General features: G+C 40.3%; 2 protein-coding genes across 2 annotated transcripts; both read left to right on the top strand.

The window, feature by feature from the left end:
• Positions 1 to 15,793: 15,793 nt before the first annotated feature.
• Positions 15,794 to 43,067, top strand: LANCL3 (LanC like family member 3; the record flags this gene model as incomplete). Its single annotated transcript, XM_081327230.1, has 5 exons — positions 15,794 to 16,357; positions 37,498 to 37,621; positions 39,831 to 40,028; positions 41,240 to 41,447; positions 42,908 to 43,067. The coding sequence occupies 5 exons, from the start codon at positions 15,794 to 15,796 to the stop codon at positions 43,065 to 43,067; spliced, it is 1,254 nt and encodes a 417-aa protein (XP_081183356.1).
• Positions 43,068 to 54,879: 11,812 nt separating this feature from the next.
• XK (X-linked Kx blood group antigen, Kell and VPS13A binding protein) lies at positions 54,880 to 60,073 on the top strand (the record flags this gene model as incomplete). Its single annotated transcript, XM_081326980.1, has 3 exons — positions 54,880 to 55,124; positions 57,019 to 57,281; positions 59,244 to 60,073. 3 exons carry the CDS (start codon positions 54,880 to 54,882, stop codon positions 60,071 to 60,073), a joined length of 1,338 nt encoding a protein of 445 aa, XP_081183106.1.
• Positions 60,074 to 72,089: the final 12,016 nt, after the last annotated feature.

Genomic DNA, 72,089 nt, shown 5'->3' with positions numbered 1-72,089 from the left:
CTATGTGCTTTATAAATTACAGATATATCTTGTGAAAACTTCTAATTCATTTTTTATATATTAATTGTTGCTTTTATAAACTTCAGACTATTTTATCTTTTAATAGGCTTGAATAGCAAGCAACATTGTGGCTTAATGGTGAAGAAGATTGTCTCCCACTTGGAAGGTTGAGAGTTTAATCCTAGATAGCAGATGTTTTTTCTCTTAGGGGGCAAAGAAAAAATATTTGCTGTGATGTGAACTCCATGCAGGAAGGGCATCCAGCCAGTAAATACTTAGCTACATCCAATTGCCCTGACTCTATCCCAAATAACAACTTCAGGGTTGTAAAAAGGAAGTAATGGGTTTGAATAGCAAAGAGAAACAACAGATATGAAATCATTTTGGTTTATAAATATCTTCCATAAAGTAATCTTTGTCTATGGTAACATAGTTTTACAAAATTGTAACATGATATCTCCAAAAAGAAAAGACTTGGAAATATTGATGCCATAAAATTACAGAGCAGTGTACCTTTTAGAACAGTTCTGATTTTTTAAAAACGTTATTAGCATGTCTATGTATGTGCTGACTGTTTCAAACATCTGCTGTGCCAGCACAATACATGCCATTGTAGGGACTAGAATTGTAAAGGGACATTATTCTGGCACAGAAACCGATGCTGCATTTCAGTTTGTTAAGGTCATAGTATCCAACCTGTTAACTCATGCAAACATCAAGTCTTACCAAAGTGAAAATGAATGGTTGTAAGCAGGAATTAGTGTTTGTGTCACTGCTAAAATAGCCTTTACATGAAAAGTCTATGAGAAAAGAGTCAGCAATTTTAGTTTATCAGGACTGTTGCATCAGCACACATAGGGGAGTTGAGGACACATTTTGTCATCTGTTAATTGGTTTCTCAGCTCTCCCATATTGTTTTCCCAACTATCCCAACCACCTACTGCATACAAAATAACTCCAGCAACTATTTTTCTCATATTTAGGTTTATTTAGATGACAACAAGGTACATGATGCATGTATAATGTGGGTTTCTAAGGAATAATGTTAAAACTTACACACAAAAAATAGAATTTTACTTGGCATTCCAGATAATAAAGAGAAGCTCTTTTTTATTAAAAGCCTTCATAGTATTTTTGCAATTTAGCCACTATTCAGATAGGTTGCAGCATTTTTTCTGCTAAATTAAATATGTTTACCAGCTATATCAGTGGAGCTGATTGTGCATTATGTTGATTATTAAGTAGAGATGATTACAGTACAAAGAAATGTTCTGATTGTTAAAATGTTTCTTAACAGTGATATTTTAATACTATAACAATTACCTATCCCAATTAAAGGGGGGGAACCCTGCTTGTGATATAATCTATTAAATCAATATGCTTTATTTAATATTTGTGATTAAAGAATTGATCTAACTAGAATCACAATTCACAAGAGACCTCAGGAAGCTTTCACTTTCATAACTGTCATTCCATCAAGCCTTTGATCTTCACAGAGATTACTTAAACTGTCATAAGATAATGGCTTTAATTAGACTGATAAATCCAAGGGCATAAGATACTTTCTTTTTTTAGTAACTGATTTGAAGTCACTCTTTTTTTTATTAAAGAGGCACAAGAATACGTATAGCAAACCCAGCACTTCAGAAAGCAATGAGAATAGGTACAACAATGAATCAGTTTATTGTCAAGACCTAGAACAGACAAAACAGGTTTTCATGTGCTTTCCTAGGGTGAAATGTGCAAGAAAAAAAACCATAAATTACACATGCATTTTATTTTACCATATGTAATATCTAATGGGACCCAAGGTGTGCTTGGAGATACGCTGATTTATAGGTGTGCTGTCCTAATCAGCATATTTTCAAGATCTGAATGGCCCTGACCCTGCCTTGAGAATGTGAGAATAAGCTAAAGTTGCGCAACCCAGTGTTGCTCAGGAATTTTGGGAAGCTGAAGTCCACACATCTCAAAGTTTCCAAGGTAGAGAAACTCATTTAACATGGTGATTGTTGGGTTTTCCTTGGAGCATACAATGATACTTTGTTTTTAATATTTATTGTGGCTTTTGTTGATTGCTAGTTTTCAAGAGTTGCATGTTGGTTGGGCAACCATATAAACAAACAAACACATCTGCACAGAAATCAAGTCAGAGCAAATTTGAGAAGAATTTATTTCTAAAGTTGTGTTGTAAAAAAAATTACTAAAGGAAATGTTTCTGTAGAAAGTAGGGTTTGTTTGTTTTTAAAAAAAAACACCAAAACACCTACTTTACTGGGGGAACTAGTAAGGCTCAGTCTATTTTTAACCAGGGTCTATTACTTTGTATAAGATAGAAAGAAGATAAATAGAAGTGGTATGGCATAACATAATTTTTTTCATACCATAATTAATCAAGACTCAGATCAATTTGGAAAGATAATTGTATGCTGAACTTTTGTTAAAATACAGACCCTCCACTTTTTAGTCTAGATAACAATATCCCCAATCATTTATTTTTCCAGCTCTCATTTATAGCATGCTCCACTTTTTTCCAGAATGTATTCTGGCAGCCAAAGAACAGGCATTTGCTTCTATAAATCAGTGCATATTTTAAGTGGTCTTGTCTTGAGGTGTCTTATTACCTGTACCACTAGTAAATTATGATGAACTGTTAATCTGAATCATGAAACAGTATTGCAATACACATCACTGTCTAGCCATCACAATTTTCAAGCCATATAAGATCATGAGACACAGGAAGACATAGGGTTTACCTTCCATTTTATAATAATTCCTGGTTTACCAAGGAATATCTTCCATATGTTTTGGACTATGGATATCATATGCATATCCCTGACAAATGAAATCCTTGCAGGCATTTATGGGAGTTGGAGTCCTATGGAACCATATGGCCAGCACTTTATTATCTAATCTTGCTCTAACTTTTCAAACTATTGATAATACTGTATCCACTTGAATGAATGTTCTGCTGAAGTCAACCAGAATAAATATGAATAACTTTCAATACAAATGTACTGGGGTTTTCAGGTTGCATTACTTAGATTTGTCACCAGATGTCTCCCTTGTATTTATTAGCAAATGGATTTAGATATATATTTTTTTCAATTCCCCCCTTCCATTATTTGCCCCTTCCCTACTGGTGAGAGACTATGTAATACACTTCAGCAGCTTGATCCTGTATTAAAAAGAAAGTGTTACATTAAGCTGAGATTGGCATTTGGTATTTATGTCATTGTATTGCTCATTTGAATCCACCACCACCCTGTAGTATAATATCCAGTTTGATTTCCAGTTCCATTAGGAAAAACAGCTTATCCAATTTCTCTCTGCCTTTAGTCAAGAGGTTTAAAGTGCTTTGCCAAAAAATGCAAAGTCTTAAGGGCACCTTCAAACACTGCAGCAGCACTGAAGTATCTGCAGTCTTTCCCATTTTGCAGCTTCAGTCTCTAAGCTATCATCAATCTTTTTTCTCTTTTCAGCATCTGCTTTTGATGACATGTAGCCTAGTGTAGCTGTCAAAAGCATGTATGTCAGTGGTGATATGTGAGGCTAATGATGTAAGGAATGTTGACATTTTTCCTTTGGGTAACAAGACTGGTAGCAAAAATAGATATTTCTGATGTTTTTCACCAGTTGAAAAAAAATCATTCTTTCTGATTCTCTATTGAACTAGTGGCACTAGTGGTTCTTCAGATAATTATGCACAGTATTTTTAATTGCAGATTTTTTAAAAAAATTTCCAATTAGTCACTACAAGAATTGGTTGGTTTTTTTTTCCTTTTCCTTTTGATCCTTTGATATCAAGCACCAGAATAATAGCTTCAAACTTTGACTTCATTCTAATTTATTATATTTTCAGCTACGTAGAACTTCTGCTCAAAAGGCACGCATGAATTTTTAACTAATAATGAATGGTGAAAATATGCTAGATAGATACACCAGTATAATAGCTCCCTTTAAGACAGTAGCAGTTAATAAATTTTGTTGAGGCTGCACGTGATATGAGAAAGGATTGAACAATGAGAAATCGAGCTATAAAAACCATTTGACCATGGAGTGAATTATCTATAGAGATGGTGAGCTCATCTTCACTTGATGTGTTTAAAAATAAGCTGAATATACATTTATTGGATTATAGTTTTAAATGGGTTCTTACACGGAGAAGGGGTTGGACTCGACCTCATTTAATTATATTGAGGTTTCGTACATTTTCTACATCATTGTAACTGTCTCAAATGTTTATACAAAACATAAGTAGGAAAAATAAATTAAAAAAAATTTCTTTAGGAATCTGTGCCTAAAACAACATTAACCAATCATATGACAGTGATTAGATATTAGGGGTTGTCACTGAATATCATTGGACAGCACCAGCTGGGGAAAAGTTACAACAGAAATTTGTAAGTATAGTCATATAATTACCAGGTTTAACATGTAATCAGCAACAGAAATCTAGACCACAAACAAAAAGTACAACTTAGTTTCTTCCCGCAGTATAATCACTGTATGTAAGTAGTACAATTACAATGTTTACAAAATCTATAATTCTCAGTTTAACCAACCTTGGAGATAATTGTTGAACACTAATGGTCCTTTCTTTTTGTCTTCTGACAAACATGAGAGCAAGAACTCATCTACCAGTAGCAAGGCCTCTGATAAATAGGTGAACCAATGTTGTAAACTACTCATCTAGGGTCCTTTTTTTAATCCAGATGTCATATAAATTTGAGTCAAAATAACTGGAGATGATTATGTTAAGTTGTGCTTTCTCAGTTTCCTATTTAACTTAGCTATTATATCCTTTTGTTTTAGTAGTCATTTTACCTTTGTTTCCATAATACCAATTTACGTCATTCTGATCATTGTTGTTGTTGTTGTTGTTGTTGTTGTTGTTGTTGTTATTATTATTATTATTATTATTATTATTATTAAAACTATAGTTTGATACATGTTATAGAAAATGCAAGATACCTTTATAAGTACTCGGGGGGGGGGGGAAGCCCTACTATAACAAGAAGCAATTGTCATTAGGTCAATTTTAATTACTTATCTTTTGAATTTCAACAAAAGTTTCAACAGACCTGGCCAGGGGCTGGGGGAAAAAAAACCCCAGTACATTCATATGGGAAAGGTAATTGGGCAATCATTTAAAATGTTGCTGACCACTCCATTCTAAATTTTCTTTCATCTTTCTAGTCATATGACTTAGAGTAGAGCTATCTTCTAAGAGTTTGGATAGAATTCCAGAAATCGTGTTCTGCCTGCTGTCTCAGCCTTAATGGAATATTGGGGCTTTGGATTCTGCTAGTGCATAAGCAGGATAATTGTCCAAAAATATTCTTAATAGACATTAAGTGATTACATCCCATAAGATAACATGTTTTAAAGCAGAAATTACCATGATGAACAACTACAGCGCTTATTACTTTTGCTAATAAATTATGCTTTCATTGTAGAGTCATGTACAAATTACTGCAAACCAGAGAGAACCATACCTCCTGATGACTTTGGCTCTCCATTTTTTCATCTCAACTTTCATTACCAACTTCTTCACAGTTTTGTTGTGTGAAGAAAATATGCTCCTGAATGAAAGATGGTATATAAAGCAAACACATCTTTAATATTATTTTGGACTTAAATAATCACAACGGAGCTTTTCCTTCGTTTAGAAGTCAAGGTACAAATGTTTTAATACATATATATAAAAGGTAAAGGTAAAGGTTCCCCCGCACATGCGTGCTAGTCGTTTCCGACTCTAGGGGCCGGTGCTCATCTCCGTTTCATAGCCGAAGAGCCAGCGTTTGTCCGAGGACGTCTCCGTGGTCATGTGGCCGGCATGACTAGACGCCAAAGGCGCACGGAACGCTGTTACCTTCCCACCGGAGTGGTCCCTATTTTTCTACTTGCATTTTTACGTGCTTTCGAACTGCTAGGTGGGCAGAAGCTGGGACGAGTAACAGGCGCTCACTCTGTTACGCGGCACTCGGGATTCGACCCGCCAAACTGCCGACCTTCTGATCGACAAGCTCAGCGTCCTAACCCACTGAGCCACCGCGTCCCTACATATATATAGGCAGTCCTAAATCAATGGCAATAATTGGGACCAGAATTTCCATTGCTAATAATAGGGTTGTAAAGTGTATCACATCACTTAATAACAGCAATCCCTATTAGCATTGTTAAGTGTGAATCATGTGTCATTAAGTGTGGACCTCCTCACAACTTTCTGCCTCCTTCCAGTAGGAAAATTCAATGGGGAAGCCAGCAGGAAGTCATGAATCCCAGGCGGCTTGCAAGAAAAGTAGTAGGGAGTTAAGTAGCTGCCACGCACAGAGCTGAGAAGTGACTTCTGCCAGGGACAGGAGGGCTGCCTAGTGTTTTGCCACCCCTGCTGCTCACAACTCATCATCTCCATTTTATTCTTCGCATTGCTGATGAGGCATGCACAGTCTGGCCCTTCGTGAGGAAGCTGCTGGTTGTTCAAGGCCTTCTTAAAGACATGAAAGGCCTTCCCATGGCCAGCCGTTCCTTTGAAAAGGCCCAACTCTGTACGCCTCATCAGCAGTGACAGGAAGAACACTGCAAAGGTGAATTGGGGGTGACAGAGGTGGTGGAGTGCAGGGCAGCAGGAGCAGTGGATTGCAGGGCATACAAAAGGGGAGAGATAAGTAAATGGGAGGAGTTGAAATGCATCCTGTGACCAAAAATGTGCACTTCAACCTGCTGTAACTTCAAGAACTGGGCATAAGTACTATTTGTTCAGTGTCACCTTAACTTTAAACAGTTGCTGAACGAATGAATGGTTGATAAGTAAGGACCACCTGTATAAAAATAATATGAAGTTGAGGAAGCATATTTTGAAATAACACTGTGGAACAGAGAAAGCAGCGGTAACCTTTTTCTAATAAGAGGGCAGGAGATGGTTAATTTATTACTACTTTTATGTCCTGCTTTTCCTCTGAGGTGTTCAAGATAATTAAATGTTTCTCCCTCTCTCCAGACTTTGGATAGGAGATTGAAATTGACTTAGAAACAAATCAGCAGCTTTGCCTGTTTGCGCGGCCCAGTTTCTGGCATGCTGCGGCCCAGTGCCGGTCCACGGACCTGGGGTTGGGGACCCCTGTACTAGTAGATGACTAGGCCAGTGACGGGGGTAGTATACCCATCCTGATCCTATTTAATTCTGGTGTTCTTTTGGGCTGGCTGACGGAGTTGGGAGTGGGAGGTTCTTCAGTGGTTCTTCTTCCTTCAAGGCTGATTCCAGTTTGGGCAGGGCAGAGGTTTAGGCCTAGGGCTAGGCCTTTGCTTTGTGGCAATGCCATAGGGCTCAAGTGTCTCCCTGCTCCTACTTAATATCTACATGAAACTGCTGGATGAAATCATCTGTTGTCAAACCCACCAGAGAGGTTAGGCCAGGAAATCACAGTAAAGTTAAAACTACTTTTATTGAGAGTGCAAGTCTAACTGTGCTGTACCTCTTTCTCCTTATAGAATTGGGGAGGTTTGTGTTTGAGCCACTTTTCAACATTATCTGGACTTGGAAAATGCTTTAAATCCTTTTGCCCTGAGGCAAAATGCACTGGATTTATTGACTGCAAATGTTATAAAGCAAAGTGTGTGGGGGGTGGGGGAGGAGGAGGTTGATTGGTTTTGCTATTGTCATTAAAGGACAAAATGAAGTCTGTCTATGGAAACAGTGAATAAGAAGAGGAACAAATAGAAGAAGTGTCTAAGCATTAAATGCTGGCAAAAAGTAACCATTATACGCCAGCCTAATTCTGTAGTGCTAAAAAATAAAATATATAACCTGCAAAATAATAGGCTATATATTTTCCTGTTACAGTAAGTTAACAGCTCATGCTGATTCTAGTAAATGTCTTCATTACCGCCAGTGGAAATACGGCAATCAAATATGTAATTCTCCTATCAGGACTCACTCATGCCTATTGCAGTAACCTCACTGTAGAAAGTCAATCCTTTTCATTCTGCTTTGATACCTAATGAACAATAATATCATTTTTCTAGCCAGTGATTCCCTAATTTACTGTATACTGCTGACACTAAAACTATGATTCAAATTATTCAAAACAAAATGAAAAGGCAATGTGAATTTACAAGGTAGATTTTGAAAAACAATAGAGCCTAGCTTACAAAGTTATGATCCATTATTTGATTGGGAATTGTGGAAGCTGAAAATCAACCCATAGCATTAGATTGTAGGAAGCATTAAACTTCTGTTAAAATCCATTATAATTAAATTCTGCAATTTTATCAGATTGCCACTTTATCAAAAATAAAAAAATAAATAAATGTTGTTCTATAGTTCCAACAGAACATGTGTAGTTGCATAAAATTCAGCTCCCTCTTATATTTCTTACACATAACAAGCAGTTGAGCTAATATGATGAGTTTAATCCAATTTAAGAAGCCAGATCATAATGCCATATGAGGTATTAAATGGTATTTCAGAGGGCAAGGGAGCCTAACAATATGAACTAGAGGAAAACTTTGAACCAGGTAAGATCTTGAATCCATGCAGTGCCTCTTCGAGCCATGTACTATTAATGATGCTTTTGTCTTTCTTTTATTGTTAGCCACTCAGAAACATTTATTTCAAATGGGCAGTCATATAAATTGAATGAATAAACATAATACATAAATATGTATGTAATACATAAATATAGCTTTGGTATTGTTGTTAGTTGTGAAGTCATGTTTATATTGTATAGTTATATTTAAATTTAGATGGCTCAGGTCATCAATTCCGATACAAAATATTAAAAACAGATACCTTTGTAAACTTTTTGGTTTAAAAGAAAGTAGAAAGAAGAGGAACATAATTAATCTTGATACAAATTTATTGGGGCTTTAGAAGTTTTTCATTATTGTGAACATGTTCTAGCAAGATATCTTTTTCATGACCTGTCAAATTTCTTCATCATTAAATGCACTTATTCTACCTTGCTATCCAGTTTCTTGGGCTATTTTATATTTATTTCCAAACATTTAATCTTAACATGTCTACATTTTCAAATTTTGCACAAAACCATTCACAGTTTAATTTTTTAAAAAGCCACCTTGTTGTTGTTGTTGTTAGCTGTGAAGTCGTGTCCGACCCATCGTGACCCCATGGACAATGTTCCTCCAGGCCTTCCTGTCCTCTACCATCTTCTGGAGTTCATTTAAGCTCACACCTACTGCTTCAGGGACTCCATCCAGCCACCTCATTCTCTGTTGTCCCCTTCTTCTATTGCCCTCAACCTTTCCCAGCATTATGCTCTTCTCCAGTGAGTCCTTCCTTCTCATTAGGTGGCCAAAGTATTTGAGTTTCAACTCCAGGATCTGGCCTTCTAAAGAGCAATCAGGGTTGATCTCCTCTAGGACTGACCAGTTTGATCACCTTGCGGTCCAAGGGACTCGCAGGAGTCTTCTCCAGCACCATAGCTCAAAGGCCTCAATTCTTTGGCGCTCAGCCTTTCTTATGGTCCAACTTTCATTGCCATACATTGCAACTGGGAAGACCATAGCCTTGACTATACGTACTTTTGTTGGCAGGGTGATGTCTCTGCTTTTTAGTGTGCTGTCTAGATTTGCCATTGCTTTCCTCCCCAGGAGCAAGAGTCTTTTAATTTCTTGGCTACAGTCCCCATCTGCAGTGATCTTGGAGCCCAGGAAAATAAAATCTGTCACTACCTCCATTTCTTCCCCATCTATTTGACAGGAATTGAGAGGGCCGAATGCCATGATCTTAGTTTTCTTAATGTTAAGTTTCAACCCAACTTTTGCACTCTACTTCTTCACCTGCAACAAGTTCTTCTTCACTTTCTGCCATTAGAGTGGTATCATCTGCATATCTTAGGTTGTTGATATTTCTCCCGGCAATCTTAATTCCAACTTTTGATTCATCTAGCCCTGCCTTTCTCATGATGTGCTCTGCATACAAGTTAAATAGGCAGGGTGACAGTATACAGCCTTGCCGGACTCCTTTCCCAATTTTGAACCAATCAGTGGTTCCGTGTCCAGTTCTCACTGTTGCTTCTTGACCTGCATATAGGTTTCTCAAGAGACAAATAAGATGGTGTGGTACTCCCATCTCTTTAAGAACTTGCTACAGTTTGTTGTGATCCACACAATCAAAGGCTTTAGCATAGTCAATGAAGCAGAAGTAGATGTTTTTCTGGAACTCCCTAGCTTTCTCCATGATCCAGCATATGTTGCCAATTTGATCTCTAGTTCCTCTGCCTCTTCAAAATCCTGCCTGTACTTTTGGTAGTTCTCGATCCACATACTGCTGGAGTCTAGCTTGTAGGATTTTAAGCATAACTTTACTAGCATGTGAAATGAGTGCAACGGTGCGATAGTTGCACCGCCAATCCTGTGGCGATAGTTTGAACATTCTTTGGCACTGCCTTTCTTTGGAATTGGAATGTAAACTGATCTTTTCCAATCCTGTGGCCACTGTTGAGTTTTCCAAATTTGCTGGCAAATTGAGTGTAAAACTTTTACTGCATCGTCTTTTAAGATTTTGAATAGCTCAGCTGGAATACTGTCACCTCCACTAGCTTTGTTGTTGCTCAGCTTTTCTAAGGCCCATTTCACTTCACATTCTAGGATGTCTGGCTCGAGGTCAGTGACCAACTCATCGTGGTTATCAGTGATGTTAAGCTCGTTCTTGTATAGTTCTGTGTAATTTTGTCACCTATTCTTAATCTCTTCTGCCTCTGTTAGGTTCCTGCCATTTTGGTCCTTTATCATGCCCATTTTTGTATGAAACATTCCCTTCATCTTTCCAATTTTCTTGAAGACATCTCTCGTCCTCCCTATTATTTTGTTTTCTTCTATTTCTTTGCACTGTTCATTTAAGAAGGCATTCATATCTCTTTTAGCTATTTTCTGGAATTCTGCATTCAATTGGGTGTATCTTTCTTTTTCTCCCTTGCCTTTCACTTACCGCCTGTCCTTAGCTATTTGCAAAGCTTCCTCAGACAGCCATTTTGCTTTCTTGCATTTCTTTTTCTTTGGGATGGTTTTAGTTGCTACTTTTAGTACAATGTTGTGAACCTCCGTCCATAGTTCTTCAGGCACTCTGTCTATCAGATCTAATTCCTTAAATCTATTTGTCACCTCTACTGTATATTCATCAGGGATATGATTTAGTTCATACCTGAGTGGCCTAGTGCTTTTCCCTACTTTCTTCAGTTTAAGCCTAAATTTTGCAATGAGAAGCTCATGGTCTGAGCCACAGTCAGCTCCTGGTTTGTTTTTACTGACTGTATAGAGCTTCTCCAGGTTTGGCTGCAGAGCACATAGTCAATCTGATTTCTGTGTTGACCGTCTGGTGATGTCCATTTGTAGAGGTGTCTTTTGGCTTCCTACTTTAGCATTCCAATCCCCCATGACGATAAGGACATCATTTTTTGGTGTTAGTTCTATAAGGTGCTGTAGGGCTTTATTGAACCGGTCAATTTCATCCTCTTCAGCACCGGTGGTTAGGGCATAGACTTGGGCTACTCTGATATTGAATGGTTTGCCTTGGATTCGAACTGAGATCATTCTGTCATTTTGGGGATTGTATCCCAGTATTGCTTTTCCTACTCTTTTATTGACTATGAAGGCTACTCCATTTCTTCTGAGGGATTCTTGCCCGCAGTAGTATACCTGATGGGCATCTAAATTAAATTCACCCATTCCTGTCCATTTTAGTTTGCTGATTCCTAAGATGTCGATATTCAGTCTTGTCATCTCTTGTTTGACCACGTCCAGCTTTCCTTGATTCATGGATCTTACATTCCAGGTTCCTATGGAGATAAATATTTACAGCATCGGACTTTCCTTTCATCACGATACATCCACAGCTGAGCGTCCTTTCGGCTTTGGCCCAGTCACTTCATTCTTTCTGGCGCTACTAGTACTAGCCCTCTGCTCTTCCCCAGTAGCATATTGGACGCCTTTCAACCTGAGGGGCTCATCTTCCAGCATCATTTTTTTTTCCTTTTGGTACTGTCCATGGGGTTTTCATGGCAAACATACTGGAATGGGTTGCCATTTCCTTCTCCAGTGGATCACGTTTTGTCAGAACTCTCTGCTATGACCTGTTCATCTTGGGTGGCCCTGCATAATAGCTTCATTGAATTATGCAAGCCCCTTCACCACAACAAGGCAGTAATCCATGAAGGGGTAAATATAGCTACCTACAATCAAATTAATAAGCAATTTATCTCAGTGGAAATGTTGGAATTTAGAGGGGGGAAAAACTTGGGGACTTGAGTTGCACAGACTCTTTGCAAAGATCTCAGTTAAATTTAGATTGTTTAGCAAGTTTCCTAGTTAAATCTTCCAGAAGCCAAAGCCTATGAAAAGCAGCCAGAATAGGATACTTACTTACAAAGAGGCTATGTGGGATCTCTTAACCTGACAAATTATCTTGACCGAAGCTTGAGTTAGATTCTTTAGCAAAGCTTTAGACTGACATTAATATAAGAATAAATTAATATGACATTAAATCAATATATTTACTTAAACTCTCACATTCCCTCTTTCTCACATATATAATTTATGTAACTTTAAATAAAAGTCTCTCAATAAGCAATATATTTTTTCAAAAAAATATAAATTGAAATATGAAGCCAAAGTATCCCAGTAAGATTATGTGACTACAGTTGAAATAAATAATATATATAAGTGACAGTTGTAAAATAATTATAGATCTTCTAAAGATCATAAATTGGTTGGATTGAGGGGGAAAATCAGGAACTAGAAAAGTCCCACTGGCCTCAAGTAATTGTAGATTGCCTTTGAATATCAGATATCAAAATTTTTGGAAATGATGAGTAAGAGCATGAATCAGATTGAATGACCTAAGTGTATCTCTGGACAAGAGCCTATCTCTAAAAAGACTGTTTTTAGCATCCCATCCAAAAATTGAAGTCACAGTATGTAAACACAACGCTACTAGAAGAATGGAATATTTCCTTATGTAATTAATGTGTTATTTTTATTTTATCCTCTGGGTTTAAAAGAATTCATAAATGGTGCAGCACATATAGTCTTACATATATATATATATATATATGTATACAGCCCTGTGGCTCAGTTTTATTGCTTCAATATTGGCTGGACCTCAGTTCTAAATATGAACACAAGATATAGATAAAAAAGCAAAAATCCAATGTACGTTGAAAAAAGAAAAACTAGACAGTATTTTACAAAAATAAGATGCCAAGCTAGTAATAGAATTCTTTTTCATTACAAAGTGTATTGCAAAATAAGGATAATTTTGTATTGTATTTTGCTAAACAAGTAGTAATATAAGAAATTAGCATTATAATTTAAAAGTTGTAATTACAAACATTACTCTTTTCATGTTATAATTTCTATCTACCATATTTTGCTTTAATAACAAAACAGAAATGGTGAAGTCCTAAATAGAAGAAAGATAAAAGAATGTGAAGCAAAAATGAATCTTGGCATCCATTCAGATAAATGTTTCAGTTAATCTATTGCAAACTTCATATTTGTTTTTCAAACATGTATAAAGGAGACTTGAACAGACAGTGCTAATTTATAGCACTTTATATTTCATGTTTTGCCAGGTGAGAGAAAGATTTTAATAGCAGATATTAAGATTCTGTATCAAGAGTTAGACATATTAGGATCATCAATTAATTTACATCAGAATGTTTCTCCATTTGGAACTGGTAATATATGAGGAAACAAGGATGGTAAAGGATGATATTATTATGGTTCGCACAGTCAGCCAGGTGTTTAAACTGGATTTGGCATTTTATCCACCTTTCGAGTGTTTGCCAAGGACCTGGTATAGAGAGATGTTGTCTGATGGTATCAGAAGTATTGGTGCAGGAGGTAAGCTGTTCCATGTAAAGCTGCCTTTTGTAATTGACTATAAGGATACTGTCAATGCTGATGGTGTTCATCTGGTGCTCTAGATGTTGCAGGATTGCACCAAAGGTGCCTATTATTATTGATATTATCTTTGCTTTCTTTTTGTCTCAGTCATTCTATTTGCAGATCTTTGTATTTTGTGGGTTTCTCCAGTTCTTTCTCTTCTCTTCTGCTGTCTCTAGGTAGTGCATCAACCACTATCCAGACATTTTTGTCTTTATCATCAGTTGTTGAGCCTGCAGTATTATATGGCTGTTTGAATTCTAAAGTCTCAGAGAACAGCTTACATTCTGATACCTATAAAACCTTCAAACATGTTTCTATCCCAGCTCCTTGGGAAGAACTTGATAGCTAGATCAAAATGCCGAATCCAGTCTAAACCATAATAATTATAAAAAAAATTATCGGATTTCCAGATTCAAACAGATAAACGTTTTGGCTCATAATACACAGATTTAACTGTGCCTGAAAAGTTTACACTGTTTGGATCTACACATACACTCTGCCAATATTTTATCACATCCTAGGTTCTTGGGAAAAGTCAACACCGACTAAAGAACTGGCAGCTGGGATTTCATATTTTTGTGTACATAATAATGCATAATAATTCTAAAAGCATACATCCTGAGATGGACCAAGTAAATTGTGCAGAAATTACAGTAATAATATGAGATGACACCCTCGTAGCAGAGCAAGGCTACAATATTTGTGCATGTAACTCTCTATTGCTTATTCTTACTCAGAAGAGCTTTCCTGGGAGAATCCTTCCCAATATCACTAGGTCAGCGTTTCTCAACCTTGGCAAGTTTAACATGCGTGGACTGGAATTCTGGGAATTGAAGTTGTTGCATCTTATAGTTGCCACAGTTGAGAAACATTGTGCTAAATTATCATGGATACAATTTATTATTAAGTGTGTTTCATATTTTGTCTTTCTTATCTGAAAAACAGTAATTAGGTTGCTTGATGGTGTATGTGGGAAAGGTATTAAATTTCTCACTTCATATTTGCAAAGGAGATATAATGGTCTTCTTTTCAATGCACCTTTCAAATGAACAGAAGAAGGGAGTTATGTTATAAACGTACAGCTGGGAGAAGTAATATTGGAGATTCAGGGAAGCACAATCAGCTACCTGCTGAAAAGCTGGATTTATTAATATAACTGGGAACATATTTTACAAGTGCACTAAAATCAGGATCACAATCTGTTCCTTTTATATATATAGATCTCACCTAATTACAACAGAAATACGAACCTTCGCCACCAATTAATAATTACGTAGATCTTTCCCTTTGGTTGCCTGCAGAGATCCTCTACTTCCAACTGCTGTGCTAAAAGCTGCATTCTCATTTCCAGTGGGAAGGGCGTGTTTTGTTCCGTGACATACCTGTTTCAAGATCGAGAAACGGAGTGGGGGGGGGGTTTGCTTGTGTGGAGTTGGGGGGAGGTCCATTGTCCACGCAGGCACCAGGCTAGCTTGTCGGGAGCTGCAGCTCTCCAGGCCTGAAGGCGGGCGCCCGCCTCTTCTTCGCGCCAGAGGGGAAAAAAAGCAAGCCAGGGGACGAGGCGAGGACAGTTGCCTCTTGGAGACCTTTTCAGGTCGGGCTGGGCGACTGAGAGACGGAGCGCGGCGAGCGAGAGAAGAGGAAGAAGACAGACGGATTTAGGACCGGGACTGCGGGCAGAAGCTGCCCTAAGAAACCCTTGGCGAAGCTGGCCGAGGGATTCTCGTTCTCTCCTTCGATCGGCCAACGCAAAGGAGGTCTCTCCGGGCAGACCGTCGGCGCCCAAGCACACAAAGTAGCAGCCCAGAGCATCCGCCGGCGAGGGCCCGAGAACCAGACGACCGCGCGGAGGCTGGCAAAGCGCCCCCGGGCCGCCCCAGGCATGGGAAGCAAGCGCTGCTTCGCCAACCGCTTCGGGGACTACAAGGGAAGCCTGCTGGACGGGAAATGCAAGGAGGCGGTGTTGCCCTGGGTGACGGCCACCGTCGACCGCATCCTCAAGGAGCTGCCCGCGCTGGCCGGCAGCGAAGCGGCGGGCGGCCTGCGCTGCTGTCAGGGAGGCCTCTACGGCGGCGTGGCCGGCGTGGCCTACATGCTGTATCAGGTCGCCCAGTGCCCCCTCTTCGCTCAAGCGCGGGACGCCCACCTGCGGCTGGCCAAGCAACTGATCGACGCCTGCGCGCGCTACGAGGAGGACTGGGGCGAAGCCGACCCCGACACCCGCGCCGCTTTCCTGCTCGGGGGCGCCGGCGTCTACGCCGTGGCCGCCCTGGTCTCCCAGGCGCTCGGACTACCCGACTGGGCCAAGTCGCTGGGCAAGTTTCGGGAGCTGTGCGACTTGTGCGTCCCCATCTCCTTCCTCGAGTGCGGTTCCGACGAGCTCTTCGTGGGCCGCGCCGGCTATCTGTGCGCTGCCTTGGTGCTGAAGCAGAAGCTGGGGATGGAGGTAGCCGCGTTTGAAACCCCCCGCCCCCCCCCCCGCTTTGTGCCACTCCTGCCCTGCCCTTTCTCGTCCCGCTCTGCCCTTTCCCACCGCCCCCCCTCCGTCCCTCCCTTGCATCCCTTTGTGGTTGAGGTTGAAGTCTGAAAAGTCTAAGGCTCAAGTGCAAGAAGAAAACCTGAACCTATCCCTATTAGGATGGGATATTAGGCATATTAGCCTATCTTTCCACTGTTTATTTAAGACTTCGGAGCAACATTCACTAGGGGACATTTCAATTTCTTTTTTACAAACCTCTCTAGCCCCTTCTCGGACATTTATTTGTGCAGAAAGAAAACACAGAAGTGGGCCAGCAAAATTAGGCTTAGAGGTTTCCTTAGGTTTACTCTTTTTTTGATTTTTTTTTAACTATGTGTTTCAAAAAAGGCAAATCCCCTCTCCAAACACCCACACCCACACAAACACTGCTTTGATTAGAAGCAAACTTTTTTTTTTAATGTTCAAGAAGTAAACAAGTAAACAAGTAAACAAGTGTTATTGCTTTACTAATTCAGTTACATATATGGAAATATGTGGTATGACCACTATTACATTCTCCTACTCAGGGCTTTTTTTCTCATAGAACGCTCAGAACGGAGTTCCGGCACCTTTTTTGGATGGAACCTTGTAGGGTAGGCAAGGCGGGTTGTGTGACGTGTGAGTTCCGGCACCTTTTTCTTTTACAAAAAAAGCACTGCTCCTACTCATTTCTATCTAAACAAATGCTAGGATAGAATTTGCTTTCTCATTTGCAGTAGATACACCTGAGTCAAATGTCAAGTATGCTTGGAGCTAAACATTTTGCTTCTGTAAAGGATGACTATAAATTCTGTGAATCTTTTATTGTCTTGAATGCAGTTTCGTGGCTTATTTCCCAAAGAACAGCAGCATCTGGACAGAGAAAGGGTTGCTACTTCTATTCTTAAGAAATTTTTGTTATTGCAGCCCTTTTGCCTTGATTCATACTGGTAATGTAATATGGAATGAGAGAGAAAAAGAATGCTCTCAAAAATGTACAGTGACCCCCATATCTTAAATTGTCTTGGCTCAAGGGTTTTACGCCAGCATTTAGGTCCAAATAATGTGCTGTTTTCAGAATTCTGCCATCTCAGCTAATGATTCCTCCTATGTCTGACTAACTGCAATCAGACTATTATTTTTATCTCATCCCTGATAAGATATTAGCCATGCATATAATCAAGTAGGTGTAAAAATGCCAATTGTTTACTTATCTTTTTTTTACACTTAAGATCAATACTAGTAATGAAGGCATTGATGAAAGCATTCTAAGAATTACATTTTTATAATGAAAATTTCAAAATGAAATGAATGCAATTGAGAAAGAAACTCAAATAAATATAATTGGAAATTAATCTAATTTAATTCCAATGAAAATAGCATAAGGATTAAAACACTGTTATCTAATAAAACTTTTGGCAATGTATTCAAATTTATATTCATTGAACTTTATAACAACTTTTACCTAAAACAAACTTCTTGAGGAAAATAACAGTAACAAAAATAAACATACTGGCATTTTACACAATGTAAATTTATTTATAAGTAGTCGTTTATAAAGCCCTCTGTTATAAATCTACTTTGTTCTATTGTTTGAGTTGTTGTTGTTGTTGTTAGCTGCAAAGTCATGTCCGACCCATCGCGACCCCATGGACAACGTTCCTCCAGGCCTTCCTGTCCTCTACCATCTTCTGGAGTCCATTTAAGCTCACGCCTACTGCTTCAGTGACTCCATCCAGCCACCTCATTCTCTGTTGTACCTTTCTTCTATTGCCCTCAATCTTTCCCAGCATTAGGCTCTTCTCCAGTGAGTCCTTCCTTCTCATTAGGTGGCCAAAGTATTTGAGTTTCAACTTCAGGATCTGGCCTTCTAAAGAGCAGTCAGGGTTGATCTCCTCTAGTACTGACCGGTTTGATCACCTTGCAGTCCAAGGGACTCGCAGGAGTCTTCTCCAGCACCATACTTCAAAGTCCTCAATTCTTTGGCACTCGGCCTTTCTTATGGTCCAACTTTCACTACCATACATTGCAACTGGGAAGACCATAGCCTTGACTATAGGCACTTTTGTTGACAGGGTGATGTCTCTGCTTTTTAGTGTGCTGTCTAGATTTGCCATTGCTTTCCTCCCCAGGAGCAAGCGTCTTTTAATTTTTTGGCTACAGTCCCCATCTGCAGTGATCTTGGAGCCCAGGAAAATAAATTCTGTCACTACCTCCATTTCTTCCCCATCTATTTGCCAGGAATTGAGAGGGCCGGATGCCATGATCTTAGTTTTCTTAATGTTAAGTTTCAACCCAACTTTTGCACTCTCCTTCTTCACCCGCAACAAGAGGCTCTTTAGTTCTTCTTCACTTTCTGCCATTAGAGTGATATCATCTGCATATCTTAGGTTGTTGATATTTCTTCCAGCAATCTTAATTCCAACTTTTGATTCATCTAGCCCTGCCTTTCTCATGATGTGCTCTGCATATAAGTTAAATAGGCAGGGTGACAGTATACAGCCTTGCCGGACTCCTTTCCCAATTTTGAACCAATCAGTGGTTCCGTGCCCAGTTCTCACTGTTGCTTCTTGACCCGTGTATAGGTTTCTCAAGAGACAAATAAGATGGTCTGGTACTCCCATCTCTTTAAGAACTTGCCACAGTTTGTTGTGATCTACACAATGAAAGGCTTTAGCATAGTCAATGAAGCAGAAGTAGATGTTTTTCTGGAACTCCCTAGCTTTTTTCCATGATCCAGAAAGCTAGGGAGTTCCAGAAAAACATCTACAGGCAGGATTTTGAAGAGGCAGAGGAACTAGAGATCAAATTGCATACGCTGGATCATGGAGAAAGCTAGGGAGTTCCAGAATAACATCTAGTTCTGCTTCATTGACTATGCTTAAGCATATTTGTCTCTTGAGAAACCTATATGTTAGAGTTAGAGTTAATATACATTAATTGTTAGAGTTAATATACATTAATTGCTTATTTTTCTTTTTGACATTTAATAAAGTCATATATGTACATGAAATTCAATTAATGAAATTGGCAGCCATTTGTAAGATCATAAAATGAATGCAGTTTCCTAGGGATTTTTTTCTTTATTTTTAAATAATTATGAAGAATTCTGTCTTACTCAAATGGGTAATCCATGATTTATAATATATTTATTGGTAAAGCTGCATTCATAGTAGGGAAGTACACTGATGGAATTATTTCTATATAGTCAGCTGAAAACCTTTGCTATATTGTATTAGTATAGCATGCAAATATTTGTCCTGATCATTTTGTTAATATCACTGCAGTGATGTAACAAACTACATAATTGCAGCATTTTCCATCTGAACATTCCAAGCCATATTATAAATGTTTATGTTCTGTTATGTTAAAATATGTACCACCTTTTTTGTCCTTTAGCTGATGAAGAGACAGGTTACAGCACAATGGCTCAGAGCAGTCGAACTGTCATCTAAGCAGCTGATAGCTCAATTTTCACTTCTTGACACTTACAAACAGCTCTTTCCCTTCTATATTGATATCAAGTTACTTAATCTGGCTTATCTTAGAGAAATGAAATAGCATGTGGAACACATTGAAAATGTAATGGATCATGGTTTAAAAGGTGACTCTTGCACACAGTGTGTTCCACATCAGAATTGAGATTCACCTCTCAATCTAGGGAGTTATTTTATGTGAAATGGGGAAGGTAGTAAAATCATCCAAAATTTTAGCTCTAGCACAAATGGCTGGTCCTGGAGATCATACTAATGCTGAACCTATAGCATATTTGGGAATGCTGTGTTTTATCTCCTTCGGATGAGATATTCTGCATTCTGATAAGAAGCTCCAGGGACATTCAGACTGTTCAGAGCTTTGAAAGAGTGAGGCTTTGAGCAGGGCATCCCTTCAAGTGCAAAGGAGCCCCTGCCTCAAAGCCACAGAGCAGTCGTCATGTTTTTTATTGGTCAGTGTATTTTCTTCAGGGTGAGGCAAACCTTGAGCTAAATCAAGCCCTGATCCTTCACGAGGCAGAGTGCATAGGCAGCACCATGCAAAGAGAAATTTGCCTGCTACAAATCAGAAGGAAAATGAGAGCTTCATCTCCATAAAAGCCACTTTTAAGTGTCTTGGCCTCAGGAAAGCTTCCAAAAGGTGTATTTAGAATTAGTAAGGAATATGATTGTGTGGGCAGTAACATACACTTTATATATTCTGCTTGTTCTCTTTTCTTCTCACACTTGAGATTTCAAGAGACAGGCAAACAACAGAGGAGGTGAGAGGGAAGCTGCAGGGAGATATAGGAGCAGGGACATCTGATGTATCTTCTTAGCCTCCTAGGCACTTGGATTGATTAATGCTGGCTTTGCCAGGAGCTTCCTTCTGCTTCCCTATAAAGGCACTTGAGGAAAACAAGCATTCAGATGCTCAGAGATGGGGGAAGCCAGTTAGACTCTGAAGACACTTAGATCCTGCTACCAGTTGATTTGTTTGCTTGTTTCAAACAGAATCATGGGAGCCACTATAGCTCTATAGCAACTATAGATAAATGAAAAGGGGGGGAAAATGACCCTTTGGGTCAGCATTCAGAAAAAATAATGCCTTTCCAAGTAGGAAGAATCTCTCCTGAGAGACAGATGCATTTGTCCATGGTAAGTCTTCCAGGTCCAGTGAGGCTTTCCATCTCAAATGAATTCAACCAGGCATGTTCGTGAAGGAAACTGTAGATAAATTGTTGTGCAGGAAATAGTTACTGCTGAGTACAGTACATCTTGGGATCCATGACAGTGAACCTATTTGACCAGTAGTCTGAGTCACTTCCACAGCTTCTTTATCCTCACAGTTGAAAAATGTAATGTTCCTAAAACAATTCAATAGAAATTTCCATCCAAAAGATTACATGGGTAAAATCCCCAATGGCAACAAAGAGGCTAAAAGGCTGACATGCTCAAAGCCCCCAAATGCAACATACTTTTTTAAATTACAGACTTTCCAAGCTAATCTTCCATCCGTAATGGGCTGCACAGGAACAAAGGGCTAGGAAAAAATATGGCTAGGAATTAGACGTGCCACGAGAAGACATTCAATCACTAGGAAGTATTTCATAAGTGGAAAGAGCTTGAGATGAAAGCAGTGTTATAAGCCACCATAAACGGTCAACATCCAGATTGCATCAGATTCTTTATTGGCAAAACACTCTGAAAAAGCCTCATTTGCCATCATGAAAATGCTTGCTACCCAAAAGTGATGTCATGGTTGTCTTTATAAGGTAATAGTTTGACAGGCACCACCAACAGGAAAACTGCAAGAAAGGAAAATAGCATTACCAAAAATATACTTAACTTCCAAGTTCTGTGTAGCTTAATATTATGGCAGGGCATATTGTTTGAAATAAATACTAAGCAAGAGGCCTCAAGATGTTGAACTTCATATATCTGAAACAATGGAACAAATAGACAAAGCAAAATAATACCTATAATTTTACTACAAGAGGAATTTGAAAACATTCGGAAGAGTGCATGGAGCTTGGCAGAGGAACTTCACACCATTCATTCAAAAATTCAGGATTCACAGAATAAGATATTATGTATACAGTGCACGGGGTAATCCCAAAAGAGACTCAAAACAAGTGTTGGTGTGCATAAAACAGTCAGATGAAAAACAGTTTATGCTGATCAGAGAACTATATTTAGAATGCCAAAATCTCTTACAACATCTGGAAAACATACAGTATACATTAAGGCACCATAGACAATGTTGATACACACTGACACGGAAGCTCCTCGGTGATGAACAAAAAAACCCTTTCAAAGATATATTTCAGCAGGATCAGTTCTAAAAGGCTATTCTGTAATATGAGTACATAAATAGGATGATCACTCTCTTCAAAATGCTTTTGTTGCTCTGCATATACACCAAACACTTATTATAATAGTTGATAGGGGACAATGCAGAGTCTCCAAACTGAAATTAATAAATACATCGACATTTCACTCTGACACAGAAGAGACTAGTCAGCCTTGCAACAATCTCAACAGAAAATAGAGTGTGGATCTTCAGGTAGTAGTTCAAAATCTTTGCAACCCCATCAGTTTTCATTATGCAGACAAGAAAGGTTGTGTTTGCATTGTAGGTGTTTAAAAATTTCTTAAAATGTTTGTAAATGTTAAATATTAAATTGTCAGTTCTCCTTTATTGGGGAATGGAACAGAATAGAACTATGTAAAAAATAGAACAGGAAGAAGGCGGAATTGAGAAGTGTTAAAAGTTGGATCAAATAGGGATGCTTGGAGCCATTATCTGAGCTGCCTACTTCAGGTACCAAAATGTTTTGGATTATTACCATGTTTAATCTATAGCCAAATCATGACAGTTTTCAATGTAGTACATTAGTAAAGTACAGCTCTTTTCTCTGTCCTATCAGCTCATTTTGTTATCCTTTATTTAAACTACCAGTCTTCTTTTTGGTCTTCTATTGTTTCATATTAATCCTCTGATATACTCAGGTATCCCTCTGCTACCAGAATAATCCAAGTTTCCTTTCATATTGATTATGGGAGGGTTTCATTTAAATCCCTATTCTTATTTCTCTGCCTACTTTCATTTACAGCAAACCTTGGTCCTTACTTCCAAAGACTTCTTAGCCCTGCTCTCTGGGTCTGACTTGGGTAATGTGACTCCATCCAACAAGGGGCTTCAACCCCAGCCACTCCATCTTATCAGCGTTTAATTTGAATCTGTTGTTCTCATCCAGACCCCCACAGCCTCCAGTAGCAAGAAAGGACGTCCGCTGCATCACTCACTTCACCCAGGGTGGATGGTACTGATGCCCGCTTCTGATTCTGCTCTGTCACTATTCCAGTATGTCTGCCAATAGCCACATTTGGTTGTAAGACTACTTACAAATAATCAGTTCAAAAACAAAAATAAGTAATTTCATTAAATAAACAAAAATGAACAGAAACACGTATTTTGTTCTATAAGACAGCCAGGTATAAAAATATGAGGTAGAATTAATTTATGGATTACTTCAGTATCATAACATATTGTGAGGCCCACTAATCAAAAGGTCACTAACAAATTTAATGTTATTTATAGTTATTAGTATGATTGTTCATATAACGTGTTTAGTTTTAGTTTTAGTTTTATTAAATTTTTATACCGCCCTTCTCCCGAGGGACTCAGGGCGGTGAACAGGGCATATGATAAAAATACAAAACTACAAAAGTTAAAATAGAATTAAATTAATGCCCAAGATAAAACTATAAAATATACAAATATTTAAAACCCAAATTAACTCCCCATCAGGCCAGGCCAGCTTGTTCAAACAGGTGGGTCTTTAACCCGCGCCGGAAGGAGCGGAGATCCGGTGCCATCCGGAGCTCCACCGGCAGTTGATTCCACAAAGCCGGGGCGCCCACAGAGAAGGCCCTCCACCTGGGGGCCACCAGCCGGCATTCTCTGACTGGAGGCACCCTGAGGAGGCCCTCTCTGTGGGAACGCACAGGGCGGAGGGGAGTTGACACCGGCAGCAGGTGGTCCCCGAGGTATTCCGGACCCATGCCATGTAGGGACTTAAAAACCATCACTAAGACCTTGAACCTCACCCGGAAGACAACTGGTAACCAATGTAGCTCGCGGAGCAAAGGTGTAACATGGGAGTACCGGGAAACTCCCAAGACAACTCTCGCGGCCGCATTCTGTACCAGTTGGAGCCTCCGAGTGGTCTTCAAGGGAAGCCCCATGTAGAGAGCATTACAGTAGTCAAGGCGAGAGGTCACGAGCGCATGAGTGACCGTACACAGGGCATCCCGGTCCAGATAGGGCCGCAACTGGCGCACCAGGCGAACCTGGGCGAAAGCCCCCCTGTAAATATAAAACAAAGTTTTATTATCCCCTTCCAAAGAATAAGTCTACTTTTTATCATTAAGACAATCAGTCTTCCTTATAAAAGTTTTAAATATGATTAAAGAGCTGCTATAGGAAAGGAATAACAGTAGTATAAACTGTACATCATTCTTAAATAGTCCTTTAAAATATTGTGCACTCTTAACACTTTATTTACCTTTGATGATTAATCGTTTCTGTTCTGTTCTTGAAAATTTCTTAACAAAAAACCAGCTATGTCAACACTTCCTGACAATGCAATATTTATAAAAATGAATCTAGAACAGACATATGGCTTAGCTTTAAAGCACTTTGTATCTGCATAATGGAAGCTGTATGGAAGCCTGTGCTCATAGAGTTTGGCACAGTACCCAACAGTTTTAAAGTAGCTGTTTTCAGGAATATTTTAGAGTTAAGAAACAAAGTATTTTTATCTAGTATAGCTTCATTTCAGAAGTTATACAAGATAATTTTTCTTCAGATGGTAGAAGAAAATATGGAGAAGAGACAGAGGATTATTGTTACAGTAGTAGTTTGAAAGCATGCAAATGCAAGTAGATAAATAGATACCACTTCAGTGGGAATGTAACAACATTCTGTGCACCTTGGCATATAGTCATGCTGGCCACATAACCAGGGAAGTGCCTTCAGACAATGCTGACTCCCTCAGCTAGGACACAGAGATGAGCACCATCCCCTAGGGTTGGATATGGCTAGACAGGGGAACCTTTACTTTTTAAAAATATTATTAGAAGATCTTCCTCTAATTTTTTCTCCTTTTCCTGGATTTACACTAACTAACCCCTTATAATCCCAGTGAAATGATGTTTCAGCTGTCACAGTTCCAATAATCTTTATTCATTTCTCTTGTGATATAGACCAAATTAGCAGTTACTTTTGAGACCTGATTCAAAGCTACATGTCCAATCTAGTACTGAGGTGACAAATTAGAAATAGAGCACAAGGTACATTAAGCATTTTGTTTGACTTGGATTTTAAGTTAAATGCACTATTAAGAAATGGTGAACAGCAATATTTTGAATTTTACAGTAATCTCAGAGGGTTATCAGTCAAAACTGAAGCATTTATTAGTTCCTGTTTCTGGAATACCATTATTATGAAGTCCAAGCCATCTGGTTAGATTGGCTTTTAACATTTGCTTGACATAAGGTGAAGACAATAGACTTGGCTGTTTTTTAATATTGCTTAGGGGTCTATTCTGTAAAAGAGGCTTTATAAATTATGAAACTTTTGCTCAGATCAATGAGGGATCATGGATCACTATTAACACAGAATTTGATAATCATACCAAAATTAATAGTATATTTAGCCAATAAACATACATTGATTGAACTTGGATTAACTTAGGTAAGTTATCATATCTGGCCACCAAAAATTCAGAAGGCTGTGAGATAGAATCATATTTGAAGTTTTAAGTGTATTTCTTTGCCCCGTGTATTAGTATTCTGGATTATTTTAGCACTAATACTGGGAAACTGTTTATTTTTTAAGAAAAGTCACGTTTTCTGACAGTCGGTCTAGTTTTGTTCTCAGGAAACATTTATGAAAGATGCAGGAACACAAGAATAACATAGCTTTAATCTTGTTTATATCTAAGATTAAAAGTGGTTTGTTTAATGAGAAGAAGTTATAATTCTGATCTTTTACACAACATTGTAAACTTTTCCTTATTTCAATTATTTTTTCTTTCCCCCTCTCTTCCTGCTCTTAAAAATATAGCAATATATAGCCAACTCATTCAAAAGGTGACTTCTGTTGTACTTAAATCTATAGGCAAGTTTCCTGTCTATGCCACTGGATTTTCTATCGTCTTTGTTTGTTAGAGGAGGTTGGTGAATATTTTATGCAACATATTATTATGGTCCTGCATGGAGACTGTTATAAAATTAAATAAAATTAAAATGACATGTTTGTTTTGATCTTTCCTTTTATCTATTAGCATTTTTCTGTAGTCTATGCTGATATTTCTATTCATTGGCACAAATTGCAAATCAAAGGGTAAAATAATGGCTGTCAGCCAATTTAAATCTATTTTCTGTTCTGTTTCCTTGTTAGCACTTTAAAATGAAACTCAGTGTTGGCACTTTAAAGTAAAATTTTAAAATGCTGAAAATATGTGAAATTTTTTGTGCAAAAAATTGTTCACTGAAAAAACTGTGACTTGTTTTTATTTAATCATAATTTTTTTTCTAGCGTTTGTTGTTATAAGTTAATTTATCTATCTCTAGTTAGATATACGTGTTGATGTCATACATGACCTTTTCCTAGATCCAATTTAAATTGGATCAATTTTAAAACTCCAAACCACTGACAACAAGAAAGTAGCTATTAAGATCCTTCGCAAAGATCCTCTTAGAGATTCTTACATTATTTTTCATGTCAGAACAAGTCCTAAGATTTAATTTTTCCCATTGTAATGCTTTGTTTAACCTCAAAGACTTGAGATATGTAAATAATAGCTATGTCTTTTTTTTCCTATTTGGAAAAAAACGGGGGGGATCTAATTTGAATTGTGATCTTGGAAACTGTAATGCTTTGTTCCCCACTTTATTCCCCAATATGGAGAGACATCCCCTTTTAATAAGCTTTGAATCAAAGAGCTGCTTCTTTTCATAACTCTGCGTCAGAGTGTCTCCTCCACATAAATACTTTGATTTGAGGCACTGAGGAGGAAACCTAATTCGTATCGGTACATTTCAGATCAGAACCACAATCGCAACAAAAGTTTGCATCTCCTACATCATGCCTCCAAACAGTAGAGCAAAGGGAATAAGACAATTTTTAATTTAATTTTAATTTAATAATATTTATATACCGCCCTTCTCCCTGAGGACTCAGGGCGGTTCACAGGGCAGAATAAAATACTAAATACAAACGTTAAAACAAGATTAAATAATTGCCCATATTAAAACAGTTGGAATCAAGTTCTAAAACACCAAGTTAAAATTAAAACACAAGACTAAAAACCCCACCAATCCCCATCAGGCTAGGCCGGCTTGAACAAACAGAAACGTCTTGAGATCGCGACGAAAGGAGCGAAGATCGGGCGCCATCCGGAGCTCTACCGGTAGCTGATTCCACAGCTCCGGAGCGCCCACAGAGAAGGATCTCCCCCTGGGGACCACCAATCGACATTCTCTGATCGGTGGCACCCTGAGGAGGCCCTCTCTGTGGGAACGCACAGGGCGCAGGGAGCTTGATGCCGGCAGCAGATGTTCCCTAAGGTACTCCGGCCCCATGCCATGAAGGGCTTTAAACACTGTTACCAGTACCTTGAATCTCACCCGGAAGACAACTGGCAACCAATGCAGCTCACGGAGCAGCGGTGTAACGTGGGAGTATCGGGAGACTCCCAACACAACTCTCGCGGCTGCATTCTGTACCAGTTGGAGCTTCCGGGTGGTCCTCAAGGGCAGCCCCATGTAGAGAGCGTTGCAGTAGTCTAGACGAGAGGACACGAGCGCATGAGTGACCGTGCACAAATCATCCCGGCTAAGATAGGGCCGCAACTGGCGCACCAGGCGAACCTGGGCGAAGGCCCCCCTAGTCACAGCTCCTATATGGTCTTCCAGGGTGAGCCGTGAATCTAGGAGGACTCCCAAGTTGCGAGCCCTATCTACGGGGGGTAATAGTTCACCCCCCATAGCCAAAGGTGGAACATCCGAATAAACCCGGGATGAAGGTATGCAGAGCCACTCAGTCTTGTCGGGGTTGAGCTGGAGTCTGTTCCTCCCCATCCAGACCCGAACCGCCTCCAGGCACCGGGACATCACGTTGAGGGCATCACTGGGGTGGTTTGGGGTCGAAAGGAAAAGTTGGGTATCATCAGCGTACTGATGATACCCAACTCCAAAGCCACGAATGATCTCACCCAGCGGTTTCATGTAGATGTTGAACAGGAGAGGCGAGAGGACCGACCCCTGAGGAACTCCACAAATGAGAGACCTCGCGGTCGACCTCTGCCCTCCTGCCAACACCGACTGCGAACGTCCCCGGAGATAGGAGGAGAACCACTGTAAAACTGTGCCTCCCACTCCCAATCCCCTGAGACGCCGCAGCAAGATACCATGGTCGATGGTATCGAAAGCCGCCGAGAGGTCTAATAGGACTAGAACAGAGGAATATCCCCTGTCCCGAGCCCTCCAGAGATCATTCACCAGCGCGACCAATGCCGTCTCCGTGCTGTGCCCGGGCCTGAAACCCGATTGGTACGGGTCTAGATAATCCGCTTCATCCAGGACCAGAGGGAGCTGATGCGCCACCACACTCTCAACAACCTTCGCAAGAAAGCGAAGGTTGGAGACAGGACGAAAGTTGTTTAATACAGCTGGGTCCAAGGCAGGCTTCTTGAGGAGAGGCCTCACCACCGCCTCTTTCAAGACGGCGGGGAAGCAACCCTCACTCAGAGAAGCCGATATAACTGCCTGGAACCAGCTGCGTGTCCTCTCCCGGGCTGCATAGACCAGCCAGGAAGGGCACGGGTCCAATAAACACGTGGTGGTGCTCAGCCTCCCCATGATCCTGTCCACTTCCTCCGGAGTCACAGAATCAAACTCCTCCCAGATGATATCGACAAGACCGCCAGTGTCCTGATCGTCAGACTCTGCCCAGTCAGAGTCCAGACCGGTCCGAATCCGAGCGATTTTGTCCGACAGATGTTGGTTAAACTCCTCGGCACGACCCTGCAAGGGATCCTCCCTCACCTCCTGATTTAGGAGGGAGCGAGTCACCCTAAACAGGGCGGCCGGGCGATTATCTGCGGACGCGATAAGGGTGGCGAAGTGGTTAGACCTCGCCTCCCTTATCGCAGCGAGATAAGACCTAATGTAGGCTCTTAGTCGCAATCGGTCGGATTCGGATCGGCTGGACCTCCAACCGCTCTCTAGGCCCCGTCTCCGACGCTTCATCTCCCGAAGCTCCGCAGAGAACCATGGAGCTCGACGGGATCTGCACCGGGTCAGGGGCCGCAGGGGTACAACTCGGTCAAGAGCCTCAGTGGCCATCCTTTCCCAGGCTTCCACTAAGGCATCTGCCGAGCTGTGAGCAAGGGAGGCAGGTGGGGACCCCAGCGCTGCCTGGAACCTCTGGGGATCCATTAAGCGTCTGGGGCGGTACCATTTAATTGGTTCCAAGCACCCACGGCGGGGGGTGGCAAAACGGAAGACCAGCCGCAGGAGATGATGATCGGTCCATGACAGGGGCATAATAATTGGGGAGCCCCCACCAAGATCATCTAACCACCGTCCAGATAAAAAAACTAGGTCAAGGGTGTGGCCTCCCTCATGAGTCGGTCCCGAAATTACTTGCGTCAGGTCCATGGCCGTCATGGAAGCCATGAACTCCCGAGCCAACTCAGATGATCCTCCCAGCGATGGTAGATTGAAGTCCCCCAAAACTATAAGTTTCGGGAACTCAATCACCAACCCAGAGAGGACATCGAGCAGCTCAGGCAGGGCTGCTGCTGCGTGACTAGGCGAAAGGTACACCAGCAGCAAGCCCAACTGCGCACCAGGGCCGCATCTCAAAAAGAGAGACTCACACCCGACTATCTGAGGAACAGTGGCCTCCCGCGGACACAAGGTCTCCCTCATAACAACAGCCACACCCCCACCCCTACCCTGAGCCCGAGGCCGGTGCAGCACCCGGAAATCTGGTGGGCAAAGGTCAACCAGAGGAATCCCGCCCTCTGGGCCCAACCAAGTCTCCGTGATGCAAGCCAGGTCCGCCTGCTCACCCTCGACCAGATCACGAACGAGAGGAGCCTTCTTAAAGACGGACCTGGCATTCAAATACACCAGCCGGAGCTCAGGGGGCTGCACACCCTCACTCCCGGGACCTTGGGGTAGAGCCAGAGGGTCGGAGTGCCTCACCGCTTGTAAGCAGCGGAGAGGCCTTCCCTGAGATCGATACGGCCCTCTGCTCCTACATCTGCTGCCATTCCCTGATGTCGTGGGAATAGGTAGCCCCACGACCAGCCCTGGAGCCCCGGAGGTGACCGACCCCCGCTCCTCCCCCCTGCGATCTCCATCGGCCCTAGCCAGAACAGCGGTAGTTGGATAGCCCCCCTTATCCAAACAACCAAAAGAACCCTCCCGCCTCCCTAACCCCCTAAAAAATTTTGAAAGAAAAATAATCAGGGGCCTCTTATTAGGTCTACGTCGAAGGCCCCTACCCGTGCCCAGCCAACTCTCAGGGTCCCAATAAATGGGCCCTTCCTCGAGGTTATAATCGGCTGGCAAGGCGGGTCGCACCCAGGAGAGGGGAGCACCCCTGAGGGCGCACAAGTCCGTGGAAGAATATTTAAAGGAAGGCATAAATAGCAGTCCGGATCGCAGGCAGTCCATAGATAATAGTCCATAAGGAGGATCTATTCAGAGAGGGAGTCCCAGGCCTCCGTCCAGCCGCTGCCACTCAGCTGGATAAACCCCCCGGGCAGGCCTGCCACCGTCCTCTCACTACGGCCACAGAGCCAGTTCTCGGGGGGGATGGAAGTCTGGAGCAACCGCACTGGGTATGGCCTGCCCCATAGAGCTCTCACCTCTAGGGGCAGCAGATGTAAATTCGGCCATCCTCTCACAATGGCTAATACCCAGAGTTCTCTGTCCTTTGGGGTATAAGGGGCAATGCGCAATCGATTGTAAAAACAAAAACAAGCCATCATAGTCAATTCTGGTAAAAGCCAAGTCCCCCGTTGTCCCGTCATTCCTAGAGGTTGTAACTGACCACCAGTCCATAGGCCCTCAGTTCCATAATTATTGGGGCCTTCCAGACTGTGGTCAACAAAGATTGGCTCCCCCAGGTCTATTAAATTCCCCGCCGGTCTTCCAAAGTCCTTCAAAATGGCCCAAGTCCACAAGGCTCCACTGGGCTCCACCGGAATCCACCGGCTAGTCCAGGAACCTTCAGGGCCATCAGAAGCAGTGGGGGTGCCAACCCATCTGGGATATGCAGAACCAACCGGGGGGCCGGCAAACCGGCCATAACGCCATCGCTGAATCATCGAAGCCGCTGCCGCTGGGCCGCTATGGACACCGCCGCCGCCATCCCCGTAGCCACCGTAGCCACCGGAACGCCACCAAGGCCGGGAACAATCCGGGGAAAGCCACCGCCTCCGCCGATGAAAAACGGGCCAAAAAGGCCCAGGGGGCAGCGGGGCAAACGGTTCGGTGAAAGCAGGCCAGACCACAATAGTCGATGGTAAAGTGGCCCGCAAACGGCCCGGGAACAACGCCGTCGCCGCCGCCGCCGCCGCCGCCATTAGGATATCCCAGAGCGTCGTTGATGCAAGCAAAAAGCAGGCAGAAGGCAGAGGCAGACCAGTTAAAAGGAAAACGATAGAAAAGGCGGGCCACGCAGCTCGCAAACAGCTCCGTCGCCGCCGCAGCACCGCCGCCGCCAGCCGCCGGGAACTCCAAACGCTGCCGAAGAAGCCAAGACCGCCCGACATAGCCGGAAACTCCCGACGACCAGCTGAGCAGCTGAGCAGCTGAGCAGATAACAAAACCGGCAGCCCTGCGAAACGCTGGTAAAAAAAAAAAACCTAGACAATTGCAAAGTTCATCGCTGCCACCCTTCCCCCAACCCAGGGCATAAAGGAAAAAGCCCTGAGGGGCTCCTAAGGCGCCTATCTTCTCGGACCTGCAGAGCTCAACCTCACACGGCCGCCCGCACGTCCGCCATCTTCAAGACATGGCTGTGTGTGTTTCATGTGGCATAAATTAAAATTATCAGTTTCTTTTTTCTTAATTTGTGAGGGGAATTTGTGTTTATACTAAGCTAAGACTACATTTGGGGGCTGAATTCAGTTACTTGCTTCTATTGTAAATCAACTTACTAATATATGAGATTATTAGTAGATTCCCTTAAAAATCATACATGGAATTAAATACTATTGAAAAAGCATTGTATTTAATTTTAAAAATACTTGTATAGATACAGTGCTGTTTAAAGGTTTGTGAACCTGTTTGAATTGTCAGTATTTCTGCAAAATAAAATCACTTAAAACACGATCTGTTCTTCACACGTCCTGTAAGTTAGTTAAACAAATTAGTCAAAAATATCATACTTGTTCACTAATTTATTGAGGAAAGTCATCCAAAATACATATTGATGTGAATGCATAGAATTTAACCTTTAACCTTTTTATATATTGGTATCTTTGTATATTCAAACAGACACCACATCAGACAAATGTTATTTTTAACATTAGAAAAAGATGGGATAACTTAATCTTCAATTTATTACTTGCAAAATATCTGGTATGGACCACAAACAGAAAAAGAGACTGCATGTTACCAGGACATCAGAGCATGGATACATTTTGCATGCCGCTTTATCAAATCTCTTACAGCAGAGGGAAAGCCAAAGTTTTTTATTTTATTTTATTTTGCAATATGATGGTTTCCATTTCATAAATGAGAAGAATCAGGGGTTTTTTTATGCCTCATTGAACTAAAATATGAACCACTCAGTCATATCCAATCTAATTGGCCCAGCCACATGTTTAAACTGGTAATAAACTGAAGAAAAGTATTAAATAGCATTCAATATACTTTACAAATGATTCTCCTAGTGTAATCCAGCTATTGGAATAAAAGGAATGTTACTGTAACAGTGCCGTTAACTATTGGAATTATAACAGACACCAACTTTGGTTTTGATCAAGAAAGAAGAATCCATCTGTTTTGCTACATTAAAATGTTTTATAAAATTTGGCTATATAGTCTTGAGATTATTTTTATAGTGTTGGTTCATCATAGCACGAAAGCAACAATGTGTTTCTTGGGGAATTGCACAGCTAATGGTAAGGCATCTATTTAAAAAATGGGAGTGGGTGGATGTGAAGAGAAAAGGAAGAGCAATCAATGACTAACAAGTGTGTCCTTAAATCAGACAAAAGAAAAAAACCCTGAGAAAAATACTAACTCTTGCATTAACTACACTGTGGACCAATGTCCCATTCTGAAAGATCATCAGATTTTGTTGCTATGTTAGCTAGGTGGTTTGATGATAAGTTAACATTTCTGGTTGAAATATTATCTCGACCAGTTTAGATATATTCAGAAAAGGGTATTTTTATTCCTTATAATCATACCTTCCTCCTGACTGAAAGTGCTTTCAGATGAGAGTTTTATTGTTCAAACACCGCCTTATTTAAGGAATAAGGCCATTTTCTTAACTTATTTCTATAAAAGAAAATCCCCCAAGGAAACAATTATTGAATGATAAGAGTTAGAAGCGGGAAGTTAAGCTATCAAGTCCAACCTCACTGCAGGAATCCAGTTTAAAGCAATCCTGACAGTTTTTTAATCTAATTTTTTTCTTGAATGCATCCAACAGTTCAATACTTCTATGCAAAATTGACAACTATTGAATGTACTTGACTATTACTGTTAGGATGTTTATCTAAAGTTCAATCAAAATTTGATTTTGTGTAACTTAAATCCATTATTTCATATCCTGCATTTTGGAATGTTAAAGACTAGACCTGTGTAACATTTTCCAGATACTTGAGAAATGCTGTTATTTCCTCTCAGTTTTTCTTTTCAAGGTTAAACATTCCTAATTCCTTCACATTCTCTTCCTAGGACTGATTCTAGTCCTCTAATCATTCTTGTTGCCTTTCTTTACACTTGCTCTATTTTTACAAATCCTTCTTAAAATAAACATGCTTTGCATTCATTAGGAGTGCAATATTCAAATGTGCCCCAACCAAAGCAGAATAAAGAATCATTTCCCATGTTTAGAAGCTATGCATGTTGTTCTGAAGCCTATGCACATTTGATACAGCCTAAAACTAAATTTGCTTTTTTAGCATCTGTATCAAACTGCCAACTCATATTAGTCTGTGATCAATTACTATTTCTTTTTTATAAACACTATTAACAGATATCCCCCTTCATATACATCTACACCTGATCTTTGTCTTCTAACAGAATTACAGAGTTGGAAGGGACCTTGGAGGTTTTTTAGTCAAACCTGGCTCAAACAGAAAACCCTGTAGCATTTCAGACAAATGGCTGTCCAATCTCTTCTTAAAAATATCCAATATTATTTATTTATTATTTATTTATTAATTTAATTTATATACCGCCCTTCTCCCGGAGGACTCAGGGCGGTGAACAGGGCAATACATAAAAACTAGATACAAAAATTAAAAATTATTAAAATGTGATTAAACAATGCCCATAATAAATTAATACAGGTTAAAAATTGAAGTCCATTTATAAAAATCCCACCCCGTCCCATCAGGCCAGGCCAGCTTGTTTAAAGAGATGGGTTTTAAGATTGCGCCGGAAGGAGCGGAGATCGGGCGCCATCCGGAGCTCGACCGGAAGATGGTTCCATAAATCCGGTGCACCCACAGAGAACGCCCTCCCCCTGGGGGCCACCAGTTGGCATTCTTTGACCGGTGGCACCCTGAGGAGGCCCTCTCTGTGGGAGTGTACTGGGCGGAGGGAAGTTGACGCCGGCTGCAGGTGCTCCCCAAGGTATTCCAGACCCATGCCATGAAGGGCTTTGTAGGTCATTACTAACACCTTGAACCTCACTCGGAAGACAACTGGTAGCCAATGCAGCTCGCGGAGCAAAGGTGTGACATGGGAGTATCGGGAAACTCCCAATACGACTCTTGCGGCTGCATTCTGTACCAGTTGGAGCCTCCGAGTGGTCTTCAAGGGTAGCCCCATGTAGAGAGCGTTGCAGTAATCAAGACGAGAGGTCATGAGCGCATGAGTGACCGTACGTAAGGCATCCCGGTCTAGATAGGGCCGCAACTGGCGCACCAGGCGAACCTGGGCGAAGGCCCCCCTAGTCACAGCTACTATATGGTCTTCTAGGGAGAGCTGTGAATCTAGGAGGACTCCCAAGTTGCGAGCCCTATTAGAGCACCCACAACTTCTGGAGGCAAGTTGTTCCATTGATTAATTATTCTAACTGTCAGGAAATTTCTTCTTACTTCTTGGCTGGCTCTCTCCTGGATTAGTTTCCATCCTTTGCTTCTTGTCCTGCCTTCAGGTGCTTTGGCACCTTTCTTTATGGTATCCCTCTTTTAATGCAACCTAGGACTCTGCTGGCTTTGAAAGATATGGTTCAGTTATTCTGAGATTTGAAAATAATGTTTTGATGTTGGGTTCTTCTACCAATCATCTCTTCCTTAACCATTTGTTTATTTAAGAGAAAATAAAAATGATTCTTATAATTATGTCCCAGTTCAATCTGTTGAACATAATGGCTAAAATTAGCTGCCTAAAATAATTCAGACATGCTTAGTGAATTACATTTCCTAATAATAAGCAGCTTCTCAGTTTTCAATTGTTTAGAAGCATTCTGGGAGTTTGTCTATATTTTATCTTCCATCTTCAGCTTTTTCTTTCTGGAGCAAAGATAGTAGGAATTACTTCCCAGCTTTCACCTCTGTTTCCTTGTAGATTTTTTTTTTTGCAGTGTCTTGGCTATCCTTCTTGGTAATATATACTAAAGTCTTCATCTATTGTTTCTGAATATGAAATAAAAATAACAGTGTGCTTCACCTTTTGTGAACCATACTTGACAAGCATCTGGTTCAGCTTTTTATTCTTGACTCTAGCTGTCTACTTCATGTTGTAGATGCTCTTTTGAAGCTTGCACACTATACTTTATTTCCCTGACTCCTCAAAACCAGATGGCTTCAGTTTGAGGATATTAACCTTGATTTTTTTCCCCTATACATCTACTTTTATGTGTTTTGCTGTTGCTGTGTTAAAAATGTCTTTCGGTGGCTGGCATCCATTTCATTTCTTCCATATGCAGAGTTATTGTGCTTGCTCATTTTGACATAGTAGGAAAGTTTTCATGAGGGACCCTTTCTTGTGCCCCTTGGAGCATGTGGGCTAGGATGCTCAACTGCCATGCAGTTGAGTTTGGGACATGTAATACAGATCTCCTTCAAAGCTCACGGTCTCTACTCACTACTTATCTGAACATAAGGAGCAACATCTGACACCTCATGGTTATTATCTACTTGCATCAAAATAACCAGTATTGGATAATTTAATGGCTGCTGTCATAAGATCTTGGATCCTCCATCCCCTGCAGTAATGTGAATAGTCAACCATCATGCCTTCCTCACATCTGCGATTCAGCTTAATTCTCTTTTCTTTTGGCAAATAGTGATACACTTCAGGACTCAACACTTTCATGTGCCCTGAGCTAGGCTTCTTTCCTTGCCACCGCTATATAGCATTCTGACTTTGGCTTTCAATAGGAAACAGTTTTGCTCACTGAGTTAACTGCTTCTCTTAATATTTATCGGCCAACCTGTATCTTGCAGCATGCACCTCATCATATCAGGGACCTGAGCATTTTCCCTATGAGGACAGGCTGAAGGAATCTAGGGTGTTTAGTCTGGAAAAAGAAAATTTAAGAGAGATATGATGATGTCATTATTCAGGTACATAAAAGGGTGCCCCATGGAAGATTGTCATGAACTAATTTCCATTATTACAAAAATTAGGACAGGAAATAATGGATACATGTTGCAGCCACCTGCATTGATCTTAATAGAAGGAAAAAATATAAAATTTGTAAAACAATGGAACAGTCTGGTTCAGTAGGAAAGTATAAGTCATATACTAATTAGTAGGCATCTACCAAACCTTCAGCTGTGTATCTAATTGTTTTCATGGACCAGTTTGCAGGCCACAGAAATGTCCCTTAAATCAGGGGTGTCAAACTCAATTTCATTGAGGGCCGCATCAGCATTGTGGTTGCCCTCAGGGGGCCAGGTGGGTATGGCCAGGGTGGGCGTGGCCTACTGGGTGGGCGTGGCTAGAGTGCGTATGGCCTACTGGGTGGGCGTGGCCAGCTCTACATCGTTCGCATCAAGGGTGCCTATGGGGGCCTGGGCAGGAGTGGGACAGATCTGAGGGTCTCTGGCAGAAGGAGGGTCTCTGGGCCAGGGCCAAGGCAGTGGGGGCTGTTCCCTCACTGTTTCCAGGATGGCTTCGTGGGCCACATGAAACCACTTCGCAGGCCGGATCCGGCCCCCAGGCCTTGTGTTTGACATGTCTGCCTTAAATAATAGGTTGATCAGCTGACAGAAATGTAGAGATTTACTAATTATAAATTAGATACTTTACAAAGAAGTTTTAGAGATTATAACTCACATCTATAACATCTGATATTTTTCTTCCCATTCCCCATTCCTTCCCCCCTACATTTAGATACTGACTCCAACCCAAATCAAGTCAATTTGTCAGGCAATGTTAGAATCTGGGAAACAATATGCGCTGAGGAAAAGAAAACCAGTTCCTCTCATGTATTCATACTATGGGACAGAATATCTTGGTAAGTAAAAACTTCTATTTTAGCGCAAGTTCTGTCCAGTGTCTTATTTCTGTTTTTTTTTAATACAGCCATCTTGTTTGGGATCAAGATTACTATGTACCCTATGTTTCTATAACTTAATGTACTCCAAATATATTGACTATAATTCTCATTTTCTCAAAAAATAAGGCCAGAAGTATGTTGACTGTTGAAATTCAACACATCTGAATAGCACCAGCTTGAAGAAAGCTGTTTTATGCACTTAGAAATAAGGCACATAAATTTAATGAAGCTAAATTCAGAATAAGATTGTACTGTTCAGGATGAAATCTCTGCATCACAACAATATACTATAGAGACAGTGAGTATGTATGATTCTCAAGAGCATCTTGGTTTTCTCTCATGCAGAACATAGAAATTATTTTAGATTAAAGGTTACAAATCAGTTTAAAATATTTGATCAGAAATAACCAAAATACTTTTTCAAAATAAGAACATTATTTCAAAATGATAGTGTTAGGAGAAAAATCCAACCCAGAGAATTATCTTCAAAGAGATTATCCTTTCTATCAAGAGGTACAAAACCATAGAAATTTAATTATTTTATTTATGCACAAATGCATTTAAGTGTACAGTGGACTAATCATATTCCAACAGAATATCATATCCAGTTCACTTGAGATAGAAACTTATATTCCATAGGTTGTAAAGGACCCTCTTTTCCCATCCAGGTTGGAATGTCCTCTTGTGCAAGACCTGAAGCTGATGGTTTCCAAGCTAGAGAAGACCATTAGATAACCATATCTGAGCTACCCAAAGGCACCATGCCGATTGCCAAATCTCTGTTAACTCAAACATATAGGAGAAAAAGGGTTGAGAATTTAAATTGTCATGCACAGAAACTTAAAAGGACTCGAATTCTTGCTTTGCAATTAACTGTTCAGGCATCATCATTTTTGTTTGCAGTGAAGATTCTAAATTGAGCAAAGTATCTGCTGAGTAAATTAACAACCTGGTAAATGAAAATATATTTCTTTCATTAGTTGGTAACCACTACCAAATCTGATTAAGGGGTGACAATGGAGCAGAGTTATGGCCCATAGAACAAAAAAGACTATATCAAAGCGTCAAAACAAAACTCCAGTCTTTGAAGTAGTTATAAAACAATAAAAGAAACATTCAGTTGAAAGAATGTGAAAAGTAATAAAAAAAGAAGGGGACAGTACAGTAATCAAACCCAGAAACATTCAGTTTAAGTATTTTCGCCTAAGAGCCCTACTGAAAAATAAAATGAAGTAGAAATCTTAATTTGGGCAAGCCCAGGATAAGAATTTCACATAGCTCAGGCTTTTCAGCCATACAAAATGTGTGATGGATTGTTTTTTAAAGAGGAATATTTTAAAGTTAATGATCCACTAGCGACTTGCCATTTCAAAGGAAGTGGTCTATGTCTCACCTTCTTTTGACTTGTCAAGGTGGGAATTAACACATGCCAAGATTATGCCCAGTCTCTCTCCCTTTTGTTAGGATCTACTTAATTTGACAGCAAGACATTTTGTAATATAAAACCAAAAAAGTAATCCTGGTGGACATTTACAAAAAACAGCTAATCTTTCCACCACCAATCTTCCACCAAATTTGCCAATCAAATATCCTAGGGAAGAATGCAGAAAGGACTTGAGATCAATAGCGTTTTCTACACATTTCCTAGCCTACACCAGTGACCTAAATATTAAAGCTGTGCAACACTTTGAATTCAATTCCAAAAAGGGGTTTGGAGCATGGGGACATACATGTAGCATTGTCTTAATAGCAATGGTATACTTTAATGGGATTCCATGCCTTTTTGGAGTCAAATATGAAGTCATATACTGTATATTATGACTGACCTAGCAGCCATTGATGGTCTTATCCTTCTTGAATGCAATTCTCTTTTTAAATGGTTCTTCTTGGCAACAATCAGTATATATCACAATAATAAATTATACAGCATGATTTACAGTACATCTATTTTTTCATAGGCTTGTGTAAAGTCTTGAAGGGGTCTGTTTTCCTTGTGGCACCACTGTTTTGTTTTAACTCAATACACTGTTTTTGTATCATCCTGTTTTTTTTTATTTGCCCAGAGATTGCCATCATTTGGTTTTATTGGCTGATCCTGGAATATAGTATCATTCTGATCCCTTTCAAAATAGTCCTGCACTACTTACTTTACTTATGCTCTTCACAGGAGCTGCCCATGGACTCTCATCTATCCTACAAATGCTGCTTTCCTATTATGAATATCTCCCACCTGCTGATCAGGAACTTGTATGGCAGAGTGTTGATTTTCTCATGGATCAAGAACAGAATTGCAACTGGCCTCCAGAGTTGGGAGAAATGATTGAGCGAGAGAATGAACTTGTACACTGGTGTCATGGCGCTCCAGGTTCTCATATAGATATTATAAAGGAGTTCCCCGAATTAGTTCCATTTTGATGAAAAAATAGGGCAAATTTGAAATAAAATTTTGGCATTAATAAAATTACTATTGTTACTTTAACAGCTTTATTCTTACTGAAATGGATCAAAGTTTAAGTAATGGAGAGCTGTCTTAAACATCTGAACAAAGCAGTTTCCTATAGCCTCCACTGAAAATGTGAAGGAGTTTCTCCACAATTGTCCTCAAAATTCCTTGTCTATATACTGTAGTGTATAACAGCATCCTAGAGAACTGATGAATCCAAAATCTATTGCAAATGATAAAATAGGGTCCCTCTTTTTGTGAGTGTATTTTTTTGCTTTCTGTCAATATTCCTGTCCTTGTATAAAGATGTGAACATGAGAATCTAAAACTGGCCCACAGCATAAATATAAAAGGCTGGCCCTAAATATTTGTTGCATGAAGAAAAGCAGAAATGGATCCTCTTCACAAAAGTTATTTTAAAAGTAGAAAAACCTGGTAACAATGACTATTAGAATGAATGCTTCTGTTGTGTGTTTTTCTCTCCTCTTATGACTCCATAAATCATCTGCTAAGGATATCATCATTAATTTTATTGGGCTGGCTTTCATGTGGCTTAATTGTGTTCTCTGAACTTTTCATTTGAAAGCAACACATTATCTACAATAATACAAATAAAACCAAGCTATGTTTACCCCACCTTCCATAAAAACTTTCCATACACTAGCCTCCATTGCTTACCAATTAATTTCTAGGTGCTATGCAAAACCATGATCATCTCATTTTTTTAGGCAGCAAAACATTGTTAGTGACAATAGACTGAATAGCAGTGAATATTGCTAGGAAATTTGAGCATTCAGACAATCTTATCACAGAATAAGAAACAATTTCTTGGGCATTGGTGGGCTTTTAAGAAGGGAAAAAAGGAACTGCTTTTCGATTTTATCTGGCATTTTATTTACATCTTATGAGTCTAGGCCAGGGGTAGGCAACCTCAGCTCTTTTATGACTCATGGACTTCAACTCCCAGAATTCCTGAGTCAGCTGACTCAGGAATTCTGGGAGTTGAAGTCCATGAGTCATAAAAGAGCTGAGGTTGCCTACCCCTGGTCTAGGCTAACAGTGCATGCTTTCTGTTCTCATACAATAGTTTATTCTTCAGTGGTTCTTACAGAATCCCTTTCTTTTCTCCTCAGGCATTGCATACATGTTTGCAAAAGCATATTTGGTTTCTAAAAAACCCCAGTATCTAGACAGTTGTATCCGCTGTGGAGAGCTAACTTGGCAGAAAGGACTACTAAAAAAAGGCCCCGGAATATGTCATGGTGTGGCTGGCAGTGCTTATGTGTTCCTGCTCCTGTACAGGCTAACAGGAAATTCTAAATACATGTACAGAGCACAAAGGTTAGTAACTGAATAGAATCTTTAAATTTGCAGATTATACAAAAGATCATTCAAGTTACAATAAGTGTTTTGTGTTACTCTTTTAATTTATCACTTACGTTTTTTAGAATTGAAAATATATGCATGTGGATGTGGATATAAATATGCTAGCCCTAATCATTTATCATTTGCTGTAGAAAAATGGGTAAATATACGTCCTTCCTACTCCAAACTTCTCTAATTTTCTCTAGATTCTTTTAGAAATAATGAGTTTGAATTCTCAAATATACAAGCACATTGTTCACAATTTTGAAATTTATCTGTGATCCCATAGTTCAGTTTTCTTTTGGCCTGGTATCATCAGGAATGATGTGTTAGATTTCAGAACTCAAAGCATAATTCCTTATGATTCATTATGTGCCATCAGTATAATGTATTGGGATTTTTATTTGAACTGTTCACGTGTCTGTTTGAATGCTGCTTATGGTTGCTCAGTGGTGTGTCTGTGTAACGGTCAGTGATTAAGCCAGACTTCTTGTCTCCAAGAAGATCATTGGATGATTTGGGACGGGAATGGGTTCCTTTAAACCTATTGGCCACCGCATCGTGGCCAACCGTATAAGTAGCTGCGCAGCAGCCTCTGTTTCAGTTCTGTTCCTGTTTGCAACCTTCCGTCTCGCTTATTGCCTGCAAAGAACCGGCTACATAACAATCAGGTCAGTGCTGACTGATAGAACCACATAAGAAGCTAATATAATGTACCATAATATTATACTTTGCTGGTTGAGAATTAGGGATATTAACAGCATCAGTAGCCAAACAATTTATCACTACTTCTTTAATTTCTCACTGAGTCTATAGCCCTAGAACAGGGGCTCCCAACCTGGGGTGCTCGTACCCCCTGGGGGTGCAAGACAATATTCCAGGGGGTACAAAAACTTTCAACACTATAGTGTATATACATAATTCATTTCCATTATTTCGAACTTTTGTAAGGGGTATGAGAATATATCAGAAGCGTTCTAGGGGTGTGAGGTATAGAAAAGGTTGGGAGCCGCTGCCCTAGAATATTCTAAGGGCCCCTGTTGAAATATAAACCCTAGTGAGCCTTACATGTTTAATCAAGTTTAGATGCTACTATTTGCCATCAGGACTGTAGGTTCTGTACTATGTACCTAACCATCTTTACAGTGCTTGACTTGACTACTTGACTACGATGCTAAAGTACAACCGAGCAGCACTAACCTGAAACCAATCAAATCAGCGCTGTGATTCTAAGGCAAGTACAGATAAGACCACTCCAATGATATTAATAGAGAAAGCGAGCAGGAGAGGGCTAAAATGGAGCTATTCCAACAAATATTGTAATATGCCACAAGATACAGTTAAAAAAGGAGCCTGTTCATAGGACATAGACATACATTTATTTCTTTGATTTACAGCCAATAATATGTGTTTGTCGTATCTTGTTTATTTCTTAGGTTCGCTGAGTTTTTGTTTACTGAAGAATTCAAGGCTGGCTCCAGGGCATTGGAAAATGTTTACAGTCTGTTTGAAGGCTTCTCAGGGACAGTGTGTTTCTTGGTTGACTTGCTGCAACCTAACCAGGCTGAGTTCCCTCTCTTTAGCATCTTTGTGTGACAAGTTCCACTGCTAATCCAGGACTATCATTTTGGAGGCACAAATTCAATTCACTACAAAGGATAGATTTTCATTTGTTTTGTTTTTTAACAAGTACATTCATTTCAGCATTACTGTACAAGAAATAAGTAATAAGATAGGGAATGTTTTTATATGTATGTGGATATGGATGGGAAAGAGAGCACACGATTTCAAATAATAGTCATTTTAAATCAAACAGACTATGTTTTTCCAGAGTTGAATATACATGAAAATGCTGTTTGAAGTTAATTTAAAATGTCTGTCTCATGATAGTGGGCTTCTTGAAGACACATAGTAGAAATCTTTTAGGAACCTGTAAGTAGAGAATATATATTATTCATTTTTTTCATAAAAATAATGTAAAATAGTACCTTGTTATGTACAAGGATAGCCTCTTTCATTTTGGAGAAATAGGTATTAGAATGTTAGAATATAGTATATGGTAAGGCCACATTTGGAATACTGCATCCAGTTTGGGTCACCACGATGTAAAAAAGATGTTGAGACTCTAGAAAGAATACAGACAATAGTAACAAAGATGGTTAGAGGACTGGAGGCTGAAACATACTGTATAAAGAACGGTTGCTGGAATTGGGTATGTTTAATTTAATGAACAGAAGAACTAGGGGCGACATGATAGCAGTATTCCAATATCTCAGGGGTTGCCACAAAGAAGAGTCAAGCTATTCTCCAAAGCACCTGAAGGCAGGAGAAGAAGCAATGGATGGAAACTAATCAAAGAGAGAAGCAACCTAGAACTAAAGAGAAATTTCCTTACAGAACAATTAATCAGAATTTCCTACAGTTGTGAATGCTCCAACACTGGAAGTTTTTAAGTTTTTAAGAAGAGACTGGACAATCATTTGTCTGAAATTGTATAGAGTTTCCTGCCTGAGCAGGGAGTTGCATTTGAAGATCTGCAAGGTCTCTTCCATCATCATCATCATCATCATCATCATTTTTATTATTATTATTATTATTATTATTATTATTATTATTATTATTATTATTATTATTATTATTTTTCTGTATTTATTACCTTATTTATTATATGCACCAAACAGCAGCATTTTAAATGGCTATATTTAAAAAACCGCTCTTTTTATAACCCTGTTAATCCCTTAATTTGGGGTAAAGTCAGGGTGACTAGATGGAGCTGAGCATTTACTGGCTGGATGCCCTTCCTGGCACCTAGATGAAGTTCACAGATTTTTTTTTTTGTTGCACCCTAGGAGAGAAAGATCTGCCGCTACCTAGGATTGAACTCTCAATCTTCTTCACAGATGATTTTTTTTCTGCTGCTACCTACGATTGAACTCTCAATCTTCAATCTAGTGATCACCACTAGATCACCATGCCACTCATTTTAAATGGCCATATATGCATATAATTAGTTTGTATAAATATAGTGAAGCCTTTTTAAGCATCATAGGCAAATTCTTCTTACCAATGTTCTGACTTTTTTTTTTGGGGGGGGGGAGATCCAGGAAGCAGTGTTTTTGACATGTAATGATTGTTTGATAGATGCTAAAAGAATTTCCAAGATCATGTGATGCATGACTGAATGCCCAAAGAAGTGACCTGATCATAATGCTCCTTGATCTTTGAATTCATTCTTAGACAATTCTACTGAACCCAAATGAGTATTCCCACACACCCAGTGCCCTGCCAGCATCAGGTTGGTAGAACAGAAGAGCAGGAAGAAGCAGTTATTGCTATCCTGATTTTTCATTACCATACAAGCGAACACTAAATATTTATATTATATTATTTACCGTATATTTATTAAATTTTTATACCACCCTTCTCCTGAAGGACTCAGGGCGGTGTACAGGGCAATAAACATTAAAAAACAAAATACAAAAGTTAAAAACAATTAAATGATTTATGCCCGATATATACAATAGTTAAAACCATATTAAAACCCAACCCCAAACCCATCAGACCAGGCCGGCTTGCTCAAATAAATAGGTTTTTAGATCCCGCCGGAAGGAGCGAAGGTCGGGGGCAATCCGGAGCTCAATCAGCAAGCGGTTCCACAGGTCTGGCATGCCCACAGAGAATGCCCTCCCCCTGGGGGCCACCAGTCAACATTCTCTGATCGGAGGCACCCTGAGGAGGCCCTCTCTGTGGGAGCGCACTGGACGGAGGGAAGTTGACGCCGGCCGCAGGTGCTGCCGTAGGTAATCCGGACCCATGCCATGTAGGGCTTTGTAGGTCATTACCAGCACCTTGAATCTCACCCGGAGGGCAACCGGCAGCCAATGCAGCTCGTGGAGCAAAGGTGTAACATGGGAGTATCGGGAGACTCCCAACACAACTCGCGCGGCTGCATTCTGCACTAGTTGAAGCCTCCGAGTGGTCTTCAAGGGCAGCCCCATGTAGAGAGCATTACAGTAGTCCAAAGGAGAGGTCACGAGCGCATGAGTGACTGTATGCAAGGCATCCTGGTTCAGATAGGGCCGCAACTGGCGCACCAGGCGAACCTGGGCAAAGGCCCCCCTAGTCACAGCTCCTATATGATCTTCTAAAGAGAGCTGTGAATCTAGGAGGACCCCCAAGTTGCACGCCCTATCTACGGGGGGCAATAACTCACCTACCATAGCAACAGATGGAGTAATCTGAATTTCCCGGGCACGAACAGCCACTCAGTCTTGTCAGGGTTGAGCCAAAGCCTGTTCCTCCCCATTCAGACCCGGACCGCCTCCAGGCAATGGGACATCACGTCGAGGGCATCACTGGGGTGGTTTGGGGTTGAAATGAAAAGCTGGGTATCATCGGCATACTGATGATACCCAACTCCAAAACCACGAATGATCTCACCCAGAGGCTTCATATAGATGTTGAACAGGAGAGGCGAGAGGACCGATCCCTGGGGAACTCCACAAATGAGAGGCCTCAAGGTCGACCTCTGCCCCCCTGCCAACACTGACTGCGAACGTCCCAGAAGGTAGGAGGAGAACCACTGAAAAACTGCCTCCCACTCCCAACCCTCTGAGACGCCGCAGCAGGATACCATGGTCACCCTCACTCAAAGAAGCAGTTATCACTGCCTGGAGCCAGCCTCGTGTCCCATCCCGGGCCACATAAACCAGCCAGGAGGGACACGGGTCCAATAAACACATGGTGGAGCTCAGCTTCCCCATGATCCTGTCCACGTCTTCAGGACTCACAGGGTCGAACTCCTCCCAGATAACATCGACAAGACTGCCCGTGTCCTCATCGTCAGACTCTGCCCAGTCGGAGTTCGATTTTGTCCGACAGATATCAGCTAAACTCCTTGGCACGACCCTGCAAGGGCTCCTCCCTCACCTCCTGATTAAGGAGGGAGCGAGTTACCCTAAACAGGGCGGCCGGGCGATTATCTGCAGACGCGATGAGGGTAGCAAAGTGGTCAGACCTTGCCACCCTCATCGCCGCAAGATCTCGTGAACGACCTTAGTCGCAACCGGTCAGATTCAGATTGGCTGGACCTCCAACAGCTCTCTAGGCCCCGTCTCCGACGCTTCATCTCCCAGAGCTCCATAGAGAACCATGGAGCCCATTGGGATCTGCACCGGGTCAAGGGCTGCATGGGTACAACTCGGTCGAGTGCCACTGTGGCTGCCTTTTCCCAGGCTTCCACTAGAGCATCGGCCAAGCTGTGGGCAAAGGAGGCAGGTGGGGACCCAAGCGCTGCCTGGAACCGCTCAGGGTCCATTAAGCGCCTAGGACGGAACCATCTCATTGGTTCAACAGCCCCATGACGGGGAGTGGCAAAATGGAAGACCAGCCGCAGGAGATGATGATCGGTCCATGACAGGGGTATAACAATTGGAGAACCCCCACCCAGATCATCTAACCACCGTCCAGATAGAAAAACCAAATCGAGCGTGTGACCCCCCCCCCATGAGTCGGACCCTGAATAACCTGCATCAGGTCCATGGCCGTCATGGAAGCCATGAACTCCCAAGCTAACTCAGATGATCCCCCCAGGGATGGTAGATTGAAGTCACCCAAAACCATAAGTTTGGGGAACTCAATCACCAACCCTGAGAGGATATCGAGAAGCTCAGGCAGGGCTGCTGCTACGCGACTGGGTGAAAAGTACACCAGCAGCAAGCGAAAGGTAATATTCTAGCAGTAGTATGAAAGCTCAGCTATGTGGAACGAGATATTTGAAGCAACACTTGTAACAGGACAAGAACTATGATTATTATGGCTTACATTTGGGCTTGAACTTCAGTATAATTACACAGGACCTGAACTACTACTGTCATACTTTCATTTCCTTCTTTCATATTGAAATACATTTTATTGATTTTAGCTTTCCTTTAAATATAGCAGTTCTTAAAGCATTATAAAAGAGAAAGCTTGTAAGGAGAAAAAGGTTGGTGGGAAAGGCCTACAAAAAAATGACCAGTGCACGAGATCAAGAAGCTACTCAAATCTTTTAGTCTCAGGACCTGTAGCAGAGGGAGAAGGATGATAACAGTTCTCCTGCCTCTCCGCCATACTTTCTATTTTGTGATAGCTGAACAATCTGGAACTTTTTGATGAATAACCATGAAAGTAAAGTGAAATAAGGACAACCTACAACTGGATGTTTTTCAAATCATTAAGGTTAAGATCTTTCCCTGTTGGGCTCAGGAAACTAAGAACAATATGACAAGCTACTTCAGAGTAGTTTCTTTATTGTTGCTCTCCTATGGACAGAAATCTTGTCAGACTAAAGCAGTTACCTGCATAATTACTAGATATGCCCTACCTTTCCTCTCTGCACACCAAAAATTCCAAGCTTCTTTGTTCCCTAGGAAAGAGGCCATTCCTCCTGTAGCTCTGGCCTATATTTCACCACATTCCCTATGCTATTGCATACCAAAGACAATGAATCCTGACAGACGTTAGCATAATTTCCATTCTTCCCCTTTGCTAGGTGTGCTTAGAAAATACATTGTGATAGTCAAGGTAGAGAATAGATTTTTGAGTTCTGGAGCTTATTATTGCAGAGAACCTTTTTTCCTAGATCACCTTGGTAGGTTTCAGCATCTTATATTTGAAAAACCTGTTCATTTTGTTTGGAAAATTTCAGGACAGGTACTTTGGGAAGTTTCTTTGTATCTGGTACTTTTTCTTAGAATTCTGCTGTGAATTCGTACAATTATGCAGATCTAGAGAGTCTCCAGAAAGTCTTAGGCCCATTGTTTGAAGATATCAAAGAAAACTGTCATGAAATATCTTGATCTTTATGCAAACAAGAAAATGTATACTTTATAGGAAATCTCAAAGTCCTTTCCCCCAAATTCAAATTATTTTCTTTTTTTTATTAAAGAGTTTTACAAAAACAAGATTTTACAATATATCCCCAAATCCCCCCCACCCCAAACCCGCCCACTTCCCCCCCACACACTTCCCAGAGCTAAATACAGGATTATGGTTATAATAATCATATTCTAAATAAAAATTATGCATAATATACAATTAACCAAATTCATAATGTGCTTTAACTCCCCTTTAACATAACTACATACAAAGTACCAATAACAATATCCCTCTAAAATCTACTCATAAGCTAAATGGAACTTTTTAGTCCCATATTTATTCTGAATATAATCTATCCATCTCCTCCAAACTGAAATATATCTTTCCTGTGAATGATCTTTCAAGTAAGCAGAAATCTTAGACATTTCTGCAAGATTCGAAACTTTAAACACCCATTCTTCTATAGTAGGCAAACTATCCTTCTTCCAATATTGTCCCACCAGTAACCGTGCTGCTGTTATCATATTCAACATCAAATTGGTTTCTTTAACATCACAATCTACAACAATACCCAATAAAAACAATTGTGGAGAAAACTTTATCTTTCTCTTAAAAATCTTTTGAATGTTCCACCAAATTTTAATCCAAAAAGCTTTTATATTTCTACAGGTCCACCACATATGAAAATAAGTGGCTTCTAAACTACCACATCTCCAACATTTAGACTGTAAATTAGGATACATGTTAGACAACTTCTTGGGTTCCAGATGCCATCTATAAAACATTTTATAAAAATTTTCTCTTAAGTTTTGAGCCTGAGTAAATTTAACATTTCTGACCCAGATTATCTCCCAAGTGTCCAACGAGATTGGTTCCTGAATATTTTGTGCCCACTTTATCATACAATCTTTAACTAATTCCGTTTCCGAATCCAAATCAATTAAAGCATTATATATCCTCTTTATATGTGCACAATTTAAATCTCTAATTTGTTTTACTAAATTTTGATCTGTAATTGTGATGCCAACCTTTTGATCTAACTTCCACCTAGCTTTCAATTCAATTCAAATTATTTTCTTATTAATTGTGGCAGCTATGTTCCACTTCTCTGTGAAGAATTCCCACATCATAGAGAATATGTACCTAAAGAAATAAAAATAGTTTTCAAAGTAAATATATAGTTTAATTTGTCAAAGACACAGCTTAACTTCACATTTCCTATGGCAGAAGCTAGTGATTAGAATGCTAATCATGTATTTAGACAATTCCTAAAAAAATATAATCTTATCCCTGCACTCATCTATTGATTTCTAGCAAACCATAGTCCATTATCAGAAGCACTCTGGAGATCTAATGCTAACCATGTATTGTACAGATTATTATGACAAAGAACAGCATGAAAAAACCTCTGCTCATAAACCTTTGAATAGGATGCTGTATAAAACTGATGGCATGCTTCTATATCTCTATATGTCCAAAGGCAGGTCTTACTGAATTGCTTAGATTTACTTGTAAATTGTTTTGGTATTACATTGTTTAAGAATATTTTCCATTCTTCTATGATAATAATTTCTTTACATGTTACTTTATACCTACCTAACATTTTATCCAACATCTATATGAAGAACTACTAGGGTTTGCTATCTTTGCTATACATTGCATGCCTACTTGTGATAGATGTGGCTTGTAAATTAGTATGGAAGACATTAGTTTTCATGAAGAGGTCACAGTGACTGATGAGCTACCATCTTAGTGATATATAATTGTAGAATAAAGTATAAAAATAATTATATACTATTATTAACCAAGCTATTGTTTTAGTAATAAATTTGTACTTTTAGCAACTGTTTATTGCTTTTGCTACAACACTGCCATGTTTAGGAATCATGTGATCTAAGCTTTGTTTCATTACCTCATTGTTTTTAACTGCTACAAATATTTTGTAGAAGATGGCTAAGCAGGTGAATCAGTCATTCTTTTTATATTCTTTCATTCTTTTATAATGTTGAGCACATAACATATTTCAGGGAACTTTCCACCTATTGCCACCTAATTATTTTAAATCTTATATTCGTGTATGTCTTCATGTATTTCTTCAAACCATTACTATGTTGCTTTATGTTCAGAGTTATGGAAAGAGCAGAAAAGTCCATCCACAAAGAATCCATTTCAGTTGCATCTCCTATCGAATAAGACAATCAACAAGTACTGTGCATGTATTTCCTAGTTTCTTGACAAAAAAGATTGGCAAATATTAGTGACAGGTTCTATTAGACTTAAAAAAATATTTATGTGAAGAACTATAGAAAACAATATTCATATTTACCTACAATACTATAGCAGAAAATAATTACTAGAGTAGAAATATGCTACATTCTGATCTTAAGGCTAACTAAGTAAAAAAAAAAAAGAGAGAGAGAAGTGCTCATACCAACTCCTGCCTCAGTCCAGTATCAGAAATCACATATTGATCTACTTTTACAAGATGGCAATGATTAAGCTATAATGGTAAGGCTAAAATTAAGAAATGAACTATGCAATCCTACACACGTGTACTCAAAAGAAATTATCTCACAGATTACATTATTGTAGTATATCCTTTAACATATTTATACAACATAAACATAATCTAAAACAATGCATTTAGGATTGTTGTCTTAAAAAACAACGAAAAGACAAACACATATATAATACAAAGCCATAAGCCATCAATACTCAGGGGCCATGAAACAATACAGTTTTAGGGATATGACAAGGCATATTCCCAAAACAGCACAGATACTTGCTATGTACATGTCTATTTATATGCACATAAGATTGCCTTGACTATATAAACATTAATTATAGCAAACTTTCCTCAGACATCTCTGCATTGATAAAGACTTCGTGTTAATATTAAATTGCCAGTAGTTGTGTCTACTGCTATTAATTTGCACACTTTGACACAAGTGGTTTAATGGCATAGCCACCGAATAGTCTTGTGATGAAAGTGATGCTACAAAATAGATAAAGCATAGACAGATCGTTCTTCGTTTATAGTTGAAGTATTACTATTTTCAGCTACCTGAACTGCTCTTCACAAGTTTGTCCAAGTTTAAAAACATAGATTCCTAGGTAAAAGAATATCTTACTTTTTTAAAAAAAACTTGTCATTTCTGGTACTGAAATTATATAGAACATGCTCTGTTAAAACCTTGAAATAAGTTAGATTCAATGATAGCAATATAATGCAACAGCATAGAAATTCATTTTGAAAGATTTCCTTGCTTCAAAAATAATTTATAATGTAGTAATATTCCTAAGTATTATATCTAACAATAGATTATTTTCTACACAATAATTGTATATAAGGTAAAGGTAAAGGTTCCCCCGCACATGCGTGCTAGTTGTTTCCGACTCTAGGGGCCGGTGTTCATCTCCGTTTCAAAGCTGAAGAGCCAGCGCTTGTCCAAGGACGTCTCCGTGGTCATGTGGCTGGCATGACTAGACGCCAAAGGCGCACAAACGCTGTTACCTTCCCACCGGAGTGGTCCCTATTTTTCTACTTGCATTTTTACGTGCTTTCGAACTGCTTGGTTGGCAGAAGCTGGGACGAGTAACAGGCGCTCACTCTGTTACGCAGCACTCGGGATTCGACCCGCCAAACTGCCAACCTTCTGATCGACAAGCTCAGCGTCCTAACCCACTGAGCCACCGTGTCCCTTTTAATAATTGTATATAACAAAGTCTTAAAATTAGCTTCATGTAAAAGAGAACTAATCACAAGCATTTCATCCTATGTTTAATCTTTAGTACCATGACTGGCAAAGAAGAAATAATCCAATAACAAAAAGAGTTAATTAATTTTGAATTCTGTATTGTTAGAGAGCACACATGCCACCTTTACATTATCAATAAAATATTTACTCACTGGTGTATGATAAAAAAAATGGGCCAGAATTCACTTGCTTTTCAGCACTGTGGAGTCTTAAACTCATTTATCAACTACATTCCTAAAATGTGCTAAGCTATGATTTATTTAATCTAGCGTCATCAAAAAATACCCTCCTTTGTCTAATACACTGAGCCATAAAGCATAATTTACATTTGACACTGACTTATTTTGCAGAACACAAAATTCCATGACCAAACAATGTGGCTTAGCACAGTATATGAATTCTGTTTTCAGCTCTGGATAATATACTGTTACTATATCATTGCTACTCTCATTTGGTATTTGACCGAAATGGATTTGGAACAGGCCTAAAGTCATTGTAGATCATGGAATTTTTTGTGACATTAATAAAAGAGTATATTTGCAAAGCTCCAGTATATTAAGTTATCGTAAAATTAATTTCATATTTCAAAAGCAACAAACAATTTATATTGCTGTTATGTATCCACTATTGCTAATCTCTGCCTATTTGTTTCAGTGTGCTATGAACATTGCATACATTGCAAAACCGTTCCTAGCTTTGATATCTACTTCTTGTCAGTTGAAATTAAGATGATTGTTCTCTGGTAGAATTGTATCTTAATGTGAAATAAAAAAAATATTGCCATTATAGTAGTTTCAACACTTTGTTTAAAAAATATTCTTTATTGTATTACTTTTGTATTGTAAACTAGAGAAGTATATAAGGGAATAGGATGCTTTTTTTAGCTTTTTAAAATGGTGATCCAAATAGTGGTTTAGAATAACAAAATTCTTCCACCAATTGATGTTATTTATATAAAATACATATGCCTGTTTTCCTTAATCCAAATAAAACGGAACTATGGTGTATACACCGTGGATACTTTCTACAAACCCTGCTGCTCAGTTTTGCCATTTGTCTCAAGGGAAGTATTACAGAGGCAACTTTCTAAAAAAACAACCCACCACCATATGATCCTTCCATAGGAAGTGGCTGCCTTAACATTTGCAGATGAGGACTTTGCTTGCACCTTTTGCTTTGTACTATATTAATAAACAATTACCAGCCCAGACGTTCTCCCCTGTTCTGGATCAAATAATAGCTGGGGGACCTGCTGGAAACACCACCACCACCATGGTAAAAACCTCCATGATGTCTTCTTTAATTTTAGTCTACCTAAGCTGTTTTTTTTCTATCTTTCTGATGACTACTGGAAATTATTAAAACATTTCACATCCCTTCCCCACACTGTGAAGAGTTATTCCACTTATTTATTTAGTTAGTTATTCCATTATATACATGTTATCCTACATACAGATTTGAACCAGTTTTCAATCACTGAAAAGTTATATTTAGCTACTTATTTTGAAGTGTTTTCCATCTTGGTCATTTTTGTCATAGATACGATCTAGCACAGTGTTTCTCAACCCAAAATCTGCAACCTAACCCAAAATTTGCAACCTTAAGATATGTAGATTTCAATTCCCAGAATTTCCCCCGGACACTTTCAAAAGAGCGCTTAAACCCATGTTCAAAAGTAGCCTTAAGGAAAGCTCTTCTTGGAATGGAGCACCATTCTAAGCATCCATTCTCACCCACTCCCGCTCCCTTCCACGTTAGAAAGAGTACTTGTCTTCTATGGGCAAGCAACTTTTCTGCTAGTAGATCTAGGACTGGTAAATAGCATGTGGACATGGCTACCCATGTAGCAGAGAATAAGCAGAAGCAGGGCTTTTTTTGTCATAGAACGCTCAGAACGGAGTTCCGGCACCTTTTTTGGATGGAACCTTGTAGGGTAGGCAAGGTGGGCTTTATGACGTGTGAGTTCCGGCACCTTTTTCTTTTACAAAAAAAGCACTGAGCAGAAGTATACATTTTGCCATTTTTTTCATAACACAATTCAGATGAATGTCCAGTGGCCAACCCAATCTCAGTGCATAGTTGTAGACTTTTACCACCATGAAACTGGGGGCAATTGTCACCAGGTAAATTTCTGTCCACTGAGCATCTACTACACACCACAGCCTTTCTAAGAGCATTCTCCCCTGATATCTGGGAATACAAAGGGTATTCTAATTCGTAGCAGGTACTTAGGACATCTGTGGAATATCTGGTTGGACAAGTCTTTATTAGTGAGTGCTGTTTGAGAAGGAGAGTAACATTCAGGGTAAAATCAAAAGACTTCACCATGCGGGCCACCTCTTCCTTTGCTTGTACAAACTAACATGGGGTGTATCGGGGCTTGATTTGAGGTAGGGCCAAATTCCAGTATGTGGAAAAAATACCGGATGCCTCCATCTTTGTTTCCCATCTAGAGAGAGTCCACTGTACTCAAACTCCGGGAGTTAACAAACGAATTGAGCTGTGATCAGAGGGGATCTTTTGTTCATCCCCGAGCCCAGAAAGCTGGACTCAGATGCCCGGCGCTCTCGGCGACTGCCGCAGCCCGCTCAGGCCTGACTCCTAGCGGCCATGCATTGCAAGCGCCAGTCGCTCCTCTCTTCGCCCGAGAAATCAAAGCGCCGCTGCAGAAGACGGAGATGGGCGTCAGGAGGCCTCCGCTGCGGGTCTGCCTGCCACGGCATCCTCCTTCCCTTGCATCCCCCTAAGCCGCCGGTTGGCCTGTTGGTGGGCAGGCCGCAAAAAAAGGGGCCATGAAATTCCCGGGCTCCGTCCTCGTCTCGCTGTTCCTCTTCGTGGCCGAGACGGCGATCGCCTTGTATCTGAGCAGCACCTACCGCTCGGCTGGTGACCGCATTTGGCAATCGCTGACTCTCCTCTTCGCTCTCTTGCCTTGCATCCTGGTCCAGTTCAGCCTCGTCTTCATCCACCGCGACCTCAGCCGGGACAGGCCGTTGGTGTTGCTGCTCCACATCCTGCAGCTGGGACCCATTGTCAGGTGGGTGGGACGGTGGCTCCAGGAGGAATCCCAAGGCTGGGCTCTTCTCCCGAGGGCCCTTCAAGATGAATGAGGTGCCCTTGTTCGCGAATGGCACCAACCCAGGACAACAAGTTGTTACACGCTGCACAGAATGGCACCGTTGGTGAGGGGGTCCTGGCTCTATGACAAGGGATGAATCCATTGCTATAGGGAAGTAGGTGGTCGGACACCTACAGCAAATAAAGAGCTTGCTCTTTGATACATCGGTAAAGCCTATTCTCCTTTTAGCTGTCTGAGAATCTTTTTTTAAAAAATCATTATAAAACCAACTTGATATGGTGTGTTAATAAATCCTTCCTTTGAATGAACTAAAGTCGATATTAATGTTTCTCAATGTTGGCAACTTCAAGTCTCTCTGGAAATGGGATGCATAAAGAGAAATAGTGATTTAACTTTTAGCTAATCATTGTTTCTTGTATGCAATAAGTGCTTGGTCCTGAATGGCTCCAGCCCATGATAACAAGCTGTCACACACTTCATGGAATGGTACGATTGGCTAGGGAGCCCTGGGCCTTTAACTCACAATGTAAAATATTAAAATTCAAAATTATCATTTGACTATCGGGATATGAGGATTTTTAAAAGAATCAAGAATTTTAAGCCTCTCTGGCACCAATATGGTCTGTAGTATATAAATACAGTTTGTATATATAAAATATAAATATAATACACTCTACATGGAAAACGCCCTCGAAAAGTTGGTTCAAAATGTAGCAGTTGCATGGTTCTGTGCAAGTCTAGATTAGCACACATCACCTCTCTTGTGGAAATTGCACTGATTGTTGATTTGCTTCTGGATCCAATTCAAGGTGCTGGTTATCACATTTAAAGCCCTACATACCTTAGGGCCAGGTTATTTGAAAGACCCTATTTCCCAATTATATCTATCCAGCCCACCAAATCAGGGAGGCAGGGTATGATATGGGTCCCTTAAATTAAGACGGTCCACCTTGTGGGACCAACTATAAGGGCCTTTTCTATGGTGGCTCCGTATCTTTGAAACATCATCCCTAAGGTGATAACACTCGCAGTCCTCTTCATATTCTTCCGAAAACATAGTTTTCCCAGTGGGCCTCATGATCCAGGCTAGTATGGAGCCCATCGGGTGGTGGGCTGTTTGAATGTTGGCACCAGGGGCGAGGGGGTGTATTGGGTTTTGTTTGGGGGGTTTATTCCTTTAACCCGCCTAGCATCACCGCCAGAGAGTTGGATGGCAATATAAAATTATTTAATCAATAAATCATGCAGAGTACTGTGAGATACATGTGGCATGGGTTTAAGGTTTTTCACTGTCTTTGAGTCAGCTTTGACTCATGGTGAGTGTCTCAACCAGTCCCTACAGGTTTCTTGGTAACATTTTTCAGAAGATGTTTCCTATTGTCTCCTTCCTAGGACCTTGGGAGCGTGATTGACCAAAGATCACCCAGCTGGCTTTGTGACAAAGGCTGGACTAGAACTCACAGTCTACTGGTTTCTAGCCTGGTGCATTAACCATTACGCCAAAGTGCTTCTCTAGATATGTGTTGGGCTATGTAAATTCAGTAATGCTGAAAGTGGATCATATTAGCATGTAACATATTAAGAGAAGGAAACTTTTTTCTAAACAATCTCTTCCCATAGGGGTGTTTAGAATATGCTGGATGTTCACATAAGATACGTAGTGCTATTACTTTGCTCTATTGTATGATCCGTAATTTTAATAATCTTAAGTGTGAGTTAGCTGATTGGTGTCTATACAGATTGACTTAGGGAGTGACAGTGGGGAAATAAATGCACATGCGATCCATGATACTTTTGAAATATGTGATAGAAATAGATGGTTGTGATAGTTTCTCTTGTTTGTTCCTTCCAGGTGCATGGAAGTTTTTTATATTTACTTTCATGCAGGTAGAGTGGAAGAGCCTTACGTCAGTATCACTAAGAAAAGACAGATGCCAAAAGACGGACATTCAGAAGAAGTTGAGAAGGAAGTAGGCCAGGCAGAGGGGAAGCTGTTTACACACAGATCTGCATTTAGTCGAGCATCAGTGATTCAAGCTTTCCTAGGATCTGCACCTCAGCTAACACTTCAACTTTACATCTGTGTCCTACAACGAGAGATCACAGTAGCTAGAAGTACGTACAACTGTTTTTTCTCTATTTATGTTTCAGCAAATGCTTTGAGAAGGGAATTGTGGGTAAGTCTCTTTCTCTCTTTTTAGAAAGGTTCAGAAAAATGGTTAAAAGAAGTTATTGTGGTGTGACTAACTTGACATATGTTGTCAGCAACATTTGCAGGTGGTTGGTACCATCATAATATTTACTAATGTTCTAGGTGCCAATGCTTTTAAAACAAATATTACATACTAAAATAAAATAAAAAATGACTGCAATCTCAGATATTAGATTAGGCTAGAATTTTAAATTCTTCTCAAAGTATTTTTTTTTCACCTGAGACTACCAACTGAGAGCATTGCGCCACTCAAAGGTACCTCCAACAAAGAGATTTTCAAGTAGAATGATTGATAGGGGCTTAATTGCATATATTTGCATCAAGTCACCATTTGCTTAAACATGGCTTACTGACAAAAAACATTTGTTAGATTTATTTCACACAATAAGCAATAAACCATACTTTATAATCGTAATGTCTGTATTCACAGAACTCACTAAACTGAAGCCAAGTAAACCACATTATTTAGAGTTACCTTGTGGTAAGATGGGTGATCTTGTAATATAGTGATACATCTGAATGACATCTATATAAATATAACAGACCAGGGCTTTTTTTTCTCATAGAACGCTCAGAACGGAGTTCCGGCACCTTTTTTGGATGGAACCTTGTAGGGTAGGCAAGGCGGGTTGTATGACATGTGTGAGTTCCGGCACCTTTTTCTTTTACAAAAAAAGCACTGTAACAGACTATCTAGAAGAGAGTGGACAGCCATTTGTCTAAAATTGTATAGTAAAATGGGTCTCCTGCTCGAGCAGGAGGTTGGACTAGAGGATCTCTGAGGTCCCTGCCAACTTTGTTATTCTATGTTCTGTCTGTGCGTAAAGGACCTTTGAATCATCCTCCTACCAGCCAGCTGTTATATGGTTATTTTCAAACAGGATACAAAGCTCTTGGAAAGGCGTACTAACATCTTCAAAAAGAGCCTAAATAACAGTTGATGGGCAGTGAGAATAGGCAGCCATTTTACCACGCTCAATCCTACTGCTGGTAGGTGTTAAAACATGCTTCTATTAAGAAGAGGAACCCGAATAGCAGCTGACTGGTAGGGGACAGACTTCACAATTAAATGATACAACAGCTTTGCACACATGGAGATCTGAAGCTCAAATCCTTGGGCGGACTTTTGTAAAGAGGTTTGGAGGATTGCTGAGGTGTGAGTATGATGTTTCTCTCAAGCCCTAAAGAGCTAAAATATGAAGTGCTTGACTGATCTTTTCAACCTCCCTTTGTGTACATAATGGCTTTACATATTATGGTATGCCATAAAGCAGAGTGTTTTGTTTTGGCTCAGCACCATAGTACCAGGTTGTTCTTACTTAACAACCACAATTAGGACCAGCAACTCAGTTGTTAAGCAAAGTAGTTGCTAAATGGAACTGCAACTGTCCTTATGATCTTACTCAGCTTTTCTTTATTTTAAAGACCTGTGAATTGTAACAGTGAGGATTGGTCATAAAGTTCCTTTTTTCATCACTGTTGCAATTTGATGAACACTGTACAGCCGACCTTTGTGGCTTATAAGCAATAGTCTATATCCTTTCTGCGAGGTTAATAAATAAAAGTTGATAATTAAGAAAGTTGGGGTTTTGTGTAATGCATTGGCCAGTCATTCAGAAAAATAGTGTAGGGTTTCTAGTATTATTTTACATAGGTATTTGTGCTTAATTTTATAGCTTTTCTGGGAAAAATATTTTTCCAGCACTAGAAATAAGTAAAAGAGGCCTGGGAAACTGCTTTATTTAGGAAAGATAATATTTTAATGCTCTGTATGGTTTTTAATTTCCAATATAGTCCCATCCCTGCAGTTTGGATAGTGCTGTTTTTTTTAAAAACCTATTGTTTGTCATATTTATTTTTCCAAGGTATCTTCATGGTTCTTTCCCTCCTGTCAATTGTGTATGGAGCACTGCGATGCAATATTTTGGCCATTAAGATCAAGTATGACGATTATGACATCAGTGTGAAACCTGCTGCCTACCTTTGCATTTTCCTCTGGAGGAGCTTTGAGATTGCAACGAGGGTGATAGTCCTTGTCCTCTTCAGTTCAGTTCTTCAGATCTGGATCCTGCCTGTGGTGCTGGTGAATTTTTTTGCTTTTTTCTTTCATCCTTGGATTCAGTTCTGGCAAAGCAAGTGTACTCTGCCAGAAAACATAGAGAAGGCCTTGAGCAAAGTAGGCACCACCATTGTCTTATGTCTCCTCACTTTCCTGTATGCCGGCATCAATATGTTTTGCTGGTCAGCAGTGCAGCTGAAGCTTAATGATTCTGATTTAATTGACAAATCCCCAAACTGGAGTAGGCTGGCTTTGTACTATTTGCTGAGGTTCTTTGAGAATGCTTTTCTCTTACTAATGTGGTACACATACAAGACAGATGTGTACACATATGTATGTGCTCCAATGCTGTTCTTGCAACTGCTGATTGGCTACTGCATAGCTGTGCTTTTTATGCTTGTGTTTTACCAGTTCTGCCATCCATGCAAGAAGCTTTTTTCTTCCAATATTTATGAAGGATTGGTCATATGCTTCAAGTTTTTTTGTCATGTCTGCAAACCTCTGACATCTAGCAACTCTGTAGAAAAAGAGAACTTGAAATCCCCAGAGAATACTGAAAATGCTGCCCAGCCTAGTTACAAGGCAAATGAATCCCAAAATGGAAGCACTCAGCAGAGTGTATCTTCTAATGCATAGAGAGGGTATCTGAGTCTCACAAGACCCTGCAAAGAATAGTACTTCAGACCTTCTTTTGCTCATAAAACAGGTATAATAAATGGGATGTGTCGACATTATATCTTAGCCAATGTTTGTAGGTTTATCGTATGCAATGAGTTTGTACAAAGGTTTCTCCTTTCAAAGCTCTTGTGCTTATTATGATAGAAAGCATGTTTTCCTAGCAAGTTATTGCAACTTTGGTTTGATTGTGCAGAAAGTGTGTAGGTAATGAAATGCCAACCACGCTTAGCTACAGATTGTGATTATTGAGATTATGTAATTCACAGAGCCGTGTCTAGATGCCGACAGATCAAACACTTTGCCCCAGTGGGCTTCTCCGACCTAGCTCATGTAATATGACAATGCATTGACCAAGTAACTTACTCAAGAAACATTCTAGGATTAAAAAGTGTAATAGAAAAGGAAGGAAAAAAAACATCATGGACCTATTTGTTGTATCAGGGATATTCCAAACAAATCTTATTTATTCCTTGACAAAGTAACTAAATTAGTGGACCAGGGAAATGCTGTGGACATAGTAGATTTGGATTTCAATAAGACATTTGGCAAAGTAGCATACAGTCTACTTTTGGTCGGTTAAAAAAATGTGGATAGACAGCATCACTGGCAGATGGATTTATAACTGGCTGACAAATATCACTCAGTGTGTAGTCCATAATGGAAGTATATCTATATGGAGGGAAATATGCAGTGCGGTGACACAAGGTTCTGTCTTAGGCCCAGTGACCTTCTTCATTTACATAAATGATTTAGATGAGGGAATAGAAGGGGAACTGATCAAATTTGCCAAACTGGCAGGAATAGCCAACACCCCAGAAGATAGGCTCAAGATCCAGAAGGATCTCGATAGACTTGAACACTGGGCCCTATCTAACAAAATGAAATTCAGTAGTGAGAAAAGTAAAGTTCTACACTTAGACAAGAAACACCAAATGCACAGGTATAGTATATAGATCAGGGGTGTCAAAGTGCCGGTCTATGGGCCGGATGTGTCATCCGGAAGCCACACGTTACCCCATTGCTGGCAATGGCGAAAAGGCTCTGATACGTTGCGCGATGTCACGTGACATCGTGAGTTTGACATGTCTGATACAAATGGAACCTGGCTCAATAAAACTATGTGAAAAGGATCTAGGAGTCCCAATGGACAACCACTTAACTATGAGCCAGCAGTGTGCTGCAGCTGCCCAAAAAGCCAATGCAATCCCAGTCTGCATTAACAGAGGGGTAAAATTAAGATCACATGAAGCATTAGTACTGCTTTATAATACCTTGATAAGACCACACTTGGAATAGTGGATCCAGTTTTGGTCACCACAATATAAGAAATGTTGAGACTTTAGAAAAAATACAGAGAAGAACAACAAAGATGATTGGGGTATGGAGGCTAAAACATATGAAGGAACAATTGCAGGAATTGGGTAAGTCTAAACTGAAAAGAAGAACTAGGTATAATATGATAGTGTTCCAATATTTGAGAAATTGCTACAAAGAAGAGGGGATTCAATCTGTTCTCCAAAGTACCTAAAGGTAAGATGAGAAGCAATGGATGGAAACAAATCAAGGAGAAAACCAACCAAGAACTAAGGAGAAATTTCTTGCCGGTGAGAAAAATTAACCAGTAAACAGTCTTCTGTTTTTCACCTACTATCAAGTTTATGTAGCAAATGGTATCATTTCATCTGACTCTCAAAACTGGAACAGGCTTTTTTTCCTGAATCCAGAATTAAACATGGAAAAAAATGCTGCTCTACTAAATTCATGAATTTGGTAATGCCCTGTTAAATTTTCTTTCAAAGCTGTTGAAAGAAACAAGTCCAAATCATGATCTTTGGTTGTTAATGTCATCCTTACTCCTCACTGTTAGAGCTATCTATCGTGCAAGCCTATTTACTCAGAAAGATATCAAGCTCAACTCCAGAAAATCTGCATTCTACTACAGCTTTTGCCTCCTTGAAATGCCAGACAATAGATCAAACGGCCAGCCAGGGAACTGAATTCAATCGACAGCCTTTCTACAGCTACTTATCTATGAAAATTTTTAAAAGTAGTAGTAGAGCCTGCTTCCTTGGCCACAGTCTGACTGTTGTCTCACTATAGGGCAACTCAGATCTCGGCCTTTCAGGGCTTCGTTCCAGTTCTCGGGATGGTTTTCTCAGCAGCTAATTTGGGGCTGGACCCAGGCAGCTTTGCAGTATTTAAGGCCAATGCCCCATAGAACTATTAACAGATTTTCCATTCTACCTTTTATATATCAAATGTACTTCTGTGGACATGTGATGAAGGACGCCATAGTTTTGTATCTGATAGACTATTTTGCTCCGAGAATAAAAATCACTATGGAAAGAAATTACTGTATGTAATGTGTTTGTCTAGAACTGGGGTGAATGCAAAAGAGATTAGAAGTATTTATGGTTCTCTGTGTGGACTTTTATAGAAGTTACCCTTGCAAAAATAAATATCTACAGGTTATGATAATTCATGTAGAGACTCTAATATTTACTATACAGATTCAGGAAAGGATGATGAGCTTAATAATTTTGTTTCTTAATTTTTAGGTCTTTGCCTACTTCCAATTTGGGTTTAGTATACTTTTATGTTTTTGCCTTTTTATTGCTACTGATGGGCATTCTTTAAATTACTGTGGCTGCTTTTTCCTTTAAACACAAATACTCTGTTTTTCTCTTCTTAAAACAACTAGGTGCTTTAGAACTGTTATTTATATTTGCATTCTTGATGACTGCACAATAAACCTGATTAAAAAAACTTCATTCTGTTCTGCCAGCCATTCCCAACCTCACATCTTCTGAATTAAATAGCTGCCTACTTAAAACACTCAAGAATTTCATTTCAAAAGCCTGGCGAATAAAAATGCAGGTTAACTAATTTGCAGAAAAATAATTTTACAGAAATTCAAATATAGATATTGTACAGTGTGAGAAAAAACAGTTCTTTATAGTTAATATATTTTTATTGAGCAGGTAAAATAATGTTTCTAAATAACGTATCATTTCATGTGATCTTTAGTGGGCTAAGCAATGTGCTAAATAAAATAAAATAAAATTTAGCAAATTAGATTTCCCTATTACAGGTTGTTGGTAGTCCGAAACAGTTGTAGATTAAGGAGCATATTTGCTAAAAAAAGGTACACTGTGTTTCTTCAACGTATTTAATCAGCCTACCAAGGACTTTTGCCCACACATTATACCCTCAATAATCAGGCAGCTACTATCAAAATATCTCTCTAGAATAGATTATCCTTTTCAATTCAGTTTTGTTTTCTTTCAAACATGTTCTCGTAAGCATTTATTTATTTATTTATTTGATTTGTATACCGCCCTTCTCCCTAAGGACTCAGGGCGGTGAACAGTGACATAAATATCAGAAAGCACAAATACAGATATTGAAAGCATGCCTCTGCTCTTATCTTTCCTTTTTAGGATATTTTATGATGACATATACGATTGTCTCCATATATCCAAAGATTCAAAAATAGTGATCTGAATAACAATGAGATGTGTAAAATCTATAAAGGCTGATTGCTAAGCTTCCTTACCAAATTTTGATGCATTTGAAAGCTTCCTACTTTACTTTGGTGTCTTTAATAATAGGAATGTCCACAAGGGGGCATCCCTCTTTCAAACATAGGGTTGAACTAAAGCGTGTTAAAAGTTAATGGTGCCGTTTCTTTTTTCTCTAGTTTGTTTACTCTTTATCAACTTTTTTTTCCTAGGCAGGTACAAATCATGACTAGTAGAACTGAGATTCCATCTGGGATTTGATATAAGTGCCAAGCTGGCAGGATAGACTTGATATTTTAAAAGTAAACGGAAAGAGAATGGATAATACAATGAATGCACGATAGGCTTAAATGATAGCAAAGGAACTGGTAAGGCATCAAATTACATGCTTCTGATATTTGTGGTTCTGCCATAACTCGTTGTTATGGATATACCTTTAAATATCTTGCTTATATTAACAACAAAATATACACAGCATGTAACCTGTTGTTATTCACTTTCACAGCTGAAAGAATGTAAGAAGTACCTTCTGGATGTAAGGCCATCCAGAAAATCAAACCTAGAAACTTTTTGGCAAAACTACCTTGGATATTAAATGTGTTTCTCTTTCTGATAATGCATTTAAGTGGTTTTATTGTTTTCACATTTTCTCCCCATCTTGTAATTTGATTGGATTGTCCACGCTCTTTCCAGGGGTTCTTTTTTTAAAGTAACAGCAAACACCTGCGCCGGCGTCAACTTCCCTCCGTCCAGTGCGCTCCCACAGAGAGGGCCTCCTCAGGGTGCCGCCGATCAAAGAATGCCGATTGGTGGCCCCCAGGGGGAGAGCGTTCTCTGTGGGCGCGCCAGACCTTTGGAACCGCTTACCGGTTGAGCTCCGGATGGCCCCCGACCTTCGCTCCTTCCGGCGCGATCTCAAAACCTTCTTTTTTGAACAAGCTGGCCTGGTCTGACGGGATGGGGTTGGGTTTTTATAAATAGTTCTAATTTTAATATGTATTAATTATTATGGGCATAATGGTTTAATTGCTTTTTAATTTTTGTATTCTGTTTTTTACTATGTATTGCCCTGTTCACCGCCCTGAGTCCTTCGGGAGAAGGGCAGTATACAAATTAAATTATTAAATTAAATTAAATTATTAAACCTTTAACACTCATTTCACTTTTGAAATACACCTTTTCCTAGGTTGAGCACAAGCGTGCTCATAGTAACTAAATGCACATCTAAGAGGGAGTAAAAGAATTAAATCTGAAACCTCCAGCTTCGATGTAGGAAAGTACCGAAAAAGAGAAGGAGAATTTTGAACAAACAAGAACTTGGAAATATCTATTTCCATCTTTTTCTTGTGATCAGAAGGTTGCAAAATAACTGACTTTCTGACTAGTGGGAAGCAAAGAGTCTGAATATTTCACAAACTTATAATTTTAAGAGGAGTGGACAGCTGGGGAACTCTGAGACTTGAAGCTCACAAAGTTTAAACTTGCCAAGTTTTGAGAAAACACTGTTCTAATTCTTTGCTGTCATTTAGTAGTCATCTGAAGTGTTGCAGCCCACATGTATTTCAAACTAATGGAAAATGTATTATTACCTCCAGAGAACCGTTTTATGAAATATGTTTGCCACTTTATGGTAATTAATAAACAGTGATTCATAATGCATCTCTCAACACCTTGCTAAAGAAAACCAGAGAAAAACACTGCAAGATACTGGAGGAGGAAAAAAAATCCCAAGATTTCACATAGCAATAGCAGCTTTCTTTGGGAGATAATTTGCATGTTAGCTTGAGCACAATTCTTGAAATCAAAACCTTGTTTTAATTGGAATGAAATTTGGAGTTGTAGCACACAAGTCTTTAAGTAGAGATCTTTTTAGTACCATTTTTCCAATGTAAATTAGCAGATTTCCATATTGATAACATTTGTGACACTGTTAAGTAGCGGGTTCTTTGGTGCAGGAATGAAGACGAGGTAACTAAGTACAGGGAAAGTCATAGTTTATTTCGTGTCGAATCTGAACTGAGGAAATGGCTGCAACTAGCCGCAATATATAGTCTAGCCCCTAGGTGGCAGCCAATAGGTTTGAAGCAACCATTGCCGCCTAGGGATGGCCAATTGTAGCGCTGGAGACTTGTAGTCTGGGTTGCTGGAGAGCCGTTAGCTGCTCCAGCAACCCACGTGGTATTACTAATGAGCCCAGTACATAACTCCCCTCCCCTCTTAGATCAGACAATATTAACACAAGTTAGTCTCAATGCAATTATCAAGATTCATTATCAAAACACACTAAAATAAAAGTAATAGAAAAAACCCATCTAGGTTACAACGTTATTAAACCACGTCTGAATGAAGAGGCTTCATGGATAGCACACTTAGACCGTTACAACATAGCACTAGTTTCTGTAGTATAGTGGCAAACAGCAATACAACAATATTATAGCTCTTTATTTTACAACATAATCAGCAAGATATGAAGGAGGCTTGTTTGCCCTAGTGGAACGTCTCGGAGTTCCAATCACTTTGTGGTCTACCAGCTTACCCAGTGGGCTGGGTAGACTTGTGTCCCTTTGTGCTCCTGAGTCAAGGGGATTAGATGCTCTCTGGCTGGCCTCTCCAGGTTGGCCCACCCCAGAGTCAGACTGATCAGCAGAGTAGGTGCAGCGGTTGCTAAAGTTCAGATGGCTTGCTCCTTCAGGGGATCCATGTTGCATTCCAGGACTCCCCACTTCTCCCTCTGGTTCCACCTCAGTTATGAAGGAAAAGTCCTGAGAGTCCATGTGATGACTGTCTTGGCCGCAAATTTGAAGACCTTGGGAGAGACTTATGATGCAGTCCTCACTCAGTGGCTGTTCTGGAAACCGTTTTCTGAGCTGATCAATGTGTCATCTGACAACTTGCCCTCCCTCCAACCCCACTTCATAAGACAGGCGTCTTTATGCTTTGGTAATTTGACCAGAAACCCACAGATTCCCATGACCATAGTTCCTGGCCCAAACCCAATCGCCCATGTGCAGCCCCCTCGGGCTTTTTGGTCAAGAGGCTTCTGCTGCCACTCTATCTGGATGCAACCTGTCCAGTTTAGTGATCAAACGCCTCCCCCAATGTAGTTCTGCAGGACTTTTGCCTGTAGCAGTGCAGGGTGTAGAATGCTGGCAGAGTAGAAAATCTGCCAATCTGTGATGCCAGTCACCTGTTACAATGCGCTTGAGTGATTCCTTCATTGTCCTCACCATGCGTTCAGCTTGACCATTAGAAGACAGATGAAAAGGCGCAGATGTTGCATGTCTGATGAGATTAGCTCTAAGGAAGGCCTGAAGTTCAGCAGCAGTGAATTAGGCCCCATTGTCTGAAACTAAGACATCTGGCAGCCCATGTGTGGCAAAGAGTTTTCTCAGCACCTGGATGGTCCTAGCAGTAGTCATGTTAGGAACTGGAATTACTTCCAGCCATTTGAGTGGCTATACACTACTATAAGGAAGAGCTGTCCCTGAAAGGGTCCAGCATAGTCTATGTGAATCCTAGACCAGGGAGTGTGCATTTCCTCCCACATGTGCACTGGAGCCTGGGGCATTTCAGGCCTAGATTGTTGGCATGTATAACAACCATGTACCTGTGCCTCAATGTCCTTATCAAGGCCAGTCCACCAAAAGTAGCTTCTAGCTAAAGCTTTCATTCTGACAATGCCTGGATGGCCTTCATGTAATGACTGTAAAACCCTGTCTCTTAGGGAAGTGGAAATTATGACTCTGTTTCCCCATAAAATGCACCTCTTGTGGGCAGATAACTCATGCCTCCTGACAAAATAGTTCTAAAATTCAGAACCTGGGCTTTTATCCAACCAGCCCGTGTATACCCATGACAATAGTCTACTAAGTGTTTTATCTGTGGCAGTTTCAGCAGCAATGTCCCCCGCATGGAGGGGAAATTCAGGTATGTCCTGTATGGACAGTATTCTAGCAGCTGGAGCCAGATCTGGTTCCATTAGTGGCAGTGGTAGTCTGCTGAGGCCATCAGCATGGCCCATTTCTTTGCCTGGTTTGTGAATCAATTTAAAAGTGTATGCAGATAGAAAAATAGACCATCTCAGCATTCTTGGAGAAAGTAAAAGGGGGGTTTGTTTGTCTGTTGTGAAAAGTCCCAACAGAGGTTTGTGGTCTGTATAGACCGTGAAGTCCCTGCCATATAAATAGTCATGGAATTTTTTTATTCCAGCAACGATGGCTAGGGCCTCTTTGTCAATCTGAGCATAGTTGCGCTCAGCAGAGGACAACGTCCTTGAGTAAAATGCTATAGGGACCTGTGTTCCATTTTTTTCTATGTGACTTAAAACTGCCCCCACCCCATAGGGAGATGCATCACATGCAAGACATACTGGTTTAGACTCTTTGTAGTGAGTTACAGTGGACTTTTCTGACAATAGTGCTTTTAAGTCCTGGAAACTTTTTTCATGTAAGTTAGTCCATTTCCATGGAGCTTTCTTATCTAGAAGCCTGTGGAGGGGCTTTGCTAGTGTGGCCTTATGAGGTAGAAATGTGTGATAGAAATTTAGGAGGCCCAAGAATGCTTGTAGCTCTCCTTTGGATTTGGGCCTAGGAGCCATTTTAATGGCCTTCACTTTAGAATCAGCAGGGTGAATTCTGTTAGCATCAATTCGGAAACCCGGGAATTCTGTTGAAGGAACCCCAATACTACACTTGCTCTTTTTTAATTTGAGGCCTGCTTTGCGAAGCCTCTGCAAAACAGCCCTGAGCCTACTGGCCAACACCTCTGGGGATTCCCCTGCAATAAGAACATCATCAAAATAAGGGCAGATGCCCTGAATACCCTTAAGTGTACGCTCCATGATCCCCTGGAAAATGCCCGGTGCAACACTGACTCCAACCTGTAAGCGTTTTACTTTGAAAGCCCCCCTGTGAGTCACGATCGTCTGAGCTGCAGCTGTGGCCCCATCAACCGGTAATTGCTGATAGACCTGTGCTAAATCAAGTTTAGCAAAAATAGTACCCCCTTGCAAAGAGGCTAAAATGTGGTTGACCACTGGGACCAGGTAAGCGTGTTGCTTGAGGGCTTTATTTAGAGTGCATTTATAGTCAGCGCAAATGCAAATTTCCCCATTGGCTTTAAGTGGAGTGACTATAGGAGTTTCCCGCTCCCCACCATCAACAGGCTGTAACACACCCTGTTCTACAAGCTTATCGATTTCTGAATCAATTTTATGTTTTAAAGCAAAGGGGACCCTGCGAGGCTTAACCCTGATTGGAACTATGTTGGGATCTAGCTTAAATGAGATAGGTGGGCCTGTGTATGTTCCTAGGGCTGAATCAAAAACATCTGCATAGTCCTCACATACTGATGCGAGGTTTGCAGTTTGTGTCCGGTTTATACCAGTAATCTGAATACCTAAGGCATCAAACCGATCAAGTCCAATGAGACTCATTCTCTGGCCCCCTACTACAATGACATCCAGGTGCCCAAAAAACCCCTTAAATTTTACCGTCAAAGTGGCTTCTCCCTTAACTTTAACTTGAGCATTTTGAAAGTCAGTTAGGATTATATCTGAGGGCTTTAGTTTGGCCCAATTGTTACTGCACCTACACACAAATTTAAAAGTGTCTTGAGAAATAATTGAGACTGCAGAGCCATAGTCCAATTCCATCTTACATGGAACTCCTTGTAACTCTACCAAGAGCCTGAGTTTAGGTTTGAGGGGGTGTTGAGCCCCAGTGTGGCACACGCTTTTACAGCTTCTGAAAAACCCCACACTAACTGGACCCTGGGCCCCAGTACCTCTCCTAGTCGGTTCTTCCGACTGGTGTTTGGGTGGCCAGTCTCTCTGGTGGGCTCTGCAAACCACTGTGATGTGGCCTGTCCTTCCGCAAGCTCTGCATGTGGCTGATCGGAATCTGCAATCGGCACAAAAATGGTTGCCGCCACACCCCTTACATCTAGGTAAGAAAACTGCCTTGTGAGTGTTCTCTCGCTGCTGGCTGTTTCGGTGTTGCGCGTTGGGTTGCTTTTGGAGTCTGTTGATTTCGGGCTCTTCTTCCTCGGAAGATTCATTGGTGCATTTGGCGTCCTCAAGGTGGACCGTTTGTTCAAACTTGGTTGTTTTGGCAGGCTGTACTGTTTGAACTGCACCCCCCAGTGGCTTCGTCGGCCATCACTTTGTCTTGTGCTTCTGAAAACGTTAAGTTTGGTCTGGCAAAGAGTCTCTGCTGAAGCATTCGGTCCCGTAAGCCGCAGACGAGCCAGTCTCGTAGTCGCTCTTCTCTGGTCAAACCTGAACCGCCAAGCCATTTCAGACATCTTGGTCTGGAAATGTCCGGTTAGCTTCTTTTTGAGGTCTGCGTAGGAGACCGCTTCAATCGGTGTCGGCGCAAAAAGGTTCTCGGCCAAATCAAAAGTTGCTGGGCTGCACACGCAGAGTAGTGTTGCGGCCTTCAATCCTTCTTCCGCGATCTGATTTGCCCTGAGGTAGTTTTCTACCTGGGACAAATAGGATGGCCATTCTTCCAGGTGCTTCACGTCAAATTCTTGAAGTTTCCCAACCTTCGGCATTCTTTCTTTGCTGGTTCCTGCGTTTCCTTCCGAATCCTGCTTCCAGGCTCATGGAATGCGTCCACTGAGCACAAGGTTGCTAGCGTAGCTTGCTAGCCAACCTTGAGAGGGGGGGGATGCCTTTTACCTCCGGCGTGCACTGCCTTCCCCTCGTAGACTTCAATTCTTCTTTTCAGTGAAGCAGGATCCCATCCTCGTCACCAGTGTTAAGTAGCGGGTTCTTTGGCGCAGGAATGAAGACGAGGTAACTAAGTATAGGGAAACTCATAGTTTATTTCGTGCCGAATCTGAACTGAGCAGATGGCTGCAACTAGCTGCAATATATAGTCTAGCCCCTAGGCAGCAGCCAATAGGTTTGAAGCAACCATTGCTGCCTAGGGATAGCCAATTGTAGCGCTGGAGACTTGTAGTCTGGTTTGCTGGAGAGCCGTTAGCTGCTCCAGCAACCCATGTGGTATTACTAATGAGCCCAGTACATAACGGACACCTCTTTAGTTTCAACAAAAATTGGAAACAATAGAAGTACCTAATACTGATTTTGGTAGGGCATATGATGCTTCTATTTTGGTCTACCAAAGTTTGATAGTTTAATAAAAACAAGTAACTATAATCAATATAGTAGTATATGGGATCTGATTAGTTTAACATATATTTTTAGAAAGCCATTTATTTTTTGCTGCTTGGGTTTCATTTCCAAATTCTCTAATGTCTGCATCTGTTCCCCTTGGGGATATGAAAGTCAACTTGAGAACAATAGGGGGTTTCAACTGCACACTGCTCAACTTGACATGTTGAGACATTTGAAGGCAGGTAAAGCACTTGTTTCCATTTCTGTGAAATCTCTCCTTTTTTTTGCAGAACATACCGCAAAACTCACACTGATTCCAGCAACCTGCACAAACCAAGAGAAGACAAAATAGACTGAATGAGATTTAATAAACACTAATACCCCTATACAGAGAGCCAGCTAGGTGTAGTAGTTAAAGCAGGGGCGTCAAACTGCTGGCCCATGGGCTGGTTTCATCATACTGAAGTTGCGCCCATCCCATTGCTGGCAATGCAAAAAGAGTCACGATACCTCATGACACACCATGTGATGTGGCGAGTTTGGCACCCATGCGTTAAAGCATCAGGCTAGAAAATGGGAGATTGTGAGTTCTAGTCCTACCTTAGGCACAAAGCCAGCTGGGTGACTTTGGGCTAATCTCTTTCTCCCACTCCTAGGAAGGAGTAATAGTGAACCATTGCTGCAAAACATTGCCAAGAAAACTGCAGAAACTTATACAGGCAGTCTCCAAGAATTGGACATGACTGAATAGAGGGGGAAAAAATCTATGTAAAGATTATATTTAGTCAATAGGTATCTAATGAATAGAACTCTCTGTTTACATTTTTACTCCAGGTATGATTTCATCTCTCATATTTCATCTTATTTTCCTCTAAACCAAAGTTTCTAAGCCTTAGAAACTTTAACTTTAGCATGCTGGTGAATTCTGGGAGTTGAAGACCACCCAACTGTAGGTAGTCCCCCTCCCAATTCTATAATATTTTTCATTTTATTTTGATGTACAGTAACCAGAGCTGTAGACAGCACTCAAATCTAGTAATTCCAGACGTTTATAAAAGGGGATTAATGTATCCACATTTTAATTTTCAGTTCCCTTTCCAATGATTTGTTAGATGGAACTTGCCTTCTCTTTACAGCAACCACTCACTGTATTGATACTGTAATCAGGCTAACACACTGCTGAGATCTGTTTCCTGATCACAATCATGCCAACTCCCATTCAATCAAAGGACAAAATAAAGTGACCAAAACTGATTAAAAAGAACTAACGTCACACTCAGATTTCAAACAAGAATGCCAGATCACCAATAGGAGTGCATTCTTGAAAAAC

The sequence above is a fragment of the Vipera berus genome (genome assembly GCF_964194415.1).
Source record: "Vipera berus genome assembly, chromosome: 4".
Lineage (NCBI taxonomy): Eukaryota > Metazoa > Chordata > Lepidosauria > Squamata > Viperidae > Vipera > Vipera berus.
The sequence above is the reverse complement of the archived record's forward strand: the minus strand, read 5'-3'. Positions and strand labels throughout refer to the sequence as shown.